The sequence below is a fragment of the Anomaloglossus baeobatrachus genome, chromosome 4 (genome assembly GCF_048569485.1).
Source record: "Anomaloglossus baeobatrachus isolate aAnoBae1 chromosome 4, aAnoBae1.hap1, whole genome shotgun sequence".
Lineage (NCBI taxonomy): Eukaryota > Metazoa > Chordata > Amphibia > Anura > Aromobatidae > Anomaloglossus > Anomaloglossus baeobatrachus.
In genome coordinates, this window is record NC_134356.1 from 11,356,726 (window position 1) to 11,417,673 (window position 60,948).

Below are 60,948 nucleotides of genomic sequence, written 5' to 3' on the forward strand. Positions count from 1 at the left end.
GTCAGGGGAAAGGACCCATGTAGGGATGTTAGGAAGTGCAGGGGTTAGCCTCAGGTGAGTATAGGAGGTGACCCCACTACCCTCACCCAAGCCTTTAGGGCCCGCAATTATATTGCATATTCGGTGCACTGTGTGTGTTACGGCACTCGCCGGGGGTTCCCTTATTCTTGTTGGAACCCTAGTAATTACTGCATGACAATAAGGCCCAGTGACGCCATGCTCCACCCATTGTAACCAGAAATAGTGAAATGAGTGCTTCTGCTGGAGAAGGGGAACGGGGGAGCCAGGTGATGGCCAGCAGTGCTCCACTCTCCTTCCTCAATCTGATGTTGTGCATGTGTTCCTCCCTGGCCGGAGGGTGTGGCACTTACTTGCGTCTTCAGCGGCTAGTCAGCCACCCCGTCACCGGTCATTGTCATAGACATAGTTGGGCAACACATCACAGAAACAATTTCCTTTTAACTCAAACTCCAACTTCTTTATTTAGCAAGTAACTTTCGTGAGAGATTCCTTCATAACAAACTTTCCAGGACAGATATGCCACTTTCCACCTTCGGTACCATTCTGCTGCCGCTGTTCTATGGATTAACCTTCTGTCTAGCCCTCGCTCTGGGTACTAGCCTTCCAGCAGCTGAGTCTGACTTTTATGTTCCCAGTCTCTTGCCTTTGCGGTTTGCCGTGCCCATGGGACACAATGAAGAATACCTCCTAAGGCCTGGGTGGACCCAGAAACAGAGCTTGTTGATCCCAGGAATCCCTCAGCAGAACTGAACCTCACTTTTCCTGGCCTGTCTGCCAAACTCACTCTCTATTCCTCCCTCTGTGCTCTGTCTCCCAGGCTACCAAAGTATCTACCTACCGCTGACATCCTCTCCTGCACACTTGGGCGGGCTTTGCACACTACGACATCGCAGGCCGATGCTGCGATGCCGAGTGCGATAGTGCCCGCCCCCGTCGCAGCAGCGATATGTGGTGATAGCTGGCGTAGCGAAAGTTATCGCTACGCCAGCTTCACACACACACTCACCTGCCGTGCGACGTCCCTGTGGCCGGCGACCCGCCTCCTTGTTAAGGGGGCGGGTCGTGCGGCGTCACTGCGACGTCACACGGCAGGCGGCCAATCGGAGCGGAGGGGCGGAGATGAGCAGGATGTAAACATCCTGCCCACCTCCTTCCTTCCGCATATCCTACGGAAGCCGCAGTGAGGCCGGTAGGAGACGTTCCTCGCTCCTGCGACTTCACACACAGCGATGTGTGCTGCCGCAGGAGCGAGGAACAACATCGGACCATTGCGTCAGCGTAATTATGGATTACGCCGACGCTGTACCGATGATCCGATTACGACGCTTTTGCGCTCGTTAATCGTATCATCCAGCCTTTACACACTGCGATGTCGCATGCGATGCCGGAAGTGCGTCATTTTCAATTTGACCCCACCGACATCGCACCTGCGATGTCGCAGTGTGCAAAGTGCCCCTTGGTCTTTACGTTGCACTAAACCTTAGCCTAAAACATTCTATACTATTGTTCTTATACCTGGTACTTATCTATAGCTTACTCCATATTATCCTACTTAGCATTGTTATACTTTACGTAAGTGACAACACAATCTTTCCCTGAAATGAAAGACCTTACGTAAAACACATTACACAAAATATAATATTGCTCCGTAGCCATGACATACATTACATACTCAGACACAATAGGATTAAATCTAACCAAGACACAATAGGATACATATATAGATGTATACAGTGTATATATATATATATATATATATATATATATATATATATATATATATACATACATACATACAACGCAGTGTAAAGTCAAACAAAGACTGGAGGACAAGGAGTAAAGTGCAAATAGGTTTAATAAATAGCAACTGGCACAAAAGAATCGGCGGCAGAAACAGGACGGCAAATAAAATATGGATGTACTAGATGACAATTACATATAGGGCACAAGTAAAATGAATAAATAACAGACTGGGTCAAAAACATGAACAAGGCATCCTGCACATAAAGAGCATGGTGTAAAATTTTGACAATTGTTACACATAGACAGATGGAAAAAACCAGCTCTGGATAAGCACAATGATAACAGTGTATACTCTGAAATAACAGAGATATATAAAATATATAAAATAGGATCCAAGTCTCACTAATCAACAGTGCTTAATACAGATGCTGGTGAAACAGCAACTTCTGCAGTGACAGAGTCAAATAGTTAGAAGTCAAAAAGCAGATAAACAGGTTTAGCCACCATGAGGTGCTAAATGGATGCCAATGAACAGTCAGATTAAGTACAAAGACATGAATGCATGAATAGAAGCCCAGCCGGTTTAAGTAAACATACCCATAAGTGCACAAAGCAGGCCTGATAAGCAGCAGAGGAGACCCCCCGGAGAGAGCCCCGACATACGTTTCACAATCTCAGCTATAGGATTATTTCATCAGGGGGAGGTAGAACCCTGTGAAGCAGCCATGTGTTTTTATACATGGGGCTCGCACGCTCCAGCTGCTCCACCCCCACTCTGTCAGCGTGGCCGGACCAATCGCGGCTGGTGACCAGCACTGTCAGCAGTCAACGCCCTTTTTTTTTTTTTTTTTTGGTAGCGTGCATGTGCGGAAAGCGGGGACATATCACCCACGAACCGCGCACGTGCGCAGGCGATAATGACGCCGACAGAGCTGGGCCAGCAGGTCACTGATGCAACCATGCCGACGGGGGGAGGAGGGGCGGGAGCGAGCATAAGAAGACAAGGATAAGTAAAAATGCAATGTAACAGTAATAAGAGAACATCAACTGTGACAAAAAGTCTTAAATGTAACTTGAAAGGTCCTAGCCGTGACCCAAGAGGAAGATACATGATAAATATCAAGGATATACATAGGTAATTATGGACAATGTGCCACTGATAAAAAGACATATATTATAACATCAAACCCTCAATCTTAATTCAAGTGTCATAGTCGTGGTACAAAGAGGAAGGTAATCAATGCATAATACATGAGTTCCATATCAAAGTTAAACTAAATAAGTATGAGCAGTATAACACATAAGGAGATCATATACTGTAGCACAGATTGTTCAATATCACAAAAAACATCCCAAGTCGTGGCACAGGAGAGGAATGACCAGTGTATAATATACATAAACTTCATGTCACAAGCTGTTCAATGTAAATTGAGATCTCCTAGTCGTGGCACAAGAGGGAAATAATCATTATACAATAACTCCATGATCATAAAAATATGAATATAAACACAATGACACTGGTGAAAAACATAAGTATAACATAGAGAATACAATATTGCTTCAGATGTCCCAGTCGTGGCACAAGAAGGAAGATAATCAATATATGAAAAAAATCCATGTCGATGTTCAATGTCAGAAGTGTGGTTCCAGAAGAGTGCCAGCAGAAAAAAAAAAAAAAATCAGTGGATCTAAAATGAAAATACAAAAATTGTATAACATTAAAAACAAGGCACAGAAACCAGGAAGGTCAGAGAAGAGAGCAGTCATCGTAAGAAAGGCGCAAAACTCAGATGCTCATTAAGCCCCCTCGGGGACAGTGTACCTAAGGTATAAATCCAGCGTGTTTCACGTTGGGCGAGTATTTTGCGTATATTCCCACCCCTCGCCCCCCCCATGTATAACATCAATACCCCTGACTTTCAGGGATGTTGGATCACAGTCATGAAAAACACGAAAGTGGCGAGGGAGGGTTTTAAGAGTGGAAATGTCAACCACTGTCCGGGCGGCAGCAATGTCCCTCACATGTTCCCTCACCCTCTTGCGCAGCTCCCTACTAGTAAGACCCACATATATCATGTGGCACCCGCACGTGGCATAATATACCACGTTGCTGGTACCACACGATACATAGTGGCGTATATCGAAGCTGCGCAAACCATCAGCAGAGGTGAAGGAAGAAATCCGAAGAACATTGCTGCAGGCCAGACAATGGCCGCAAGGGAAACAGCCCCTGAGGGGGGTACCAAGGTCAAGAAAGGTGGTGGGTCGATTAGGAACGTAGTGACTCCGTACAAGCATGTCACGTAAATTACGTGACCTGCGAGGCGTCATTGAGGGGCTTTTGGGTAAAAGGTCACAGAACAGAATCAGAAAGGAGAACATTCCAGTGCCTGCTCAAAATAGATCGCATATTGGACCACTCGTGATTGTAGGTGGAAATAAAACGGATTTGGCTAGGATTTGAGGAACCGCCGGATTTCGCCCCACTACTATATAAAAGAGTGGATCGAGGGGTATGCTTCGCTCGTAGATAAGCCCGCTTAATACTCCTATTGCTGTAGCCCTGCTCTTGAAACCGAATTTGTAAATCTGCCGCCTGTTCCTCAAACAGAGAGTCAGACGAGCAGATACGTTTCATACGTAAAAATTGACCAGTGGGGATGGCCCGAATAGTGCACTGATCATGGGACGACGAGGCATGAAGGAGGGAGTTAACCGAAGTCGTCTTACGGTAGACATTAGTCTGGATCTTCCTATCTTCACCAATTTGAATATCAATATCAAGGAAATCCAGACACCTACTATCATATTTATGGGTTAGTTTAATCCCAAAAGAATTCATGCCAAGTCGTTCCATGAACTCGTCGAGTTGCTCCGTCTTGCCTGTCCACAAAATAAACAAATCATCAATGTACCGCAGCCAGCACTGCACATGGGCATCGGCCAGCCCGCCCCCGTCGCAAAGCAAACCCCTCTCCCAGAAACCTAGGAAGAGGTTTGCGTACGAAGGCGCGCAGGCCGCGCCCATGGCGGTGCCGCGCTGCTGCAAATAGTGTACATCTTTAAATAAAAAGAAATTATGGGTAAGGACAAAACGGAGCAACTCAAGGATTAGGTCACACAAAGGGCCATCCCGACCGGAAGTTGACAAAAAATATTCAGCAGCCTTCAGGCCATCCTCGTGGCGAATACAGGTGTAGAGGGACTCAACGTCTGCCGTAACAAGTAGAGTGTTATTGTCCACAAAGATGCCATCTATCCTCCTAAGAACGTCCGTCGTGTCACGGACATATGAGGGGAGTGTCTCAACCAAAGGTTTCAAATAATAGTCAATAAATTGACATATAGGTTGACACAGCCCCTCAATGCCGGACACGATGGGACGACCAGGAGGACAAAGGGCATCTTTGTGGATTTTAGGCAGCAAATAAAAAGTAGGTGTTTTAGGAAAACGTACCGTGAGTCCCTCCACTACCTGTTTACTAATGATCCCTTGATCACAAGCCTTGCCGAGGATGACCTGAAGTTGAGCAGAAAAGGTGGAAGTGGGGCTACAGGGGAGCTTAGCATAAGTGGACTTGTCACGTAATTGGCGAAGCGCCTCTTTCTCATACATGACGGCTGGCCAGATCACAATGTTACCCCTTTGTCTGCAGGCTTTATTACGATGTCATCAAGTTTGTCCAGGGACTCGATTGCCAATCTCTCGGCATGAGTTAAATTGTCATACCGACGTCTCCTGGACAGATGTTCAAAATCGGATATCACAAGTTTAGTGAATATCTCAACGGCCGGGCAAACAGACAAAGGGGGAAACCTTGTTGATCTGGGCATAGCACAGGATGGAAACTCACCTAAGGTGCTTGGTGCGGCTTCATCCAGCAGCTCCTCAAGATCCTGTATGGCCTGTTGTTCCCTCAAATCCAATGGTCCAGAAAAATGTTGTGTACGTCTATTATGTAATTTGGTGAGAATGACTTTCCGTGCAAAAATATATAAATCCTTTACCGCTGTAAAACAATGGAAGGCATTAGATGGTGAAAAGGAAAGTCCCCTTGACAGCACATCGATTTGGGAAGTGGAGAGGAGATGTTGAGACAGATTAATTACCTGAGGTGTTCTGCGCTTATTCACATTAGAGGGTTGTTGTCTTGACTTAAATCTCGTGACGATACCACTAGAATGGCCAATCTCTGCATCAGATTCATCAGTTTCACTGGGGCCAGGAAAGGTACGTCCGCTGTCTGCACTCGTTCCCCTCGTCCTGGAGAAAGATCGTGATCTTGACCGGCATCCAAGAGTATTGGAGCGCCATTTATAAACACGATTTAGCTGAAAATCATTTTGATCACGTGAAAATTTTTTTATTTTTACAGTTTTTATTTCTTTTTCCCAGCGTAGCAGATCAGCTTCATTCTGTGCAGTGAATTTAAATAGGGCATCGCTCGACAGATTCTCCTTAATGGTAATAAGTAATTTTTCCATCTCTGTCTCCATTTCCAAAATCGAGGCTGTGTCAAGCTCAATAAGAAGATTTAAAAACCCTCTCGAACAGGCACTGGAAAAATCCTCCCAACGCGTTCTGATGGATAAATTATCAACCTGAAATGAGGGACACACTTGTACCCGTAGGCCCCGTGACATACATTACATACTCAGACACAATAGGATTAAATCTAACCAAGACACAATAGGATACATATATAGATGTATACAGTATATATATATATATATATATATATATATATATATATATATATATATATATATACAACGCAGTGTAAAGTCAGTAGGAGTGGGACATTCTGCCCACCTACTACATGCCTCCCTGATAAATCTGGCCGTCCTCGACCAGAACGTTGCTAGAAAAGAAGCAGGCATATTGCAATACATTTTTCTTTTAAGTCCACTTGGTCATCCGGATATCAGGTCATAAGATCACTAAAGGATCCTACAACAAATTGACCGTCGGCAACAGAGCCTTAAAAAAGTATTCATACCCCATGAATTTTTCCACTTTTTTCATGTTACACGCAGAAACTTTTATTTATGTATTTTTTTATGTATTTTATTGGGATTTCACCTGATATACCAACACAAAGCAGCAAATAATTGTGAAGTGCAGATGAAATAATACAAAGTTTTCTCATTAATTAAGACATATAACACTGAAAATTGTTATGTGCACTGTATGTGGTCTGAAAGGCACTGGTGTAGAACTGATCTTACCATTATATGGTATCTGTATGGTGGTAATATCAGATCACAGAGCAGCTGGAGGAGCAGAGATTGTTATCTGTGCATGGAGAGAGCAGGGAGACTGGAGATAAGGCAGGTGGTTATGGGAAATGTAGTTTATAATGGTCTCCTGGGCAGCACGTAAAGGAGTATTCCCATCTGAAACATTGAAACATTATATCCCAACATGTAGTAGGTGTAATAATAATAATATTAGCAAATACCCCCAATTAGAAACGTAGTTTAGTTCCCCTGATATAGCCATGTCTCTTACCTCATGTGCAAGGCATTGCAGCTTAGGTATCCATGGTTATAACTGCGACGAACTAGCTGTCACTATATGAGTGGATGTAACCATGGATTCCTAAACTGTAATGCCCTGCACATGAGTGAAGAGACATGACTATAACAGGAGAACTATACTACATTTCTAATTGGAGGTATTTGCTAATATTATTATAATAATGCCTACTACATATCGGGATAGAATCTTGGACATGGATATAACCCTTTAAGAACCGCTCACTTCCCGTTGAGGACAGAAACTTAATTAAAAAATGTAAGAAATTAGCCCGAGAATGGATTTGAAGGCCATGTAACTGTAGAGGGGTTATTAGACTACAGTTAGATTGATAAAAAATATTTTGGAAAATCCCTTTAAGAAGAGCGATCACTACACCATTATATAGGAAACACACTAGAATTGTGTAAGGAGGATAATGTTGAAGAGGCCCCTCCCACTGCTGTATCTGATAGGCTGAACAGTCCACCAATCAGATATAATTTCTTACAGATCCTTTAGATATCTTTATAGAACCTCCATCTACACATAACGCAGCATGAAGGGGCTCGGAGAAGGCGGCAGTGAAGGTGTGTAAGTGTCTGATGGGGTCACACAGCTCATAAAAGGACAGCTGCCCGGCCTCATAATCCAGACAGATCCGGACTCCATCACTGGAGATCTGCTGAGGTAACCGGATCACTTTACTGTCATGTATCACTGAATATGGAGAATTACGCACCTGTGCGCCATATAAACACCAGGACTTGATATTATTTCCAACATGTGACTGGCGCCCCTTCCTGCTCATACTGGGGTAACACATCCCCACCCTCCACCATCCTGACCCACTGATCTCCACATCCCAGTAATGTCGTCCTGAGGTAAATCCCCTCCTGCTCATCACCTGATTATACTGGAATCTCTCTGCTGTTTCTGGACGATTCTCTCTTATTCTTGTGCAGGTCACAGTTTTCAGGTCGTCTGATATAAGGAGATTATTATGAGCCGTGTTTACATCCAGTAATATGTCTGCAGGATCCTGTACAGAGAAGATCACATTTATATCTCTTATCATAGCAGATAGGGTGTGTGATATGTGTGAGATCAGCTCCGCACCCCGATCACCTCCATCATGTCTGTAACGGGGTGCCAGGGGTGCCTCCGGCCTTGTAGTCGTGGCCCTCGGTATCAGGCTTACCCCTGGTTCCACCGTCACTATGGGGACAGGAGCTAACTTGGTGGGGCAGAGTGTGGTCGTGGTGCAGATGTTGTCCGGCGCACAAACACTCTTCAGGCAGGGTACAATGCGATGAACAAACATTCTTTTATTCTTCACAGTTAAAAGTCCAGACAAAGCAATCCGGTCAGCAATAAATCTGGCAAATGACAATTCCTGTGGAGCTGGGGACACCCTGACCAAACGTCACCTCGGGTGGGGATATGCCCTCCGTACTCTACTTCCTTCGGGCACCCACTATTCAGCCAAGCATACACCGGACCCACACCGGCAGAATAGGCTCTGAGGTTACGTCCACCTCCTTCTCTCCGGTGTCCCCTGCTGTTCTGCTCACACACTCTGCCCGACGTGCACACACTGCTGCCCCGGATGCTACTTCTCACAAAGTCCCGAACAAAGCCATAAAGGTGCTGAGACGCTTTCTTAGCTGGGGGAAGCCTGTCCTTGCGTCCCCTCCAGTGGTGATGTGCCTGACTACTCCACTTCGCCCGGCTCCCACTGCTGGCTACCCACAGTCCGGACCCACACCGGACTGCTTCACACTATGAGGTTCCGCTCGCTCCTTTTCTCACCGGCTTCCCTGATTTCCAGCTCCCTTCTTTCTTTCTTGCTTTCTGCCCACTCAGCTCCACACTCTGCCCCGGCTCTGCTGCTCCGCTCCTGTCCCCGAGACAACTGCTTGTCTTACACACTTCCTTTTTCCTCCTAAGCTGCCAGCTCCTCCCCCTTCCCTGTCACTGTTACCAGGGGAACCACTCACTACACTGGCACCTAGGGAGTACCCTGACTCAGCATACATGCATACAACATAAAACATTTTTATTAATAACATTTCCGGGTTAACTATGCTCCCTTTTGCAGAGGGGTCTGCTCACCCACTGCATACCTCCCCTCTTAAAACCCGAGCCTCCCGGCACGGCTCTTACTTAAAACACACAGAAGCACGTAAAGTCTGCAATACCGTCCACAATAGGCGCAGCCCCCACACAGAGGGTACCAGTGTGCCCAGTTCTGCCCCTCCGGACGGCCACCAGTGTGCGCAACTCTCCTCCTCTGGACGGCCACTAGTGTGCCCAGCTCTCCTCCTCTGGACGGCCACCAGTGTGCGCAGCTTTCCTCCCCTGGACGGCCACCAGTGTGTGCAGCTTTCCTCCTCTGGACGGCCACCAGTCCCGCGCCCGGCGGTTTCTGCAGCGCTCCCGGTCCTTCTTTCAACTAGCGCCCGGAGGCTCAACAGCGCTCCCGGTCTTAGATGGGCGCCCGGAGGCTTGGCAACAGCGCTCCCGGTCTTAGATGGGGCGACTGCCCGTACAAACACACAGAAGGGAGCTCGTCCCGTGAAACTTTAAAAGAACTTCTGCCGGCTAAACGGCGCCGGACTTAAACAACAGATCAGCAGTGGTGACTTACTCTGGGGCCAGGCCCTCTTTCCCCCTGCAGATCCCATCCCATCATCTTGACTCCTCCGCTGAGGTACTTCTTTTTCTTCTTCCGTGCCCTGGAGCTGGCGCCTCCCCTCTTTGGGCGGAGTACTCCATGCTTTCTCTTCGGCACCGGCCAGCCCCAGGCTCTTCTTTTGGCGCCAATTCTGCGCGCGCCTTCTGTGTCTTCCCAGACAACGGCCATCTTGCCGCCATCTTGTGCCCGGTCCTTCACCTCAGGCACCGTCTCCTCTTCCCACCATGGGACTGCAAATCTTCGCTGAGAGTCCGGATCAGGGGCCCTCGGCACCACTTGGTCTCCATCTTCTTGGAGCGGGTCCCCTGGCATACGATCCGGATCCTGCCGACTACGCCACATGTAACGGGGTGCCAGGGGTGCCTCCGGCCTTGTAGTCGTGGCCCTCGGTATCAGGCTTACCCCTGGTTCCACCGTCACTATGGGGACAGGAGCTAACTTGGTGGGGCAGAGTGTGGTCGTGGTGCAGATGTTGTCCGGCGCACAAACACTCTTCAGGCAGGGTACAATGCGATGAACAAACATTCTTTTATTCTTCACAGTTAAAAGTCCAGACAAAGCAATCCGGTCAGCAATAAATCTGGCAGATGACAATTCCTGTGGAGCTGGGGACACCCTGACCAAACGTCACCTCGGGTGGGGATATGCCCTCCGTACTCTACTTCCTTCGGGCACCCACTATTCAGCCAAGCATACACCGGACCCACACCGGCAGAATAGGCTCTGAGGTTACGTCCACCTCCTTCTCTCCGGTGTCCCCTGCTGTTCTGCTCACACACTCTGCCCGACGTGCACACACTGCTGCCCCGGATGCTACTTCTCACAAAGTCCCGAACAAAGCCATAAAGGTGCTGAGACGCTTTCTTAGCTGGGGGAAGCCTGTCCTTGCGTCCCCTCCAGTGGTGATGTGCCTGACTACTCCACTTCGCCCGGCTCCCACTTCTGGCTACCCACAGTCCGGACCCACACCGGACTGCTTCACACTATGAGGTTCCGCTCGCTCCTTTTCTCACCGGCTTCCCTGATTTCCAGCTCCCTTCTTTCTTTCTTGCTTTCTGCCCACTCAGCTCCACACTCTGCCCCGGCTCTGCTGCTCCGCTCCTGTCCCCGAGACAACTGCTTGTCTTACACACTTCCTTTTTCCTCCTAAGCTGCCAGCTCCTCCCCCTTCCCTGTCACTGTTACCAGGGGAACCACTCACTACACTGGCACCTAGGGAGTACCCTGACTCAGCATACATGCATACAACATAAAACATTTTTATTAATAACATTTCCGGGTTAACTATGCTCCCTTTTGCAGAGGGGTCTGCTCACCCACTGCAATGTCCTCCTGTGTCCTCATCACCTCCATCATGTCCCCGTGTCCTCATCACCTCCATCATGTCCTCCTGTGTTCTCATGACCTCCATCATGTCCCCCTGTGTTCTCATGACCTCCATCATGTTCTCCTGTGTCCTCATCACCTCCATCATGTTCTCCTGTGTCCTCATCACCTCCATCATGTCCTCCTGTGTCCTCATCAACTCCATCATGTTCTCCTGTGTCCTCATCAACTCCATCATGTCCTCCTGTGTCCTCATCACCTCCATCATGTTCTCCTGTGTCCTCATCACCTCCATCATGTCTTCCTATGTCTTCATCACCTCCATCATGTCCTCCTGTGTCCTCATCACCTCCATCAAGTCTTCCTATGTCTTCATCACCTCCATCATGTCCTCCTGTGTCCTCATCACCTCTGTCCTCCTCAGAATCACACAATTCATCGGTGTCTGGATCCTGTAAGACGGTCAGTGGATCAGTCATGTTACACAGCTCCTCAATGTGTCTCATCTTCCGGGACAGTTCATCCTTATTTATTTCCAGCTTCTGGATCACATCAGACAGTGACATCTCTTCTTCCCGCCTGGAAATCTCACTCAGGACCTTCTTCTCCAGGTCGTGCACCCATCTCCTGATGTCTATAAACAGGGCAGTGACTTTCTCGGCTTCTCCAGCTGCTTTTATTTGAGCTTTTCTCCTGCGCTTCTCCAGATTTTGGATTCTTTCCTCAGTTTTCTTTCTCTTTGTGGTCAGTTTCTGGAGAACATTTCTCATTTTCTTCTTCTTCTTCTCAGAGGCCTCATCCATCATCTCCACCTGGTGTCCCCGATGTTCTCCGGCCAAACTGCAGGACACACAGATACAAGCAGCGTCCTCAGTGCAGTAGTATTCCAGGATCTTCTTATGGACAGAACATTTCCGGTTCTCCAGAGAAGTGCTGGGATCAGTTAGGACGTGTTCTGGTCCTTTGCTTTGGACTCTCAGGTGATTATCACACAGAGAAGCCTCACAGTGTAGACAGGATCTAACAGCAGATGCAGGAGTATCCACACAGTAAGTGCAGCGGATCCCGGTGATGTTTTTCAGTTTAGGACGATTAGACAGGAAGTTCTCCACTGCGTTGCTCAGAGCTATGTTTCTCTTCATTGCCGGCCGGTCTTTAAACTTTTCTCTACATTCAGGACAGGAATGAACTCCAGATTTCTCCTGTGTATCCAGCACACGATCAATACAGTCCCGGCAGAAGTTGTGTCCACATCTCAGGGTTACAGGATCTGTATACAGGGTCAGACCGATGGAACAGTCCAGCTCGTCTCTCAGATCAGCAGACGCCATGGCTGACACTACATAGCAGCCAAGAAACCACGTGACCGCAGGGAGTGTCCCAGCATATACATTATTCTAGATTACGCTCTTTAGTTCTCCACTGAGACAATCATTTTCCTCATATCTTCCTGATTTGTTGGCTTTGGAGGGCAAGGTCCTCACTTACTGGTTTTGCTGATTGTTTAATACTCAGTCATTTAATTGAGCTTTATCAGCGGAGAATAATAACATAGGTCTGTAAGGGTAAAAATGTTATAAACGTAAGAAGTGATTCTTATATAGCAAAAAATTGTGAAAAAACAGCTCAAATTATAGTAGACTAGCTGTAGTACCCGGGTGTTGCCCAGGATAGTAACCGTCTCTCTGTGTCTCTCCCAGTCTCTGTCTGTCTGTCTCTGTCTGTCTCTTTCTGTCTGTCTGTGTTCCTGTCTCTGTCTATCTCTGTGTATCTGTCTCTCTGTCTGTCTCTGTGTATCTGTCTCTCTGTCTGTCTCTTTCCGTCTGTGTGTCTGTCTCTATCCATGTGTGTCTCTGTCTCTCTCCATGTCTGTGTCTATCTCTCTGTCTGTGTCTATTTCTCTGTCTGTCTCAGTCTCTCTGTCTCTCTCTATGTCTTTGTCTGTCTGTCTGTCTCTCTCTATCTCTGTGTCTGTCTGTGTCTTTTTCTCTCTATCTCTGTGTCTGTCAGTCTGTTTTCCCATCTGTCTCTTTCCCCGTTTGTCTCTTTCTCCCTCTGTCTCTTTCCCCGTCTGTCTCGTTCCAGGTCTGTCTCTTTCCCCTTCTGTCTCTTTCTCCATCTGTCTCTTTCACCGTCTGTCTCTGTCTCTTTCCCTGTCTCTTTTCTTGTCTCTTTTCTTGTCTGTCTGTCTCTTTCCCTGTTTTGTCTCTTTCCCTGTCTTTTTCCCTGTCTCTGTCTTTTCCCGTCTCTGTTTCTTTCCTTGTCTCTGCCTGTCTCTTTTTCTGTCTGTATCTGTCTGCCTCTGTCTCTTTGACTTTCTGTCTCTTTCCCTGTCTGTCTCTTTCCCTGTCTGTGCCTGCCTGTCTGTGTCTGCCTCTGTCTGTCTCTTTGATTGTCTGTCTCTCTCTCTCTTTCCCTGTCTGTCTCTTTCCCTGTCTGCCTCTTTGATTGTCTGTCTCTCTCTCTCTTTCCCTGTCTGTCTCTGTCTCTCTGTCTCTTTCCCTGTCTGTCTGTGTGTCTGTCTCTTTCCATGTGTGTCTCTGTCTCTCTCCATGTCTGTGTCTGTCTCTCTGCTCTGTCTGTCTGTGTCTATCTCTCTGTCTGTCTCAGTCTCTCTGTCTCTCTCTATGTCTGTGTCTGTCTGACTCTCTCTATCTCTGTGTCTGTCTGTGTCTTTTTCTCTCTATCTTTGTCTTTCAGTCTGTTTCCCCATCTGTCTCTTTCCCCGTTTGTCTCTTTCCCCGTCTGTCCTTTCCCTGTCTGTCTCTTTCCAGGTCTGTTTCTTTCCAGGTCTTTCTCGTTCCAGGTCTGTCTCTTTGCCCGTCTGTTTCTTTCCCCATCTGTCTCTTTCTCCATCTGTCTCTTTCACCGTCTGTCTCTTTCACCGTCTGTCTCTTTCCCTGTCTCTTTTCTTGTCTATCTCTTTCCCTGTTTTTGTCTCTTTCCCTGTCTCTGTCTTTTTCCCCGTCTCTGTTTCTTTCCTTGTCTCTGCCTGTCTCTTTTTTTCTCTGTATCTGTCTGCCTCTGTCTCTTTCCCTGTCTGTCTCTTTCCTTGTCTGTGCCTGTCTGTCTGTGTCTGTCTGCCTCTGTCTGTCTCTTTGATTGTCTGTCTCTCTCTGTCTCTTTCCCTGTCTGTCTCTTTACCTGTCTGTGCCTGTCTGCCTCTTTGATTGTCTGTCTCTCTCTCTCTCGTTCCCTGTCTGTCTCTGTCTCTTTTCCTGTCTGTCTCTTTCTGTCTCTCTCTATCCGTCTCCCCACCGATATCTTATTACCTCACAATAAGCTTCTTATACTATGAATGTCCTTTGTTCCTATAGCAACCAATCACAGCTGCTATTAATAACCTTTAACTCGCAGCAGCTCCATTGACTTTAATGGAGGCAGGTTTTTTGTAGAGTAACTGTAAAGCGTGGGGTTACATTTTACCGTCAAAACATAGTCTATGACGTTCCCTGAGTCACATGGGGTGTCTGTACAAAATTTTGTGATTGTAAATGCGACGTTGCGGATTCCTTTAGCGGACATATACACATACACTCAGCTTTATATATTAGATTCCGCATCAATCTCATGGTGTAATGAGAATTTCCAGCATGAAAAAGAGGGGTGATCCAGCGGTAAATCTTAAAAAAGCTCCTCTATTAAATCACATAAAGCAATCGTGGATGTTTGAAGTCGCAGCTTCATTAGGATAAGCAATCACAGCTCCGTGGCAGATGAGAAGTGTGCACATTCCCGAAGTCTTCATTAAGATAAAAACAAAGGCAAAAAAAATCACAGCTCCGTGGTGGATAAGGAGTGATACGCAAACACGTTCCGGCTGGACGCCTAATTCATTGCATGTTCCGATCCATGTGAACAGGCCTCATTTTATATATAATATTGTGCACATTTTTGGCTACAATTAAGACTTTTCTTTTTTTAAGAATCAGTCACTGGAATTTGAAACAGTTTTCATAAACCCATATTTTGCATACCTGTGTGCTTTGCTGCATTTTACTGTATAATATGTATGTCATCTGTCTAATGTGTTAATCGTGAAATGTTAAGTAGGAATGTCAGTGGATAGATGGAAGAGTAAAGCGGGCTTTACACACTGCGATATCGGTCCCGATATCGCTAGTGTGGGTACTTGCCCCCATCTGTTGCGCGACCCGGGCAAATCGCTGCCCGTGTCGCACAACATCGCCCAGACCCGTCACACATACTTACCTGCCCGGCGACGTCGCTGTGACCGGCGAACCGCCTCTTTTCTAAGGGGGCGGTCCGTGCGGCGTCACAGCGGCGTCACTGAGCAGCCGCCCAATAGCAGCGGAGGGGCGGAGCTGAGCGGGACGTAACATCCCGCCCACCTCCTTCCTTCCGCATAGCGGCCGGGAGGCAGGTAAGGAGAGCCTCCTCATTCCTGCGGCGTCACACGGAGCGATGTGTGCTGCCGCAGGAACGAGGAACAACTTCGTTACTGCTGCAGTAACGATTTTTGAGAATGGACCCCCATGTCACCGATTAGCGATTTTGCACTTTTTTGCAACGATGCAAAATCGCTCATCGGTGTCACACGCAACGGCATCGCTAATGCGGCCGGATGTGCGTCACCAATTCCGTGACCCCAACGAGTTCGCATTAGCGATGTCGTAGCGTGTAAAGCCCCCTTTAAAGTGGGTTTTAGGATGTTAGTGTAGTGGATTGATCCTGGTTGCTGAGGGAAGTAAAGCCAGAATAGGAGGAGTGTGAGAGAGCAGAGGGTTGGTTAGCGAGACAGTTCTGCAGAGTAGTTGCTGAAGCAAGGAGGAGTTCTATACTAGAGTCCATTGCGAAACCAGGAAGTATCCTCCAACGGTCCGGAGCCTATGGCTTACCTCGTGGCGGGCTTAGGAGAGTCCAGGGACCAGTCGGGTAAGTGTACTAGTGATGGGCAGGCCGGCTTTTTTTGGTGATCCGGTTCCCATGGCTCCACTCACCAAAAAGAGCCGACTCATTCGGATCGTTCTTGGCTCCCTATTAAATATGTACAGGTAAAATATACAGTCATATGAAAAAGTTTGGGCACCCCTATTAATGTTAACCTTTTTTCTTTATAACAATTTGGGTTTTCGCTATTTCAGTTTCATATATCTAATAACTGATGCAGGTGTATCCAATCATGAGAAAAGGTATTTAAGGTGGCCACTTGCAAGTTGTTCTCCTATTTGAATCTCCTATGAAGAGTGGCATCATGGGCTCCTCAAAACAACTCTCAAATGATCTGAAAACAAAGATTATTCAGCATAGTTGTTCAGGGGAAGGTACAAAAAGTTGTCTCAGAGATTTAAAGTGTCAGTTTCCACTGTGAGGAACATAGTAAGGAAATGGAAGAACACAGGTACAGTTCTTGTTAAGCCCAGAAGTGGCAGGCCAAGAAAAATATCAGAAAGGCAGAGAAGAAGAATGGTGAGAACAGTCAAGGACAATCCACAGACCACCTCCAAAGACCTGCAGCATCATCTTGCTGCAGATGGTGTCAATGTGCATCGGTCAACAATACAGTGCACGTTGCACAAGGAGAAGCTGTATGGGAGAGTGATGCGAAAGAAGCCGTTTCTGCAAGCACGCCACAAACAGAGTCGCCTGAGGTATGCAAAAGCACATTTGGACAAGCCAGTGACATTTTGGAAGAAGGTCCTGTGGACTGATGAAACAAAGATTGAGTTGTTTGGTCATACAAAAAGGCGTTATGCATGGAGGCAAAAAAACACGGCATTCCAAGAAAAGCACTTGCTACCCACAGTAAAATTTGGTGGAGGTTCCATCATGCTTTGGGGCTGTGTGGCCAATGCCGGCACCGGGAATCTTGTTAAAGGTGAGGGTCGCATGGATTCAACTCAGTATCAGCATATTCTTGACAATAATGTGCAAGAATCAGTGATGAAGTTGAAGTTACGCAGGGGATGGATATTTCAGCAAGACAATGATCCAAAACACCGCTCCAAATCCACTCAGACATTCATGCAGAGGAACAATTACAATGTTCTGGAATGGCCATCCCAGTCCACAGACCTGAATATCATTGAAAATCTGTGGGATGATGTGAAGCGGCTGTCCATGCTCGGCGACCATCAAACTTAACTGAACTGGAATTGTTTTGTAAACAGGAATGGTCAAATCTACCTTCATCCAGGATCCAGTAACTCATTAACAGCTACAGGAAGCCACTAGAGGCTGTGATTTTTGCAAAAGAAGGATCTACAAAATATTAATGTCACTTTTATGTTGAGGTGCCCATACTTTTGCACCTGTCAAATTTTGTTTAAATGCAGATTGCACATTTTCTGATAGTACAATAAACCTCATTTCAATACAGAAATATTACTCAGTCCATCAGTTATTAGATATATGAAACTGAAATAGCAAAAACCCAAATTGTTATAAAGAAAAAAGGTTAACATTAATAGGGGTGCCCAAACTTTTTCATATGACTGTATCTTTACCGTGTTAGCCAGTAGAGATAAAATAATTGTTTAAAAGAACTGAGAGTCCTCAGTGGTTGATACCTTTTAATGGCTAACTGAAAAGATGGTAATAATAGCAAACTTTCAAGACTACATAGGTCTCCTCAGTAGCCTGAAGAAGAGACCTGTCACCTGAGTAGTCTCGGAAGCTTGCTATTATTATCATCTTTTCAGTTAGCCATTAAAAGGTATCAACCACTGAGGACTCTCAGTTCTTTTAAACAATTTTTTTATTAAATATGTATTCACCCTAGGTAAACACATATTTAAGATTATAGTAACGCTGATGAAACCCCACCCACCCACAGCTAACCCCGCCCACTTACAAGGGACCAATTAGATTGTTGATTGGGCGTGGTTTCAGTGGCAAAAAGAGCCATTTAGAGATTTTAGTGGCCCTCACTGGGGATCCGGCTCCTTTCAGTCACAGCAGGGAGCCGGATCTTTATGTCGGATCATTCGTGACCGACACATCACTAAAGTGTACCGACAGCGGGCCCATATACAGATTGAGAGGCTAGAAGCCGTCTGAGGTAGTGGCGCGGACTACGGAAGCCGCGGAAACAAGAAATGGGAGAAAAGCAGAAGTTTAGACCCAAGGTGAGGGCTACACAGAAAAAGTACCATAAAGAAAAGCGGCAGCAGAACCGGAATGTATGGTCATGTCTGTCCAAAAGATTGAAAGACAAATAGAACAGTTGTTGTTGTGTTGCAAAGAATCTCTATGTGTGATGTGTTGCCCTGCTATGTCTATGGCAGTGACCAGCTGAGGGGTGGTGGACACTCCCCTGAAGACCCACGTAAGTGTTACCCTGATTGAGGTGGATCACAAACACATGCTCAGTCTAGTAAAGTAGAGCGGAGCCCTGCTGGCAATCCGTTGGCTCCCCTCTATACAAAGACCAATACCGATTTTACCACCAAGTGACCGTATAGTGGTAGAATATGTAAGAGATCAATTAATTCAAAACTACACTACAATATTACTTAAAAAATTGCATAACATTATAATCTATAAAAAAAAAACCCTTTCCAATGAATTTCTTTTAGTCGTCTTACCTACCTACTAGGAACTCATGGAAGTTTGGTCGTTTTCTTTGGTCCAGTCTTCTTTGAAGGCGGCACACGTCATGATGTCATGTGACCATTGTTTACTCCTCTGATTAGGCCTACAACCAACTGTGATTAGTTTCTGTGGCTACATGAAAGCTGAGCCTTGATTGGATCCTCAGGTAAAAATGAAAGCTGAGCTCTGATAGGATCCTCTTGTAAAATGAAAGCTTTACTCTGATTGGATCCTCAGGTAACATGAAAACTGAGTTCTGATTGGATCAACCGGCAAAATGAAAGCTGAGCTCTGGTTACTATGTGCAACAAGGACAGTTTCATTTTAGGACTGTTCTGGTTTATGGACCCTCTCTGTTTCATAATTTCCCAACTTTAGTGGTCTCTTAGGAAATAAGAACCATGACCAATAGCCCTGGTGCCATCAACTACTGCATGTTGCCACTGTGGCCAGGTACCTCTTTGAGCAGGGGCTCTTTTTATACTTTTTTTTTATGAAGTGTTGACACATTGGATGTATAATTGGACACCCCCTGCATTCATGAATCTCACTGGTTGGGCAGGGATACAGTGTATTGCACTATTTACCTATATAGTGTACTGTCAGGGGTGTTACAAATTCTAGTGCTGTCTCTATGTCCACCTTCTACTCCTGTGCACCTCACCTAAGGCCTTATAGACCAACTCCTTATCTCCACCATCTGAACAGATCTTAGAACCTTTGCGCTTTCCTTTAACCCCTTCACGACCTTGGACGGATCTATCCGTCCAGGATCGTGTCCCGTTAAGCCCCGCCCCCTGCCGCGGGCAGGCGGCGTGGATCGGCACACATATCAGCTGTTTTCAACAGCTGACATGTGTGCCTGCTAGCCGCGGGTGGAATCGCTTCCACCCGCGGCCATTAACCCCTTAAATCTTGCTGCCAAAGTCTGGCAGCAAGATTTAAATGCACGCGGCCATGTTTGTTACTTACCGCCGCCCCCACCGGAAGTCACGTGTGTTATCACGTGACTATCGGTGGTTGCCATCGTAGCACAGGGTCATGTGATGACGCCTGCTGCTATGATCTTTCACTTTCATTTTCCCTCGGCCGAGAGCAGAGGGAAAACCAAAGTGAGTGAATCTGCTGATTACAGCGGTATTGCTGTGATCAGCAGATAGCGATCAGCGATCGGATTGCTGATTGCTATAGCCCCCTAGGGGGACTAGTAAAATAAAAAAAAAAGTAAAAAAAAAAGTTTTAAAAAATAAAAAAAAAACAAAAAACCTAAAAGTTCAAATCACCCCCCTTTCCCCCCATTGAAAATTAAAGGGTTAAAAAATAAATAAATATACACATATTTGGTATCGCCGCGTTCAGAAATGCCCGATCTATCAAAATATAAAATCAATTATTCTGATTGGCAAACGGCGTAGTGGCAAAAAAATTCCAAACGCCAAAATTACGTTTTTTGGTCGCCGCAAGTTTTGCGCAAAATGCAATAACAGGCGATCAAAACGTAGCATCTGCGCAAAAATGGTACCATTATAAACGTCAGCTCGAGACGCAAAAAATAAGCCATCACTGAGCCATAGATCCCAAAAAATAAGAACTCTACGTGTTTCGGAAAATGGCGCAAAACGTGCGCCACTTTTATTGGACAAACTTGTGAATTTTTTTTAACCCCTTAGATACAAGTAAACCTATACATGTTTGGTGTCTACAAACTCGCACCGACCTGAGGCATCACACCCACACATCAGTTTTACCATATAGTGAACACCGTGAATAAAATATCCCAAAAACTATTGTACGATCCCACTTTTTTTGCAATTTTTCCGCACTTGGAATTTTTTTGCCGTTTTCCAGTACATTATATGGTAAAACTTATGATTTCATTTAAAAGTACAACTCGTCCCGCAAAAAACAAGCCCTCATATGGCAAGATTGACGGAATAATAAAAAAGTTACGGCTCTTGGAAGAAAAGGAGCAAAAAACAAAAACGCAAAAACGGAAAGTGCCCGGGGGCTGAAGGGGTTAAGGACAGCTCACTGATTTTACCCATCATGTAATGTTTCTTGTGTGGCACCTTGGTAATGAGACACCTTTTTATTGGTCATCAGTTGAACCAGCTGATGTTATTTTTCACTAAAGGGGGCTTTACACGCTACGATATCGTTAATGTTTGGTCGCCGGGGTCAAGTTGTTAGTGATGCACATCCGGCGTCATTAACGATATCGCAGCGTGTAATACTTACCAGCGACCTTAGGCGACCTCAAAAATGGTGAAAATCGTTCACCATGGAGAGGTCGTCCCAAAGTCAAAAATCGGTAAGGGTTGTTTAGCGTTGTGGTTCATCGCTCATGCGGCAGCACACATCGCTATGTGTGACACCGCATGAGCGAGGAACGTCTCCTTACCTGCCGCCGGCCCCAATGAGGAAGGAAGGAGGTGGGCGGGATGTTACGTCCTGCTCATCTCCGCCCCTCTGCTTTGATTTGCCGGCCGCTTAGTGACGTTGCGGTGACGTCGCTGTGATGCCGAACGTCCCTCCCCCTTGAAGGAGGGATTGTTCGGCAGTCACAGCGACGCCGCAGACCAGGTAAGTATGTGTGACGCTGCGTAGCGATAATGTTCGCTACGGCAGCAATCACAAACAATCGCATGCGCGGCGGGGGCGGGTACTTACACGGTCGCTATCGCTAGAAATTGCTAGCGATATCGCTACCGTGTAAAGCCCCCTTAAGTGTCAGGATTGCTTTCTAATTACTGATAGATTTCAGCGGGTGTCAGGACTTTCCATGACTTTTTGCACCTCTTTCTTCATGTGTTCAATACTTTTCCCTGAGTCATTTCTCATTATTACACATAACTTAATTTATGAACATCTATGGTTTGATTTCTTTTCTTGTGTGGATTGGATGGGTTGTTACCGACATCTGGTGAGAAATATATGTGAATTACACATTTAGAAATATACTTAGTTGGAAAATTGGTGACGTGTTCAATACTTATTTCACTGTATAAATGACAGAGGAGTCATATGAGTACATAAATATTAATGATGTGTGACTGACAGATTTCACATTTTTCAGTTTACTTGAATTTGGTCAGAAAATTAAATTTGCATCTAAATTATTCTATGAAAATCGAAAGTTCCTTATTATCCTCAGGGGGATCTCGGCCCCAGAACGTAATAATCAAAGGGCAAAAAAAATACCTCACTGCTCCCCTATCTGACATATGTCGCTTCTCGGTGCCGAAGGCTGAATTACGGTAGCACAAAGCAAAAAGTTAAAAATTGGATGAAAAGAAAACTTACATTTTTATACAATTCTAGGCAAATTAAATTCCCCTCAAACAGATTCATTCATCTCAATATACTGTATTTTACATTTTATGAGATGCACTGGATTATAAGACGCACCCCAAATTTAGAGGTGAAAAATAGGAAAAAATAATTTTTAATGTTAAAATGAGGGTCCCTCTTATAATCCTAGTGCGTCTTAATCCTATTGTTCACCGGGGGGAGTGGTGGTGTTGGAGCGGCTCAGGAAGGTCACATGAGGTAGTGTCAGCGATGCTGCGGGCTCAGAGGAGGGGTTGCGGCTCAGGAGGGTTGGCGATACTGCGGGCTGGAGGGTGTAGCGGCGGGCGCCATTGAATCCTCTGGATATGGCTTACCGGGGCGACGGTGGTGGAGCAGGGACATGTGTGGCCAGGTCACAGGACGTGCTTGGGGGTGTCGCAGCGGGCGCCATTTATCTGCAGACAGGCTGCGTAGGTGTCACAGGACGGGGTGTCTTGGCAGCAGGTGCATTGAGCTGACTGCCTGCTACCGATATGGACTTCAAGAAAATGGCTGTGGAGGTGGTGTGTGCGCAGATAGGAATCCATGGACATTTTCTTGAAGTTCATAGCGTCAATCTGTGCACGCGCGACCTCCGCTTCCATTTTCTTAAAGTTTATTGCATCAACCGCGAGCGATTCCATGGAGTCGGCAGTCAGCTCAATGCACCCGCTGCCAAGACACCCCTTCCTGTGACACCCTCACAGCTCGCCGATCAATGCCGCCTGCCCGCAGATCAATGTCGCCTACCGTAACACCCCCAAGCGCGTCCTGTGACCCTGTCTCTTATGACCCTGCTCCACCACCGTCGCCACGTTAAGCCATATCCATTTTGTAAGACGTACCCCCATTTTACCACCAGTTTTGGGGAAAAAAAAGTGCGTCTTACAAAGAGAAAAGTACGGTATATGTAATTAACTAATTATACAAAAATCTTGAGGAAAAAATCCGGCAATGAGCAAATAACGCAACGTCACCTTTCAGACTCCTTATATTTATTTGTATATTTTTTCTATAGTTTGTAGTTCTCTTAGGACTTCAGCCTGTGATCATTTGGTTGCTTGTTCTTTATGTTATAATATTACAGTAGATATTAGATAGCAGTTAAGGGGTTTTCAGCGGGTGAGATCGCATCACAGGAGGGCTGATGGGAGCCGATGCATTCACACACCGCAATTAAATGTAACTGTCCGGTTAAACTGCAGCGATCGGAGCTTAAGTCAGTCGCTGCTGATACTGGCAAATTCATCCTCTCGATCTGGTGTAAGCCAAGCACTGATTAAGGACCGTAGAGGTCAGAAACTTGTTGATTTGGATGTCGTTCCCTCTGTGCCTTGTCTGCAAATTCACCTTTTTTTCCACTTGGATTCTACCATGGATCAATAAATTCTATATTTTGTAAGGATAAGAACACTCACTGCCTTCGCTCTTCACAGCTCAGAAGCAGGAAGTCTCCCAAAGCCGTCAATACTGAGATAGCAGAGAGCCGCACTCCACTCTTCGCCAGAACTTTTACCACTAAATTAAGAAAAAAAGTTTCAGCTTCTCCTAAAAGGTTTAGGGTTTTGTGGGTCTGTAAGAAGCTTAGTTTTTGAATCTTTACTGATCCAACATGAAAAACCATGAAAATATGCAGCTTTGTCCTATATCTTAGTAGAGAAATCTGCTTTTTTCTCCTCCTGGACTGATTATTTACTCTCAGTTCTTGGGTGAAATCTATTTTCAGCGAATGTAGATTTTCCCGTTACTGAGAGATGACAGTTGGTGCTTTTAAATTTCTATGGAGAGGGAGGAGCTGGAGAACGACACAGACATTCTGCTGCAAGTGCTCCTAAAACCATAGCAATACTTTGATGGTATTAACCTTTTAACATTATAGTAATCACAACTCAGTGGCTTAAAATCCTGAAATAAATAAGGTTGTCAAAGGCATTCAATTGCCAAAAGTGTCCGCTGCTCCAGATATTGCCCCTTGGGAGCCCCCAGGTCAGAGGCTTTGGCTTGCTGTCCATGGAAGCGTCCTCAGTTCTTTCTTTACAGGTCGCACGCGCTCAGTAGGCACTGGCTCTTCTCCTATAGCGGGGATCCTCCTGTGATGGGGCACATGTGTGACTGCCACCTCCTCACCGCACAGGGTGGACATGGGCACTGTGCGACTGCTGCTGACAATGAAGGAACAGCTGACTGCTCTCTGACTGCACAGCAACAGCCACTAATCCATCAATGGTTTCTCTCATTAAAAGCATGAATATTTCTATCTATATTTATTACAACAGACGTTTCCTGTCTGTCTATTAAGTACAGACACAACCGGGAGGTTAAAGGCCGCTTTACACGCTGCGACATCGCTAGCATTTGCTGGCGATGTCGAGCGCGATAGCACCCGCCCCTGTCGTACGGCCGATATGTGGTGATCGCTGCTGTAGCGAACATTATTGCTAAGGCAGCGTCACACGCACATACCTGCTCTGCGACGTCGCTGTGACCGGCGAACCGCCTCCTTTCTAAGAGGGCGGTTTGTTCAGCGTCACAGCGACGTCACAGCAGCGTCACTGAACCGCCGCGCAATAGAGGTGGAGGGGCGGAGATGAGCGGGACGTAAACATCCCGCCCACCTCCTTCCTTCTGCATTGCCGGTGGAGGCAGGTAAGGAGATGTTCATCGTTCCTGCAGTGTCACACATAGCGATGTGCGCTGCCGCAGGAACGAGGAACAACATCGTACATGCAGCAGCAACGATAATTGGGAAGAGGGGGGATGTCACCGATTAGCGATTTTGAACGTTTTTGCGACGATTCAAAATCGCTCATAGGTGTCACACGCAACGACATCGCTAACGCGGCCGGATGCGCATCACAAATTCCGTGACCCCAACGTGCGTGTAAAGCGGCCTTAACCCTACTGTCTAATAGAGAAACTGTCTCTTCTGTCCAGAACAGCCAATCAGAGCTCAGCTTTGATTTCACCACAGCAACCAATCAGAGCTCAGATTTCATTTTACCAAAGCAAGCAATCCGAGCTCTGCTTTCATTTTACCACAGCAACCAATCAGAGCTCAGCTTTCATTTTACCACAGCAAGGAATCACAGCTCACCTTTATTTCTATTACGACAGCAACCAGACTTCAGCTTTCATTACACCTCAGCAACCAGAGCTCAACTTTCATTTTACCACAGAAAGCAAGCAGAGCTCATTTTTCATTTTACCAAAGCAACCAATCAGAGCTCAGCTTTCTTTTTACCACAGCAACCAGAGCTCAGATTTATTTTTACCAAAGCAAGCAATCAGAGCTAAGTTTTCATTTTACCACAGCAACCAATCAGAGCTACGGTTTCATTTTACCACAGCAACCAATCAGAGCTTAGATTTCATTTTACCAAAGCAAGCAATCAGAGCTAAGTTTTCATTTTACCACAACAACCAATCAGAGCTCAGCTTTCATTTTACCATAGCAACCAATCAGAGCCCAGCTTTCACTTTACCACAGCAAGTAATCAGAGTTCACCTTTATTTCTATTACCACAGCAACCAGAGTTCAGCTTTCATTTCACCTCAGCAACTAGAGCTCAGCTGTCATTTTACCACAGCAACCAGAGTTCAGCTTTCATTTCACCTCAGCAACCAGAGCTCAACTTTCATTTTACCAAAGCAACCAATCAGAACTAAGCTTTCTATTTACCACAGCAACCAATCAGAGATCAGTTTTCATTTTACCACAGCAGCGAATCAGAGCTCAGCTTTCATTTTCAGCTCTGGGAAAATGAAATCTGCGCTGTGATTGGTTACTGTAGGCAATATAGACAGGATTTGCAGCCAGATGAGACCAGATAGGGGAAATATATCTGAAATACAGACAGAACTGGAGGAATAGAAAGTGAAAGAATTAGCTATATGGACAAAATGACATTTATTGAGATGATATTAGATACTTCGCTCAGCTCCGAGTCTCCTCCTGTCCTGGCCCCGGGGGCCATTATCAGATCACAGAGCAGCGAATGTTATCAGTGCATGGAGAGAGCAGGGAGACCGGAGAAGAAGCAGGTGGTTATGGGAAATGTAGTTTATAGAGGTTACGCGAGCAGCACGGAAGTTACACTCACATCAACATTGAGCGGAGGGTCACAATTATTGAGGAGCTGGAGCCAGTAAAAAGGTCTAACTAATTATCCAGAGAAGTTCTCCAGACGGCGACACTATAGAGGGGATATAGACTGCGGGGAATTTCAGTAGGGAGATCGGAGCGATCACTACACCGTGATATAGGAAATCAGTGTACATGTAAGAACGGTGAAGAGGCCCCTCACACTGCTGACTCTAATAGGCCAAATACTCCAGTCAGATATCATTCCCCACAACTGCCCTTTCCTAATATCTTTATAGAACTTTTATATACCCATAAGACAGCATGAAGGGGCTCGGTGAAGGCAGCAGTGAAGGTGTGTAAGTGTCTGATGGGGTCACACAGCTCATAAAAGGACAGCTGCCCGGCCTCATAATCCAGACAGATCCTGACTCCATCACTGGAGATCTGCTGAGGTAACGGGATCACTTTACCGTCATTTATCACTAAATACTGATTCTTACACAATAGTCCTCCATATAAGCTCCAGGACTTACTATTATCTCCAATACGTGACTGAGAACCCCTCCTGACTATACTGGGGTAACACATCCCCACCCTCCAGAGCACCGAGACACTGATCTCCACATCCCAGTAATGTCGTCCTGAGGTAAATCCCCTCACGCTCATCACCTGATTATACTGGAATCTCTCTGCTGTTTCTGGACGATTCTGAGTTATTTTTGTCCAGGTCGCAGTTTTCAGATCTTCTGATATAAGAATCTTATTAGCAGCCGTGTTTACATCCAGTAATATGTCTGCAGGATCCTGTACAGAGAAGGTCACATTTATATCTCTTATCATAGCAGCTAATGTGTGTGATATGTGTGAGATCAGCTCCGCACTCCGATCACCTCCATTGTGTCCTCCTGTATCCTCATCACCTCCCTCTTCCTCAGGATCACACAAGTCACCGGTGTCTGGTTCCCGTAAGACGGTCAGTTGATCAGTCATGTTACACAGCTCCTCAATGTGTTTCATCTTCTTGGACAGATTGTCCTTCTTTATTTCCAGCTTCTGGATCACATCAGACAGTGACAGTGACTCCTGCTCTTCCCCCCTGGAGATCTCACTCAGGACCTTCTTCTCAAGGTCATCCACCCTTCTCCTGATGTCTATAAAGAGGGCAATAGCTCTCTGGGTTTCTCCAGCTGCTTTTTCTTGAGCTTTTCTCCTGAGCTCCACCAGACTCCGAACTCTTTCCTCAGTCTTCTCTTTCTTGGTGATCAGTTTATGGAGAACATTTCTCAGTTGCTTCTTCTTATGCTCAGACGCCTCATCCAGCGTCTCCACTCGGTGTCCTCGGTGCTCTCCGGCCAAACTGCAGGACACACAGATACAAGCAGCGTCCTCAGTGCAGTAATACTTAAGGAGCTCTTTATGGACAGAACATTTTACGTTCTCCAGAGAAGTGCTGGGATCGGTTAGGACATGTTCTGGTCCTTTGCTGTGAACTTTCAGGTGTTTATCACACAGAGAAGCCTCACACATCAGACAGGATCTAACAGCAGGTGCAGGAGAGTCCACACAATAAGTGCAGTAGATCCCGTGAATCTTCTGATGTGGTTGTGTAGACGACAGGAGACGTTCTGATACATTGTGTAGTGCTATGTTCCTCTTCAGTGCCGGCCGCTCCCGAAACTCTTCTCTACATTCAGGACAGGAAAAAACTCCTGATTCGTCCTGTGTATTCAGGAACTGATCAATACAGACCCGGCAGAAGTTGTGTCCACATCTCAGGGTTACGGGATCTGTATACAGGGACAGACAGATGGAACATTCCAGCTCGTCTCTCAGATCAGCAGATGCCATGGCCGACAATACTTAGGAGCAAAGAAACCAAATGTGACTGATGTTCCTGGCAGCAGGGTGTGTTCCAGCATATATACTTTATTATTCAAGACTTTGGTCTTTTGGTCTCCAACGAGATAAACATTTTTATCCTAATCTCCCTGATTTGTAGGCTCAGGAGGTCACGGTGATCACGTATGTTATATTTCTGAATCTACTATCCATATTGTGTAATACACGGCCATATAGACACTTAGACTGCATTAACAAAAGCTGTAAACGAACACTACCAACTATACTGAAGTTGTGATTTAGGATCCAGCAGTGACATGATCAATGATTTTTGTTACCATTTGTGGCTGATGACAAATTACAGAAGTTATACCGGGAAGATTTTACACTTGAATCTTTAGTTCATCAAGATCTGATGTGAGATTTATGTGATGAGTGACCTTCATTCTATTCAGCAGTGTATAAAAATGCTGAGCTGTGTATCTAATCCCATCCTGTGTGATGTCTGATGAATCTAATCCTATCCTGTGTGATACTGTCTGCTGAGCTGTGTATCTAATCCTCTCCTGTGTGATACTGTCTGCTGAGCTGTGTATCTAATCCTTTCCTATGTGATACTGTCTGCTAAGCTGTGTATCTAATCCTCTCCTTTGTGATACTGTCTGCTAAGCTGTGTATCTAATCCTCTCCTGTGTGATACTGTCTGCTGAGCTGTGTATCTAATCCTTTCCTATGTGATACTGTCTGCTAAGCTGTGTATCTAATCCTCTCCTGTGATATTGTCTGCTGATCTGTGTATCTAATCCTATCCTGTGTGATACTGTCTGCAGAGCTGTGTATATACGCCTATCATGTGTGATTCTGTCTTTTGAAATACTGTATCTAATCCTATCCTGCATAATACAGTCTCATCTGTACATATTCTGGATTTGACTATATATGGGTCACTTGCACCGCGGTCCTCGGGGTGGTCAGTCGGCTGTTATAGGGGGCAATACTTCTTGCTCCTCTTTGCAGCTCTCGATATTTCTGCAGGATTTCATGGTAATTGGGGGAGTGATTCTTCAAGGTCAGTTTTTGAGGTTTGTGGGGGAACTGGGGTGCAGGGTGAAGTCTTGTCTCTCCAGGGATGGACACTTTTGATTGATGGGGTGTCGTTACACCCGGTGCCGTGTATCTGTTCAAAAAACAGCACATATGAGAACCATATTAACTCCAGGACTATAACAGATGTAAAAATATAGAAGATATCCTACTTTCTTACTTTTACACCACTGAGCAGCTAAAAGTGGGTGTAGCTACAGTATATTACAGCAAGGAAGAGGTTAATGTCTTCAGACATGCCAAATCTCATAGGGTCTAGTCATTTTCAGAAAACTCACTGAAACAAAGACCTGCTGAGGAATGCTTTTACTTATTATGAAGTTATGTATTCTTGTATTAGCTATCATATGAGAAAACATCAAAATGTATGCTTGCTTCGATTATATTCATGAAGGGTATAAATAAATAGACACTACACATCTACTTTGGAGATTCTTGGAAATTAAATGCCTGTGTATTTCTTGTTTGTCAGCAGAACCAAAGGAATTTCAGAAACAGACTCAAAACTGCATCAACATTTTGGAGGCCCCACTGAGATCGCCAGAAGACCCAACAACTTAAAAAGGGATGTTTTTTGGAAATGAAGACACACAAAATAAAATACGAGTAGTCTGGCCAGTTGTTTAGTGCTAGAATATGAATTATCTGATGGAAAGAAGTGTGTTATTTGAGGAATATGGTGATGCTTCGTGTGAATTGATGGCAAAGGGAAGTTTTGGATTTTTTATGCTTCTGTCGTCTGATATCCATGCTTGTCAAATCGCTATTGTTAAAAAATGTTACTGTTTAATAGGGCATTTTGTAGCTAGAAATGAAATATACTGCTCAAAAAAATAAAAGGGGACACTTTATTGAATTGTTTCTCCAGGAGGCTCCAGAGGGAAAATATGACCCACAGTAGAAATGATGGCTAAAAATATAGTCAGCTGCCCCCCTCTTACCTCAGGTGAGAGATAGTGAGGGGTCTCGGAAGACCCTTTATAACATCTCTTATCAGATATCAGGGTCAGATCTAAAAGAACCACAAGTGTACATAACCTTTTCAGAAGGGGTTTGCCCTCCAAAGAAGTCTCAAATTGCTTGGTTGTATTGCCTTGTAGCCAGAGTACAAGTATCGAACCGTTCAGGAGCTTGGGATAGCTGGGTCTCTATGTGAACTAGTGTGTGACAGCAGGCTTTTTGCTGTCCTCGTAGTGACCACGTAAATTGTGGTATAGATGTGAGGACCGTCTGTGGGATGCGCTTAGCTGATTGTTGAACTGAGTGGGAAACAGAGACCCCCTTTCTAGTCGCATCCAAAGCACGTGTGTCGTGAGTGAGTGGTGTTCGTGACAGGTATAAAGTTTTAAGAGACACTTAATATTTTCTTTGACGAGTCTTGGAAATCATCTCTGCAATCCTTGGCCTCACAAGCACCAAATGAAATTTGGAGTTAGAATCGCTCCGAAAAGTGTGATTGACAGGTTGGCCACGATCCTGTGTTAGGTGACTATGCTGGCACAAACTACATCCCACTGCTCCTATATTCTCCCCTGGTATCTCCTTCCTACTGCTGATTTTGCAGTTTTCCCACCTACAAAAAATGGAGAGGTCTGTAATTTGAATTCTATGTAACCAACCGTGACTGACTGAAATCCCCCCCAAAAAAATCTTTAAAATACCATTGTATGATTTATAAATAATTAATTTGCATTTTTTTGCATGAAATAAGTATTTTATTACCGAGCAACCAGCAAGATTCTGCTCTCACAGACCGGTTATTCTTTCTCTTACTCTGCACTCATTGCATCTGTTTGTCCTCGTTACCTGTATAAAAGACAGCTGACTACATACTCCAACCTTTCCACCATGCCCAAGACTAAAGAGCTGTCTAAGAACACCAGGGACAAAATTGCACACGTAGACAAGGCTGGGATGGGCTACTGAACAATAGGCAAGCAGCTTGGTGAGAAGGCAACAACTGTTAGCATTATTAGAAAAAGGAAGAAACACAAGATGACTGTCAATCTTACTTGGTCTGGCGTTCCATGTAAGATCTCTCCTCATGGGGTAAAAAGGATGATTCTCAGAAAGGTCAGGAATCAGCCCAGAACTATATGGGAGGACCTGGTCAATGGCCTGAATAGAGCTGGGACCTAAGTTTCAAAGATTACCGCTAGTAACCCACTAGACCATCATGGATTAAAATCCTGCATGGCACGCAAGGTCCCCCTGTTCACACCAGCTCATTTCCAGGCCTGTTTCAAGTTTATCAATGACCATCTAGATCAGTGGTTCCCAAACTGCAGTCCTCACGACCCCCAACAGGTCATGTTTTCAGGATTTCCTTAATATAGCACAGGTGATGCCTTGATAATGATTCCATCACCTAATCAATAGTAAGGAAATCCTGAAAACATGACGTGTTTGGGGCCATGAGGACTGGAGTTTGGGAAACACTGATCTAGATGATCCAGAGGAGACATGGGAGAAGGTCAGGTGGTAAATTTTTGGTGTCATTTCCACTCATCATGTTTGGCGGAAGAAGGAGGATGTGTACAACCCCAAAAGCATTATCCCAATTGTGAAGCATGGAGGTGGAAAAATCATACTTTGGGGGTACTTTTCTGCAAAAGGGACAGGACAACTGCACCATATTGAAGGCAGGATGGATGGGGTCATGTATCATGAGACTTTGGCCAACAACCTCCTTCCCTCAGTAAGAGCATTTAAGATGGGTCTTCCAGCATGACTATGACCCGGAAACACACAGTCAGGGCAACTAAGGAGCCGCTCTGTAAGAAACATCTCAAGGTCTGTCAGAGTTCCGGGATTTCCAGTTTTCTTTTGAAGGATCATGCCCTTTGTTAACATGGAGTTTTCTGGTCTGTTGCCCTATTTCCTGTTCATCTGTTTAAAAGCCCGCCCCTAAGCTTAGTCTAGTTGCCTGAGTATACTGCTTCCTGTCTACTCCTGCCCTGCTGCTCTCATCTCCTGATTGCTGTTTGGATCCGGTTGAAATACCTGACACCAGCTCTGGACTTCACCTCTCATCCAACTGTGCTCGGACTCTGTCTGCCGTCTCTGGTCGGCACTTCTGCCCGGTCCCTTCCGTTCATATCCACCCTAGGACTCACATCACGTACGGACATTTTTTGGACTATATCTGTTGCCCTTTTGTGTCCCGGCTGCTGTACATTTGGGCCTTCTGGGGTGATTGCCGGACAGCCCCTGTATAGGGGTTCGCTTCTGGCGGTCTCCCTAGGGGAGTCCAGTGCGCGGCCCCGGGAATTCCCCTTTGCTCTGAACCCGGCAGGTATTTACTGTGTTTATGTTCCACTGTGTAGATTCTGTTCTGTGTACATATTGCGGTTACATATTACTGTGTATATTTTGTTCTGGTTACATATTATTGTGTATATTCTGTTCTGTGCACATATTGCGGTTACATATTACTGTGTATATTCTGTTCTGTGTACATATTGCGGTTACATATTATTGTGTATATTCTGTTCTGTGGACATATTGCGGTTACATATTATAAAACGTCTTTTGCACCAAGAACTCGTCTCTGGTTGTCATTGCCCTAACGCAATCGAAATCCTCAGTACATACAATAGTATTACAAGGTCTTGGAGTGGCCTAGCTAGTCTCCAGACCTGAACCCAATAGAAAATATCAGGAGGAGCTGAAACTCAATGTTGTGCAAGCCCCGAAACCTGAAAGATCTGGGGAAGATCTGTATGGAGGAGTGACCTGAAAGATCTGGAGAAGATCTGCATGGAGGAGTGACCTGAAAGATCTGGAGAAGATCTGCATGGAGGAGTGACTTGAAAGATCTGGAGAAGATCTGCATGGAGGAGTGACCTGAAAGATCTGGAGAAGATCTGTATGGAGGAGCGACCTGAAAGACCTGAAGAAGATCTGTATGGAGGAGTGACCTGAAAGACCTGAAGAAGATCTGTATGGAGGAGGGACCTGAAAGATCTGGGGGAAGATCTGTATGGAGGAGCGACCTGAAAGATCTGGGGGAAGATCTGTATGGAGGAGCGACCTGAAAGATCTGGAGAAGATCTGTATGGAGGAGGGACCTGAAAGATCTGGGGGAAGATCTGTATGGAGGAGGGACCTGAAAGATCTGGGGGAAGATCTGTATGGAGGAGCGACCTGAAAGATCTGGGGGAAGATCTGTATGGAGGAGCGACCTGAAAGATCTGGGGGAAGATCTGTATGGAGGAGCGACCTGAAAGATCTGGGGGAAGATCTGTATGGAGGAGTGACCTGAAAGATCTGGGGGAAGATCTGTATGGAGGAGTGACCTGAAAGATCTGAAGAAGATCTGCATGGAGGAGTGACCTGAAAGATCTGGAGAAGATCTGCATGGAGGAGTGACCTGAAAGATCTGGAGAAGATCTGTATGGAGGAGCGAGCTGAAAGACCTGAAGAAGATCTGTATGGAGGAGTGACCTGAAAGACCTGAAGAAGATCTGTATGGAGGAGCGACCTGAAAGATCTGGAGAAGATCTGTATGGAGGAGGGACCTGAAAGATCTGGGGGAAGATCTGTATGGAGGAGTGACCTGAAAGATCTGGGGGAAGATCTGTATGGAGGAGCGACCTGAAAGATCTGGAGAAGATCTGTATGGAGGAGGGACCTGAAAGATCTGGGGGAAGATCTGTATGGAGGAGTGACCTGAAAGATCTGGGGGAAGATCTGTATGGAGGAGGGACCTGAAAGATCTGGGGGAAGATCTGTATGGAGGAGCGACCTGAAAGATCTGGAGAAGATCTGTATGGAGGAGTGACCTGAAAGATTTTTGGGGAAGATCTGTATGGAGGAGCGACCTGAAAGATCTGGGGGAAGATCTGTATGAAGGAGGGACCTGAAAGATCTGGGGGAAGAGTCCAAATAGAGATAAGACCTAGCATCACCTTAGGCAGGTGCTCTGGAAAAAATAAATATAATGTTCAAAAAGAAGAGAGTTCCGGCACACTGTGCTGTTTCCCAGAATAAGGAAGATACAAAATTCAAGTAGTTTTAATCTGTTTTTTCTTTATTGGAAAAAATGTTGTGCTGTACATGAGTAGAAAATCCGCCAGGACGTTTCGGCCCTAGGCCTTCATCAGGTCGGACAATCTGACTGTCATATTATTATATATGTCAACAAAACAGAAAAACAGTTATCAGCAGGTGTGCATAATATATACAGTAGTGACAATCCAATAACATGGTACATTTTTGAGGAGATATAACAGAGGGCAAAGGTCACAACAAAATATGTCATATAATGTGTCATATTACTGACAATAAATCTAATGTTAAGAAAAAACAGATTAAAACTACTTGAATTTTGTATCTTCCTTATTCTGGGAAACAGCACAGTGTGCCGGAACTCTCTTCTGTATGGAGGAGGGACCTGAAAGATCTGGGGAAGATCTGTATGGAGGAGGGACCTGAAAGATCTGGGGAAGATCTGTATGGAGGAGGGACCTGAAAGATCTGGGGAAGATCTGTATGGAGGAGGGACCTGAAAGATCTGGGGAAGATCTGTATGGAGGAGGGACCTGAAAGATCTGGGGAAGATCTGTATGGAGGAGGGACCTGAAAGATCTGGGGAAGATCTGTATGGAAGAGAGACCTGAAAGATCTGGGGAAGATCTGTATGGAGGAGTGACCTGAAAAATCTGGGGAAGATCTGTATGGAAGAGAGACCTGAAAGATCTGGGGAAGATCTGTATGGAGGAGGGACCTGAAAGATCTGGGGAAGATCTGTATGGAGGAGGGACCTGAAAGATCTGGGGAAGATCTGTATGGAGGAGGGACCTGAAAGATCTGGGGAAGATCTGTATGGAGGAGTGACCTGAAAGATCTGGGGAAGATCTGTATGGAGGAGGGACCTGAAAGATCTGGGGAAGATCTGTATGGAGGAGGGACCTGAAAGATCTGGGGAAGATCTGTATGGAGGAGGGACCTGAAAGATCTGGGGAAGATCTGTATGGAAGAGAGACCTGAAAGATCTGGGGAAGATCTGTATGGAGGAGGGACCTGAAAGATCTGGGGAGGATCTGTATGGAGGAGGGACCTGAAAGATCTGGGGAGGATCTGTATGGAGGAGGGACCTGAAAGATCTGGGGAAGATCTGTATGGAGGAGGGACCTGAAAGATCTGGGGAAGATCTGTATGGAAGAGAGACCTGAAAGATCTGGGGAAGATCTGTATGGAAGAGAGACCTGAAAGATCTGGAGAAGATCTGTTTGGAGGAGGGACCTGAAAGATCTGGGGAAGATCTGTATGGAGGAGGGACCTGAAAGATCTGGGGAAGATCTGTATGGAGGAGGGACCTGAAAGATCTGGAGAAGATCTGTATGGAGGAGTGACCTGAAAGATCTGGAGAAGATCTGTATGGAGGAGGGACCTGAAAGATCTGGAGAAGATCTGTATGGAGGAGGGACCTGAAAGATCTGGAGAAGATCTGTATGGAGGAGGGACCTGAAAGATCTGGAGAAGATCTGTATGGAGGAGGGACCTGAAAGATCTGGAGAAGATCTGTATGGAGGAGGGACCTGAAAGATCTGGAGAAGATCTGTATGGAGGAGGGACCTGAAAGATCTGGAGAAGATCTGTTTGGAGGAGTTGCAGAAATCCCCGATGCAAAGTGTACAAACCTGGTCAAGCACTACAGGAAACCTCCGACCTCTGTAACTGCAAACAAAGGTTTCTACCAAATATTCAGTCCTGTTTTTCTGTTGTATCAAATACTTATTTCATGCCATAAAATGCAAATTAATTCCCTATAAATTATACAATGGGAGTTTCTGGATTTTTTTTTTTTAATTCTGTCACAGATGAAGTTACCTACGATAAAAATTACAGATCTCTCCATTCTGTGTAGGTGGGAAAACTGCAAAATCAGCAGAGGATCAAATACTTATTTTCCCACTTAGGTTTCTCACCTTGTGAAGCCTTCGGGTGGCAGAATGTTCCCACGAGTGTCTGTAGGGGGCGCCCGTCCTTGGCTCCGTATGCGGAGGGCTCTGGATTCCGTCTCACTTCTCCGGATGCCACTGCAGCGAATGAATCTGTCCCATGTGTTGCCCTCCATGCGGGACGGTGGAGGGATGGTCTCCTGGGGTCCAGGCCCGCTCGGGGCTGTGGTGATCCGTCTCCACACCGAGCTGTTATGGGGTCTGTCTTGACGCAGTGAAAGAAGAGGGGGCAGCGCACTGACTTCTAACCAGGTCATGTACCCCAGGGTGTGTGGTGGGGTCTCCTGTGGCAATGGGGGGCTCCGCAGTTTCCCCGTCAGGTCCAGCTTTGCGTCTGTATAAGGTGGGTGCTCCATTATTATCCTGTGGATGTTGCGGGGGGTGAAGCCGGAGGTGGGGACCGGGGGGTCTGACAGTAGAGGAACAGGGTGAGGAGTAAACATGGTGGAGGTATGAGGTCCGGGGGCTGCTGCTACCTGGAAACAAAGTAAAGTTATTCCCAGGGTCGTAACAAGAGGAGACCAAACTGACCACCCCAAATCTGCGAGACCCCACAATTGTAAGCAGTGTTGTCACTGCACCCACATATTATCTACCACTGCCAGAGAAAAAATGGCATTGTGCAGCCGCTCGTCAGGGTGCAGTCAGACTGTCAGCTCCGCGGGGCAGCCGCTCATCCAGGTGCAGCTAGACTGTCAGCTCTGCGGGGTAGCCGCTCATTTGCGCAGAGCTGAATCATCACGTTCCAACATCTCTGCTTGCTGCCAGTGAATAGGAACATTTTTGTGTCCATTTTGTAGCTAAAACCCCTGTCACAGCTGAGGGTTTGTTTCATTAGATCTAGACATTAATACATCACAGCACAATTGTCCAGTGCTCAGGGGTTGTTACAATATATCAGTGCAGTTTAGCGTACAGACGGCTATCTATACGGGGAGGGGGTGTTATATAGACTTTTTATAACTGTTGTCTTATGTAAAGTCTAGTACAAACCAAATAATGCCGGCACCAGGACAAGTAATGCCGGCACCAGGGCAAGTAATGCCGGCACCAGGGCAAATAATGCCGGCACCAGGACAAATAATGCCGGCACCAGGGCAAATAATGCCGGCACCAGGGCAAGTAATGCCGGCACCAGGGCAAGTAATGCCGGCACCAGGACAAGTAATGCCGGCACCAGGGCAAGTAATGCCGGCACCAGGGCAAGTAATGCCGGCACCAGGACAAATAATGCCAGCACCAGGGCAAGTAATGCCAGCACCAGGACAAGTAATGCCGGCACCAGGACAAGTAATGCCGGCACCAGGGCAAGTAATGCCGGCACCAGGGCAAATAATGCCGGCACCAGGGCAAGTAATGCCGGCACCAGGACAAGTAATGCCGGCACCAGGGCAAGTAATGCCGGCACCAGGGCAAATAATGCCGGCACCAGGGCAAGTAATGCCAGCACCAGGGCAAGTAATGCCAGCACCAGGGCATGTAATGCCGGCACCAGGGCAAGTAATGCCGGCACCAGGGCAAGTAATGCCGGCACCAGGGCAAGTAATGCCGGCACCAGGGCATGTAATGCCAGCACCAGGACAAGTAATGCGGGCACCAGGGCAAGTAATGCGGGCACCAGGACAAGTAATGTCAGCACCAGGGCAAGTAATGCCGGCACCAGGACAAGTAATGCAGGCACCAGGACAAGTAATGTCAGCACCAGGGCAAGTAATGCCAGCACCAGGACAAGTAATGCAGGCACCAGGACAAGTAATGCGGGCACCAGGACAAGTAATGCGGGCACCAGGACAAGTAATGCCGGCACCAGGGCAAGTAATGCCAGCACCAGGACAAGTAATGCAGGCACCAGGACAAGTAATGCGGGCACCAGGACAAGTAATGCGGGCACCAGGACAAGTAATGCCGGCACCAGGGCAAGTAATGCCGGCACCAGGGCAAGTAATGCCAGCACCAGGGCAAGTAATGCCAGCACCAGGGCAAGTAATGTCAGCACCAGGGCAAATAATGCCAGCACAAGGGCGCACAAGTCACATCACACTCATTATCACCTTAACAAAACCAAAACCACATGAAAATTTGATGGGAAAGCACAAGAATGTACCGTGATGTAATACCACTGATCACCAGCAGATGGGGCTACATGCTGGAGATATCAGTGGAGGGCTGCAGTGACTGGTGCTACAGAGCCACCTGCTGGACAGCACAGGTACTGCAGGATTCTCATCTTCCCCAGGATCTGTATTACACTATGCAAATTAGGTTTTTAACCCCTTGAGGACTCTGTCCAGGTTTGTAAGTAAGATGATAGGTGCAGGTGAAGCTCCTCGGACCCCCCTGTTATGTATAACGCTGCTGTATTAGGTCGATTGCAGCGGGAACCCCTGTATGTGCAGAGGGGGTAACGTGCCCTCCTGGAGGGTTATTATAGATTCCTACAGTAATAGGATATGCGGGAATTGTTAGTTTGGCAGTTTTCTTATGGTCTCTTTATCTAGGTCGTCTCCATGTGACGCTGATGCGCGTCTCCCGCTCCTCTTATGTTTCCTCCCAGCGGCTGCGTTTCTCATAGTCTACGGCTCCAATTCTTTTCTGATTTTTTTTTTTTGTCTGGTGGGATTCAATAAAGTGTTTTTTAACTGAATTTTTCACTCTGGCGCACAATGTGGATATTTTGCACAAAATGAAATTTTTTTTTATTTTTCTCTAACCTTTTTTGTAACTATTTAGCGCAAAAAGTGTCACGCTCTGATAAAGGACGGACGGAGATCGGGCGAATCATAGACGAGCAAGAATAGTGTGACTGGTTAAAAAAAAAAATTACCAAACTTCATCCGGAAACCGAAAAATATGAGGGGGGGGGGGGGGGTTTGAGGTTTTCAGATTTTTTTTTGTACATGGGAAATCAAGACTAAAAAAAACCCCAAAGAATTAAAAACAAAAAGAAATAAAACAAAGATTAAAAAAAGAAAAAATTTAAAAAAAGAAAAAGAATTATTTTTCTTTTTTTTGAGAAAAATAAATAAAATTAAGAAAAGAAGAATAAAATTTAAAAAAAAACTAAAAATTTGGATTCTAAGCTGGAAACATTGTAACAATTTGCTTTAAAGAGTCCATTTTTTTTAAGCATCAGGTCAAGATTCACTGACAGCAAGCAGAGATCTGCGGGAAATGATCACGGGTCCCCGTTTTCCACCATCACCCCCTCATTCTTGCTCTAAATTGTAATGGGAGGGACTCACCAGATCACCCCGGGACTACAGCTCCCATCATCACCCGAGAAGGCGAATCTCTGCCGCCCGCTCCGTTTGTTTACATCTCCATGGTGACGAGGAAGGAGGAGGGGGGGGGGGGAACTCGCAGGACAGGAATTGGGAAGAGGTGAAGGTTCAGGACTAACTACAATGTAGCAAGAAAGAAACTCCCTCTTAAAGGGGAAGTACACCTGCCTCACCCGACACCGTCCACATTCCCGATTCATCTCCAGGTGCTTTGAATGTGGCGTGCACGCTATATTCTCTGTTATCAGGCGCTCTAGACCTCATTAATGAAGAACGGAGGCGGCGATGATGTTGGGTTGGAAATGTTTAATTGTACATATTGTGATAGAGATAAAAACCATCACCCGGATCACATTAGAGCACATTGATGCCCGCGGCGGGCGGGGCTCTGGGATAGTCTCCGCCCCTTCAGTCCGCGCGCTCGCCTGCTTATCTAGGCTCCCGCCGCAGAAGAGCAGTATTGGTATCAGTGGTAATACGTTTTGCAGCAGACTGTAAAGCGAGCAGCTTCCTGCTGCGTGTCCATCATTATACTGACATCTAGTGGCCAATATGGAAACTGCAACCTAGAATAAATGTGATATCGTCCAGTGTCCCTTAAAACAAAGAATTGAGGGGGTGGGGGGGGGGGTGACGTTTCTCAGGATTAAAAGAATTAAAAGGCAGGTGGGGGCTCAAATGTGTAGAACTACAAGCCCCAGCGTGCCAGAGCCACAGACCAGGATGGGCAACAGCATATTGGATGGTCACGATCTACACCCCCTCACCTGCCGGGGGGGGCGCTGACAATATACACCCCCTCACCTGCCGGGGGGCGCTGACAATATACACCCCCTCACCTGCCGAGGGGCGCTAACAATATAAACCCCCTCACCTGCCGGGGGCGCTGGCGATCTATACCCCCCTCACCTGCCGGGGGGCGCTGGCGATCTATACCCCCCTCACCTGCCGGGGGCGCTGATAATATAAACCCCCTCACCTGCCAGGGGCGCTGATAATATACACCCCCTCACCTGCCGGGGGGTGCTGGCGATCTACACCCCCTCACCTGCCGGGGGGCGTTGATAATATACACCCCCTCACCTGCCGGGGGGCGTTGATAATATACACCCCCTCCCCTGCCGGGGGGCGCTGACCATATACACCACATTTCATACTATAACCTTTCAGGAGTGGAGGATGCTGGGACTTAAAGGGATAGTACCCCTCTTTGTCGTGCAATTAAAACTATTGCTCCCTGTTATCAGCCCTTTTTGGCTGATGTAGTGTCAATCATCCCATTGGAGGATAGGTTTGTCTTGGGCCCCATGATCACCAATATATCAGCCGTCGGCCTTTATAACGCTCCAGCATTATTATAACCTGCAGGTTACTGGCCCTTTAAGAAAACATTAAAAAAAATAAAATAAAGTTTTGTACATTCCTTTGTAAATAAAGTTTCATCTCCAAACTATGAAAAACTTCTGCGATTCATTAATACCCGGCGTTTCCTCCCATTATAAAGCCCTCTGCTTGCCGTCAGTGAATACAAACCTTTATATCCGGGGACTGAAGCTTTTCTGGTGGAATCTGAACGGCCGCCGCCATGTCTGATTCTCATCTGAGAGTTTGTTACAGTGTGTCAGTGCAGGTAAAACGGATGCAAATGTAACAAACCCTCAGCTGTGAGAATTACAACAGGACGGTACCTTTGTCAATAGGCGGGGCCTGGTGGCCGGCAGGAGGCGGGGCCTGGTGGCCGGCAGGAGGCGGGGCCAGGTGGCCGGCAGGAGGCGGGGCCAGGTGGCCGGCAGGAGGCGGGGCCAGGTGGCCGGCAGGAGGCGGGGCCAGGTGGCCGGCAGGAGGCGGGGCCAGGTGGCCGGCAGGAGGCGGGGCCAGGTGGCCGGCAGGAGGCGGGGCCAGGTGGCCGGCAGGAGGCGGGGCCAGGTGGCCGGCAGGAGGCGGGGCCAGGTGGCCGGCAGGAGGCGGGGCCAGGTGGCCGGCAGGAGGCGGGGCCTGGTGGCCGGCAGGAGGCGCCAGGGATGGCGGCGTTGGCAGTTATGGGGGTCTCCGGGTATAAAGCTTCGAATTCACTGACAGCAAGCAGAGATCTAGGAATTGGGACAACGACCATTAAGAAGCTGTGGGATATGACACAAACGCTGGGGGATGCGCCCCTTTAAGGGGGTTGTCTGGCGGAGCGGGAGATGAGCGGCGCCAGTGGCATCACAAGCCGTCCCGGCCGATAGGTGGAGACCCGACGTCGCGGGCGCCGCTGATCGCTGGAGCCGCCGGACGACCCCTTTATTCAGGCGCAGGGTTAATAAAGTGACTCGCAAAATACATAAAGCCACACCTCGTATATAAATAGTGGAGCCGAGCGGCGCCCCAGGACCCCTCGGGAGGGCTGAGAGCATACTTGTCCCCAGGGCGCGGGGGGTCCTATCGGAGCTCGTTGAAGAGCTGCCCCCAGTAGGAGGCGTCGGTGGCGCCGGGGTCCTCCTCCTCCAGCCCGCTGAAGCTGATGTCCAGCAGGATCTTGCTCAGGCTCTCCTCCTTGGTGTCCAGCACCAGCCCCTCCAGCAGCGAGCGGTTAGTGGAGCCCCCCACCTGCAGCTCCTTGGAGCAGCGACTCTGCTTCCGGCCCCCCGTCGGCGTCTCCAACGTTTCCAGCTGAGGAGAGGGCGGCGACAACGCGGCCATGACATCCGGGGGGGAACCGAAATACGGCAGATCTTTAAAAGGGGTCTCCCAAAAACTGAGGGTCCCGAAGCTGTCCTTGAAGGGGGTGAGAGCGGCGCCCCGGGGGATTCGGACCGGGCTGAAATCCAGCAGGGGGTCCGTGGTGGGGAGGGAGGGGGACTCCCACGGCTGGAGGCAGGGAAGTTTGCTCGGCGTGGAAGAAGTGGGGGGCTTCATGAACTTGTCTTTGACGGGGGTCTTGAAGGAGTAGCCCTCGTCGGTGGTGAGCTGGGTGGTCCCTTCCGGGGGTTGCGTGTCCTGCAGAATAGAGAAGTCTACGTCCAGACCTGAATCTGAGGCGCTGCTGTCCGGGAGAAGCAGCTCCGGCTCCTGCGATCGGGGGGTCACCAGCTGCTGCTTCCTCCGGGATCGCTGGCAACGAGGCGGGAGGGTGGGCGGCAGCGTGACGATGGGCGGCAGCGTGACGGGGTCCGGCGCGGCCTGAGGAGGAGCTGCCGGAGCGGCGGGGGAGGCGCAGGCGTCTGCAACAGAATCTGCAAGAGAAACAACTCAGCAAGCCGGACCCCAACAACCTCCTCCCCCCATACCTCTGCATAGGCAGAAACTATTCATAGTACAGACAAAGAATAAAAACATGTCACAGCTGAGGGTTTGTTTCTGTTGTACCCAGTTTAGAGCTAAACACACTGTAACAAACCCTCAGCTGTGAATCAGGTAAATCTCACTAAAGACCACCCACAGGACCCCCCAAATGCACTGACCTTGGGGGCGATCTTCACCCGTTTGCTGCTGCGCGGCCCCTCGGGGACCCCCGGATCTGGTGTAAACGTCTCCAGCGGAGAGAAGATCAGCGGCTGCGAGAGCGGGAACTGCACGGGGATGAGGTAGGAGTCGATCCTCGGCAGCAGCGGCTTCATCCTTCGCTCCGGAGCTGTGGGAGGAGAAGCGGAATCGCGGCTCAGAACCGAGCTATAGTCTGCGCTGAGCGCGAGGAGAAAGACGAGATCTCACCCCTGGTGCCGCCCGCGAGGCTCTGCCCGACACTTGGCTCCGGGGTCACCGGCCGCGGCGGCTGCAAGAAGAGCAAGGACAGGTGAACCCACTACTACCACCCCCAACGTCTGCCCAGGACGGACAACGCCCCGGTATCCTCTGCGGATCAGGTCACCAACATCTCTGCGGCCTGTCAGAGAACGGGAGCGACGATCTGCACAGATCAGAGACGTCTCCGAGGACGGACGCCGAGGAAGAGAGCGTCACAGCCGGAGAAGAGGACCGCTGAGATTGTCCGCTCTGAAGACAACGGTAACAGAACCTCAGCGGTCACCGGTCTCCTCAGGCAGAGGATGTAACAAAAGGGACGCTGCAATTCACTGACAGCAAGCAGAGATCTCACAGAGGGGAAGAATCAGAACAAAAGGCAAAACCGGCCGAAGATTACAAAGAAAGGAAAGAGACTGAAAAACTTACCGGGTCACTGCAAGCGGAGGACGAGGAGCCGGAGGCCTGAGGACGAGAAATAAGAGAGAGCGCAGCTCTGGAGTATAATACAGCATCAGTAATGTAATGTGTGTACACAGTGACTGCACCAGCAGAATAGTGAGTGCAGCTCTGGAGTATAATGCAGGAGGTAACTCAGGATCAGTAATGTAATGTATGTACACAGTGACTGCACCAGCAGAATAGTGAGTGCAGCTCTGGAGTATAATGCAGGAGGTAACTCAGGGTCAGTAATGTAATGTATGTACACAGTGACTGCACCAGCAGAATAGTGAGTGCAGCTCTGGAGTATAATGCAGGAGGTAACTCAGGGATCAGTAATGTAATGTATGTACACAGTGACTGCACCAGCAGAATAGTGAGTGCAGCTCTGGAATATAATACAGGAGGTAACTCAGGATCAGTAATGTATGTACAGTGACTGCACCAGCAGAATAGTGAGCGCAGCTCTCTGGAGTATAATACAGGAGGTAACTCAGGATCAGTAATGTAATGTATGTACACAGTGACTGCACCAGCAGAATAGTGAGTGCAGCTCTGGAGTATAATGCAGGAGGTAACTCAGGATCAGTAATGTAATGTATGTACAATAGTGACTGCACCAGCAGAATAGTGACTGCACCAGCAGAATAGTGAGTGCAGCTCTGGAATATAATACAGGGGGTAACTCAGGATCAGTAATGTATGTACAGTGACTGCACCAGCAGAATAGTGAGCGCAGCCTCTGGAGTATAATACAGGAGGTTAACTCAGGATCAGTAATGTAATGTATATACACAGTGACTCCACAGCAGAATAGTGGAGTGCAGCTCTGGAGTATAATACAGGGGGTAACTCAGGGTCAATAATGTAACGTATGTACAGTGACTGCACCAGCAGAATAGTGAGTGCAGCTCTGGAGTATAATACAGGAGGTAACTCCAGGATCAGTAATGTAATGTATGTACACAGTGACTGCGCCAGCAGAATAGTGAGTGCAAGCTCTGGGAGTATAATACAGGGGGTAACTCCAGGGTCAATAATGTAACGTATGTACAGTGACTGCACCAGCAGAATAGTGAGTGCAGCTCTGGAGTATAATACAGCGGGTAACTCAGGGTCAGTAATGTAACGTATGTACAGTGACTGCACCAGCAGAATAGTGAGCGCAGCTCTGGAGTATAATACAGCGGGTAACTCAGGATCAGTAATGTAATGTATGTACACAGTGACTGCACCAGCAGAATAGTGAGCGCAGCTCTGGAGTATAATACAGCGGGTAACTCAGGATCAGTAATGTAATGTAAGTACACAGTGACTGCACAGCCAGAATAGTGAGGTGCAGCTCTGGAGGATAATGCAGGGGGTAACTAAGGATCAGTAATGTATGTACCAGTGACTGCACCAGCAGAATAGTGAGTGCAGCTCTGGAGTATAATACAGGGGGTAACTCAGGATCAGTAATGTAATGTATGTGCACAGTGACTGCACCAGCAGAATAGTGAGCGCAGCTCTGGAGGATAATGCAGACAGTCATGTACCTTGAACACCTGATCGAGGGTCAGGCAGCGATTTGGCTTGGGGATGAATCGTCCAATAGGAGATCTTGTTGTTGTTGTTCGGACTCTCGCGCACAAACATGTCGTGCAGGGAAGAGGTTGTGCCGGATGGAGTTCTGTGGAGACACCGGAGAGCATCAGTGGACGGCTCTTATTAACCCTTTCCTCCCCTCCCTCAGGTCTTTACCTTCCAGCCGGGTTTGGCCACATGTCTGAAGTACGGGAAGTGGTCCTGGATCCACGTGTAGATGTCCTTCAGCGTCATCCTCTGGTGGCCGTGCTGTTAATGGCAAACTGGATCAGGGCCATGTAGGAGTACGGCGGACGCTCGTAGGCGCTGACCGGCCAGGACGACGAGGCTGCAGGAGCCGGAAGTTCCTCCTCCACCTGAGGGCGCAAGAGAGTCAGCCTCTGGAATGACACGTGAGCGCAGCCCCGCGGGGGGACGGTCACCTTTATGGGGTCCTTCTCTGGGCTGCAGTTCTCCTTCTCGGCGGCGTCCGTCTTGGGGTCTGGCGGTCCCAGCCCGTCGGAGCTCATCTTCCCCCAGCCAGTGTATGTTGGTCAGACTGTCGTCCAGTTCCTGCCCGTCCCCAGGAGCCGCTGATGAGACAAGCAGTAGTCATGAACGTACCTCAGGACGGGGACCATCTCTACAGCTCCCCCAGACCGATACACTGTAAACAAAGCCTCAGGCTGTGCGAGGAGTTACAGAGCTGAGGGTTTGTTACATTGTTACAGGAGGGTCATATTTCAGGTTCTCCGTGCTTCCATCCACTGACAGCAGCAGAGGTCTCCAGAAATGTGCAGCTTTATTTACTTCTCTCCTCCTCCGGGGGGTTGCTGGAGATCAGCGGTGGCAGCGGCGGCCTCCAGCTGTAGGGTCTCGATGTCCTCCGCTTTGCTCTGGAGGTCCGAGCCGCTCCACCTGTGAGTGGAGGGAGCTGCTCCCGGTGATGAGGATGAACTTGTTGGGGCCGCCGCTCTCTCTTCCCCCGCACAGTCCAGGGCCTGGATGATGCTCTCCACATCCGAGTCCGGGGGCATCACCACCAGCTGTGTGTCCGGGATGGTCGGATGACCCATGACCTTCACCCCGGAGAGGCCGGGAGGGACTCGGCCGGAGATCTGGGGGGCAGCGGCTGTGGCGGCTTCTGCCCGGGCAGGGGGCGGCTCCGGAGTCCGCTGGTTTTGGCTCATTGCCCGCACAGTCCGGTTCTGGCTGCCCTTCACGCCACTCACGGGGTCTGCGCCTGTGCAGGGCTTCCTGCGCTTTGGACGCCATCTCCAGTTGGAAGGCTGAGCCTCCGTCTTCTCAGTATCAGTGGCCTCCGGGGGCTGGACCTCATGGTGCCGCTGCAGACGTGGCGGCCATCGGAAGATGGAACCTGGAAGACGACAGGAAAAAAGAAAGGGCAGTTAAACTGGAGGCGGGGAAAGGAGAAGCGCAGACCAACAGGGAAGGAGGTGGTCAAAGCAAGGGAAAGGGGGACGGAGGGGGCACGGGCCGAGGCGGGACAGAGCAGGGGTCGCGGGCCGAGGGGGGGGGCGCGGGCCGAGGTGAACAGAGGGGGGCGCGCCTGGGGGCCGAGGCGGGCCGAGGGGGGGGGGGGGCACGCGCGGGCCGAGGGGGGGGGGGGGGCACGCGCGGGCCGAGGGGGGGGGGGGGCACGCGGCGGGCCGAGGGGGGGGGGGGGGGCACGCGCGGGCCGAGGGGGGGGGGGGCACGCGCGGGCCGAGGGGGGGGGGGGGGCACGCGCGGGCCGAGGGGGGGGGGGGCACGCGCGGGCCGAGGGGGGGGGGGGGGCACGCGCGGGCCGAGGGGGGGGGGGGGCACGCGCGGGCCGAGGGGGGGGGGGGGGCACGCGCGGGCCGAGGGGGGGGGGGGGGCACGCGCGGGCCGAGGGGGGGGGGGGGGCACGCGCGGGCCGAGGGGGGGGGGGGGGCACGCGCGGGCCGGGGGGGGGGGGGGGCACGCGCGGGCCGAGGGGGGGGGGGGGGCACGCGCGGGCCGAGGGGGGGGGGGGGGCACGCGCGGGCCGAGGGGGGGGGGGGGCACGCGCGGGCCGAGGGGGGGGGGGGGGCACGCGCGGGCCGAGGGGGGGGGGGGGCACGCGCGGGCCGAGGGGGGGGGGGGGCACGCGCGGGCCGAGGGGGGGGGGGGGCACGCGCGGGCCGAGGGGGGGGGGGGGCACGCGCGGGGCCGAGGGGGGGGGGGGGGCACGCGCGGGCCGAGGGGGGGGGGGGGGGGCACGCGCGGGCCGAGGGGGGGGGGGGGGCACGCGCGGGCCGAGGGGGGGGGGGGGGGCACGCGCGGGCCGAGGGGGGGGGGGGGGGCACGCGCGGGCCGAGGGGGGGGGGGGGGCACGCGCGGGCCGAGGGGGGGGGGGGGCACGCGCGGGCCGAGGGGGGGGGGGGGGCACGCGCGGGCCGAGGGGGGGGGGGGGGCCACGCGCGGGGCCGAGGGGGGGGGGGGGGCACGCGCGGGCCGAGGGGGGGGGGGGGCACGCGCGGGCCGAGGGGGGGGGGGGGGCACGCGCGGGCCGAGGGGGGGGGGGGGGCACGCGCGGGCCGAGGGGGGGGGGGGGGCACGCGCGGGCCGAGGGGGGGGGGGGGGCACGCGCGGGCCGAGGGGGGGGGGGGGGCACGCGCGGGCCCGAGGGGGGGGGGGGGGGGCCACGCGCGGGCCGAGGGGGGGGGGGGGCACGCGCGGGCCGAGGGGGGGGGGGGGGGCACGCGCGGGGCCGAGGGGGGGGGGGGCACGCGCGGGCCGAGGGGGGGGGGGGGCACGCGCGGGGCCGAGGGGGGGGGGGGGCACGCGCGGGCCGAGGGGGGGGGGGGGCACGCGCGGGCCGAGGGGGGGGGGGGGCACGCGCGGGCCGAGGGGGGGGGGGGGCACGCGCGGGCCGAGGGGGGGGGGGGGGCACGCGCGGGCCGAGGGGGGGGGGGGGGGCACGCGCGGGCCGAGGGGGGGGGGGGGGCACGCGCGGGCCGAGGGGGGGGGGGGGCACGCGCGGGCCGAGGGGGGGGGGGGGCACGCGCGGGCCGAGGGGGGGGGGGGGCACGCGCGGGCCGAGGGGGGGGGGGGCACGCGCGGGCCGAGGGGGGGGGGGGGCACGCGCGGGCCGAGGGGGGGGGGGGGCACGCGCGGGCCCGAGGGGGGGGGGGGGCACGCGCGGGCCGAGGGGGGGGGGGGCACGCGCGGGCCGAGGGGGGGGGGGGCACGCGCGGGCCGAGGGGGGGGGGGGCACGCGCGGGGCCGAGGGGGGGGGGGGCACGCGCGGGCCGAGGGGGGGGGGGGGCACGCGCGGGCCGAGGGGGGGGGGGCACGCGCGGGCCGAGGGGGGGGGGGGCACGCGCGGGCCGAGGGGGGGGGGGGCACGCGCGGGCCGAGGGGGGGGGGGCACGCGCGGGCCGAGGGGGGGGGGGCACGCGCGGGCCGAGGGGGGGGGGGGCACGCGCGGGCCGAGGGGGGGGGGGGCAACGCGCGGGCCGAGGGGGGGGGGGGGCACGCGCGGGCCGAGGGGGGGGGGGCACGCGCGGGCCGAGGGGGGGGGGGGGCACGCGCGGGCCGAGGGGGGGGGGGGCACGCGCGGGCCGAGGGGGGGGGGGGCACGCGCGGGCCGAGGGGGGGGGGGGGCACGCGCGGGCCGAGGGGGGGGGGGCACGCGCGGGCGAGGGGGGGGGGGGCACGCGCGGGCCGAGGGGGGGGGGGGCACGCGCGGGCCGAGGGGGGGGGGGGCAACGCGCGGCCGAGGGGGGGGGGCACGCGCGGGCCGAGGGGGGGGGGGCACGCGCGGGCCGAGGGGGGGGGGGGCACGCGCGGGCCGGAGGGGGGGGGGGCACGCGCGGGCCGAGGGGGGGGGGGCACGCGCGGGCCGAGGGGGGGGGGGGGCACGCGCGGGCCGAGGGGGGGGGGGCACGCGCGGGCCGAGGGGGGGGGGGGCACGCGCGGGCCGAGGGGGGGGGGGGGCACGCGCGGGCCGAGGGGGGGGGGGGCACGCGCGGGCCGAGGGGGGGGGGGGCACGCGCGGGCCGAGGGGGGGGGGGGGCACGCGCGGGCCGAGGGGGGGGGGGCACGCGCGGGCCGAGGGGGGGGGGGGGCACGCGCGGGCCGAGGGGGGGGGGGCACGCGCGGGCCGAGGGGGGGGGGGGCACGCGCGGGCCGAGGGGGGGGGGGCACGCGCGGGCCCGAGGGGGGGGGGGGCACGCGCGGGCCGAGGGGGGGGGGGCACGCGCGGGCCGAGGGGGGGGGGGCACGCGCGGGCCGAGGGGGGGGGGGGCACGCGCGGGCCGAGGGGGGGGGGGCACGCGCGGGCCGAGGGGGGGGGGGCACGCGCGGGGCCGAGGGGGGGGGGGCACGCGCGGGCCGAGGGGGGGGGGGGCACGCGCGGGCCGAGGGGGGGGGGGCACGCGCGGGCCGAGGGGGGGGGGGGCACGCGCGGGCCGAGGGGGGGGGGGCACGCGCGGGCCGAGGGGGGGGGGCACGCGCGGGCCGAGGGGGGGGGGCACGCGCGGGCCGAGGGGGGGGGGGCACGCGCGGGCCGAGGGGGGGGGGGGCACGCGCGGGCCGAGGGGGGGGGGCACGCGCGGGCCGAGGGGGGGGGCACGCGCGGGCCGAGGGGGGGGGCACGCGCGGGCCGAGGGGGGGGGGGCACGCGCGGGCCGAGGGGGGGGGGGCACGCGCGGGCCGAGGGGGGGGGGGCACGCGCGGGCCGAGGGGGGGGGAACGCGCGGCCGAGGGGGGGGGCACGCGCGGGCCGAGGGGGGGGGCACGCGCGGCCGAGGGGGGGGGCACGCGCGGGCCGAGGGGGGGGGCACGCGCGGGCCGAGGGGGGGGGGCACGCGCGGGCCGAGGGGGGGGGGCACGCGCGGGCCGAGGGGGGGGGCACGCGCGGGCCGAGGGGGGGGGGCACGCGCGGGCCGAGGGGGGGGGGCACGCGCGGGCCGAGGGGGGGGGGCACGCGCGGGCCGAGGGGGGGGGCACGCGCGGGCCGAGGGGGGGGGCACGCGCGGGCCGAGGGGGGGGGCACGCGCGGGCCGAGGGGGGGGGCACGCGCGGGCCGAGGGGGGGGGCACGCGCGGGCCGAGGGGGGGGGCACGCGCGGGCCGAGGGGGGGGGGGCACGCGCGGGCCGAGGGGGGGGGGCACGCGCGGGCCGAGGGGGGGGGGGGCACGCGCGGGCCGAGGGGGGGGGCACGCGCGGGCCGAGGGGGGGGGGCACGCGCGGGCCGAGGGGGGGGGCACGCGCGGGCCGAGGGGGGGGGCACGCGCGGGCCCGAGGGGGGGGGGGGCACGCGCGGGCCGAGGGGGGGGCACGCGCGGGCCGAGGGGGGGGGCACGCGCGGGCCGAGGGGGGGGGCACGAGCGGGCCGAGGGGGGGGGCACGCGCGGGCCGAGGGGGGGGGGGCACGCGCGGGCCGAGGGGGGGGGGGCAGCGCGCGGGGCCGAGGGGGGGGGGCACGCGCGGGCCGAGGGGGGGGGCACGCGCGGGCCGAGGGGGGGGCACGCGCGGGCCGAGGGGGGGGGGCACGCGCGGGCCGAGGGGGGGGGGCACGCGCGGGCCGAGGGGGGGGCACGCGCGGGCCGAGGGGGGGGGCACGCGCGGGCCGAGGGGGGGGGCACGCGCGGGCCGAGGGGGGGGGCACGCGCGGGCCGAGGGGGGGGGGCACGCGCGGGCCGAGGGGGGGGGGCACGCGCGGGCCGAGGGGGGGGGCACGCGCGGGCCGAGGGGGGGGGCCACGCGCGGGCCGAGGGGGGGGGCACGCGCGGGCCGAGGGGGGGGGGCACGCGCGGGCCGAGGGGGGGGGGGGGGGGGCGCGCGCGGGCCGAAGGGGGGGGGGGGGGGGGCGCGCGCGGGCCGAGGGGGGGGGGCGCGCGCGGGCCGAGGGGGGGGGGGGCGCGCGGGCCGAGGGGGGGGGGGGCGCGCGGGCCGAGGGGGGGGGGCGCGCGCGGGCCGAGGGGGGGGGGGGGGGCGCGCGCGGGCCGAGGGGGGGGGGGGGGGGGGGCCGCGCGGGGCCGAGGGGGGGGGCGCGCGCGGGCCGAGGGGGGGGGGCGCGCGGGCCGAGGGGGGGGGGGCGCGCGGGCCGAGGGGGGGGGGGGGGCGCGCGGGCCGAGGGGGGAGGGGGGGGGGGGGCGCGCGCGGGCCGAGGGGGGGGCGCGCGCGGGCCGAGGGGGGGGGGGGCGCGCGGGCCGAGGGGGGGGGGGGGGTACGCGCGGCCGAGGGGGGGGGCACGCGCGGGCCGAGGGGGGGGGGGGGGCACGCGCGGGCCGAGGGGGGCACGCGCGGGCCGAGGCGGGACAGAGGGAGGGGGGCGAGGGCCGAGGCGGGACAGAGGGAGGGGGGCGAGGGGCCGAGGCGGGACAGAGGGAGGGGGGCGAGGGCCGAGGCGGGACAGAGGGAGGGGGGCGAGGGCCGAGGCGGGGACAGAGGAGGGGGCGAGGGCCGAGGCGGGACAGAGGGAGGGGGGCGAGGGCCGAGGCGGGACAGAGGGAGGGGGCGAGGGCCGAGGCGGGACAGAGGGAGGGGGGCGAGGGCCGAGGCGGGGACAGAGGGAGGGGGGGCGAGGGCCGAGGCGGGACAGAGGGAGGGGGGCGAGGGCCGAGGCGGGACAGAGGGAGGGGGGCGAGGGCCGAGGCGGGACAGAGGGAGGGGGGGCGAGGGCCGAGGCGGGACAGAGGGAGGGGGGCGAGGGCCGAGGCGGGACAGAGGGAGGGGGGCGAGGGCCGAGGCGGGACAGAGGGAGGGGGGCGAGGGCCGAGGCGGGACAGAGGGAAGGGGGGCGAGGGCCGAGGCGGGACAGAGGGAGGGGGGCGAGGGCCGAGGCGGGGACAGAGGGAGGGGGGCGAGGGCCGAGGCGGGACAGAGGGAGGGGGGCGAGGGCCGAGGCGGGACAGAGGGAGGGGGGCGAGGGCCGAGGCGGGGACAGAGGGAGGGGGGCGAGGGCCGAGGCGGGACAGAGGGAGGGGGGCGAGGGCCGAGGCGGGACAGAGGGAGGGGGGGCGAGGGCCGAGGCGGGACAGAGGGAGGGGGGCGAGGGCCGAGGCGGGACAGAGGGAGGGGGGCGAGGGCCGAGGCGGGACAGAGGGAGGGGGGGCGAGGGCCGAGGCGGGACAGAGGGAGGGGGGCGAGGGCCGAGGCGGGACAGAGGGAGGGGGGCGAGGGCCGAGGCGGGACAGAGGGAGGGGGGCGAGGCCGAGGCGGGACAGAGGGAGGGGGGCGAGGGCCGAGGCGGGACAGAGGGAGGGGGGCGAGGGCCGAGGCGGGACAGAGGGAGGGGGGCGAGGGCCGAGGCGGGACAGAGGGAGGGGGCGAGGGCCGAGGCGGGACAGAGGGAGGGGGGCGAGGGCCGAGGCGGGGACAGAGGGAGGGGGGCGAGGGCCCGAGGCGGGACAGAGGGAGGGGGGCGAGGGCCGAGGCGGGACAGAGGGAGGGGGGCGAGGGCCGAGGCGGGACAGAGGGAGGGGGGCGAGGGCCGAGGCGGGACAGAGGGAGGGGGGCGAGGGCCGAGGCGGGACAGAGGGAGGGGGGCGAGGGCCGAGGCGGGACAGAGGGAGGGGGGCGAGGGCCGAGGCGGGACAGAGGGAGGGGGGGCGAGGGCCGAGGCGGGACAGAGGGAGGGGGGCGAGGGCCGAGGCGGGACAGAGGGAGGGGGCGAGGGCCGAGGCGGGACAGAGGGAGGGGGGCGAGGGCCGAGGCGGGACAGAGGGAGGGGGGCGAGGGCCGAGGCGGGACAGAGGGAGGGGGGCGAGGGCCGAGGCGGGACAGAGGGAGGGGGGCGAGGGCCGAGGCGGGACAGAGGGAGGGGGGCGAGGGCCGAGGCGGGACAGAGGGAGGGGGGCGAGGGCCGAGGCGGGACAGAGGGAGGGGGGCGAGGGCCGAGGCGGGACAGAGGGAGGGGGGCGAGGGCCGAGGCGGGACAGAGGGAGGGGGGCGAGGGCCGAGGCGGGACAGAGGGAGGGGGGCGAGGGCCGAGGCGGGACAGAGGGAGGGGGGCGAGGGCCGAGGCGGGACAGAGGGAGGGGGGCGAGGGCCGAGGCGGGACAGAGGGAGGGGGCGAGGGCCGAGGCGGGACAGAGGGAGGGGGGGCGAGGGCCGAGGCGGGACAGAGGGAGGGGGGGCGAGGGGCCGAGGCGGGACAGAGGGAGGGGGGCGAGGGCCGAGGCGGGACAGAGGGAGGGGGGCGAGGGCCGAGGCGGGACAGAGGGGAGGGGGGCGAGGGCCGAGGCGGGACAGAGGGAGGGGGGCGAGGGCCGAGGCGGGACAGAGGGAGGGGGGGGCGAGGGCCGAGGCGGGACAGAGGGAGGGGGGCGAGGGCCGAGGCGGGACAGAGGGAGGGGGGCGAGGGCCGAGGCGGGACAGAGGGAGGGGGGCGAGGGCCGAGGCGGGACAGAGGGAGGGGGGCGAGGGCCGAGGCGGGACAGAGGGAGGGGGGCGAGGGCCGAGGCGGGACAGAGGGAGGGGGGCGAGGGCCGAGGCGGGACAGAGGGAGGGGGGCGAGGGCCGAGGCGGGACAGAGGGAGGGGGGCGAGGGCCGAGGCGGGACAGAGGGAGGGGGGCGAGGGCCGAGGCGGGACAGAGGGAGGGGGGCGAGGGCCGAGGCGGGACAGAGGGAGGGGGGCGAGGGCCGAGGCGGGACAGAGGGAGGGGGGCGGAAGAGGCCGAGGCGGACAGAGGGAGGGGGGCGAGGGCCGAGGCGGGACAGAGGGAGGGGGGCGAGGGCCGAGGCGGGACAGAGGGAGGGGGGCGAGGGCCGAGGCGGGACAGAGGGAGGGGGGCGAGGGCCGAGGCGGGACAGAGGGAGGGGGGCGAGGGCCGAGGCGGGACAGAGGGAGGGGGGCGAGGGCCGAGGCGGGACAGAGGGAGGGGGGCGAGGGCCGAGGCGGGACAGAGGGAGGGGGGCGAGGGCCGAGGCGGGACAGAGGGAGGGGGGCGAGGGCCGAGGCGGGACAGAGGGAGGGGGCGAGGGCCGAGGCGGGACAGAGGGAGGGGGGCGAGGCCGAGGCGGGACAGAGGGAGGGGGGCGAGGGCCGAGGCGGGACAGAGGGAGGGGGGCGAGGGCCGAGGCGGGACAGAGGAGGGGGGGCGAGGGCCGAGGCGGGACAGAGGGAGGGGGGCGAGGGCCGAGGGCGGGACAGAGGGAGGGGGGCGAGGGCCGAGGCGGGACAGAGGGAGGGGGGCGAGGGCCGAGGCGGGACAGAGGGAGGGGGGCGAGGGCCGAGGCGGGACAGAGGGAGGGGGGCGAGGGCCGAGGCGGGACAGAGGGAGGGGGGCGAGGGCCGAGGCGGGACAGAGGTGAGGGGGGCGAGGGCCGAGGCGGGACAGAGGGAGGGGGGCGAGGGCCGAGGCGGGACAGAGGGAGGGGGGCGAGGGCCGAGGCGGGACAGAGGGAGGGGGGCGAGGGCCGAGGCGGGACAGAGGGAGGGGGGCGAGGGCCGAGGCGGGACAGAGGGAGGGGGGCGAGGGCCGAGGCGGGACAGAGGGAGGGGGGCGAGGGCCGAGGCGGGACAGAGGGAGGGGGGCGAGGGCCGAGGCGGGACAGAGGGAGGGGGGCGAGGGCCGAGGCGGGACAGAGGGAGGGGGGCGAGGGCCGAGGCGGGACAGAGGGAGGGGGGCGAGGGCCGAGGCGGGACAGAGGGAGGGGGGCGAGGGCCGAGGCGGGACAGAGGGAGGGGGGCGAGGGCCGAGGCGGGACAGAGGGAGGGGGGCGAGGGCCGAGGCGGGACAGAGGGAGGGGGGCGAGGGCCGAGGCGGGACAGAGGGAGGGGGGCGAGGGCCGAGGCGGGACAGAGGGAGGGGGGCGAGGGCCGAGGCGGGACAGAGGGAGGGGGGCGAGGGCCGAGGCGGGACAGAGGGAGGGGGGCGAGGGCCGAGGCGGGGACAGAGGGAGGGGGGCGAGGGCCGAGGCGGGACAGAGGGAGGGGGGCGAGGGCCGAGGCGGGACAGAGGGAGGGGGGCGAGGGCCGAGGCGGGACAGAGGGAGGGGGGCGAGGGCCGAGGCGGGACAGAGGGAGGGGGGGCGAGGGCCGAGGCGGGACAGAGGGAGGGGGGCGAGGGCCGAGGCGGGACAGAGGGAGGGGGGCGAGGGCCGAGGCGGGACAGAGGGAGGGGGGCGAGGGCCGAGGCGGGACAGAGGGAGGGGGGCGAGGGCCGAGGCGGGACAGAGGGAGGGGGGCGAGGGCCGAGGCGGGACAGAGGGAGGGGGGCGAGGGCCGAGGCGGGACAGAGGGAGGGGGGCGAGGGCCGAGGCGGGACAGAGGGAGGGGGGCGAGGGCCGAGGCGGGACAGAGGGAGGGGGGCGAGGGGCCGAGGCGGGACAGAGGGAGGGGGGCGAGGGCCGAGGCGGGACAGAGGGAGGGGGGGCGAGGGCCGAGGCGGGACAGAGGGAGGGGGGCGAGGGCCGAGGCGGGGACAGAGGGAGGGGGGCGAGGGCCGAGGCGGGACAGAGGGAGGGGGGCGAGGGCCGAGGCGGACAGAGGGAGGGGGGCGAGGGCCGAGGCGGGACAGAGGGAGGGGGGCGAGGGCCGAGGCGGGACAGAGGGAGGGGGGGCGAGGGCCGAGGCGGGACAGAGGGAGGGGGGCGAGGGCCGAGGCGGGACAGAGGGAGGGGGGGCGAGGGCCCGAGGCGGGACAGAGGGAGGGGGGGCGAGGGGCCGAGGCGGGACAGAGGGAGGGGGGCGAGGGCCGAGGCGGGACAGAGGGAGGGGGCGAGGGCCGAGGCGGGACAGAGGGAGGGGGGCGAGGGCCGAGGCGGGACAGAGGGAGGGGGGCGAGGGCCGAGGCGGGACAGAGGGAGGGGGGCGAGGGCCGAGGCGGGACAGAGGGGAGGGGGGCGAGGGCCGAGGCGGGACAGAGGGAGGGGGGCGAGGGCCGAGGCGGGACAGAGGGAGGGGGGCGAGGGCCGAGGCGGGACAGAGGGAGGGGGGCGAGGGCCGAGGCGGGACAGAGGGAGGGGGGCGAGGGCCGAGGCGGGACAGAGGGAGGGGGGCGAGGGCCGAGGCGGGACAGAGGGAGGGGGGGCGAGGGCCGAGGCGGGACAGAGGGAGGGGGGCGAGGGCCGAGGCGGGACAGAGGGAGGGGGGCGAGGGCCGAGGCGGGGACAGAGGGAGGGGGGCGAGGGCCGAGGCGGGACAGAGGGAGGGGGGCGAGGGCCGAGGCGGGGACAGAGGGAGGGGGGCGAGGGCCGAGGCGGGACAGAGGGAGGGGGGCGAGGGCCGAGGCGGGACAGAGGGAGGGGGGCGAGGGCCGAGGCGGGACAGAGGGAGGGGGGGCGAGGGCCGAGGCGGGACAGAGGGAGGGGGGCGAGGCCGAGGCGGGACAGAGGGAGGGGGGCGAGGGCCGAGGCGGGACAGAGGGAGGGGGGGCGAGGGCCGAGGCGGGACAGAGGGAGGGGGGCGAGGGCCGAGGCGGCGCGGGCTGATCAGCAAGAGACGAAGTGTGAGGCAGAAACGTCATTTCACCAATAGTCCACTAAAGGAGTCATGTGACCTCTGCAGCCAATCACTGATCTCAGTCTTCTGCTGTATGGCTGAGACCAGTGACAGGCAGAGGCGGTCACGGCCGTGATTGGCTGCAGCCGTCACATGGACATGACATCACAGACGCAGCAGATAACATAATAGCCGCCGGGCGGGAGGATCCGCTGGAAATAAGCGGGTGAGTGCGAAATGTGCGGGGACAGCGCAGACCCCTGACATGATGGGAGTTGTAGTGTGAACAGCCCGTGACTCCCCACATCTACAGCACGCGCACCACAAGTCCCAGCATGCCCCGGACAGAGTGCGGACAGCAGGGCATGCTGGGAGATGTTCTGCAGTGCTGCAGCCCGGGATGTCGTGTCAGGCAGCGCAGCTCTCCGCTCACCCCAGCCGGTACCGGTGCGCGGCCTTCACTCTCACACTGACGGCTCCGCTGTCTTCTATCGGCTCCTGCAGCAGTTTGAATTTGCGCGCTTTGCGGCACGTCGCGTCACATGACCGCTGTCACCCAATAGTCTCCCGGAAGCGTCTTACGTCATAGCCTTTCAGCCTTCGGGAAGCCGCCGCTGAACTAGCCAATCAGCGTGCGGCCGTTAGGCCAATCAGCGGCGAGAGTCGCAGTGTGCAGCCAATGAGAGGGGGCGCTGACTGGTGAGAGCGGGGAGGACGCCGGGACGGGAGCCGGTCACCGGGAGTTACAGGTGATGAGACCGGAGCTGAGCTTCTTGGGAGGAGGAGGGGCGTGACCGCAGCCCCGGGGCTGAAACACCCAGAACGGGGCACAAGTCCTTGTTCTATCGCGTTTTCATATATAAATATATATATATTTTTTTTTATTTCATATAATATTTTTTGTTTTTAATTTTGTTTTAATATAGATATTTTTATTTTCACTTTTTTTTTACATATTTATATATATATATATATATATATATATATATATATATATATATATATATATATATATATATATATATATATATACATACATACATACATGGTACCGGAGGTGAGAGTCTGTGATTTTTATTCTGGGAGGGGGGGGGACTTCATTTAGATCTGGGATCTCAGGGTAGCTAGCTGACGACCCCTTTAAGTGTCACTGACTGACAGCAGCGTTTAATTGAGGCTCTGGGGGTCTGACTGATCCGCAGAGGCCGCCATGGATGGAGCAGAGGTGCAGATGCATGGATTCTGCTCCATTTACTATTTAAATGCTGTGTGAACACTGCAGCCAATCACCAGCTAATGATCGGCTGCAGCGCTCATAATGTCAAAGTGGAAAAACAAGAGATTGCACTGTGCATTTTTTTCAGCGTCCCATTATTGGTCTGAACCAAAATAACTTTTGTGTTACATGAAACTTTTGCCAGTAGAATCAGGTACAAAAACCAGACTGAGCTCTGCTCATCCTCCCCAGGTCCGGCCATTATTCTGGGTTCTGTTGCAGCGCTGCAGCTAATCTGGGAGGTCCGCAGCAGGTGCCACACCGATTGGCCGAGTTGCTCGGGGATTGGCTGCGGTGGTGGAGACCTGGGGAGGGCGATTAGAGCTCGGGGGAGGGGGTTCCCGCTCTGCGGAGTTATGACGTCCCGTTATATTTTCCAGACCTCCTCCGTGACTCCGGCCTACCCTCCGCTCCATCATGTGGTTCTCACTCTCGTGGCCTCTCCGCGCCGATGCCGCCCAAGAAACGGACAGCCTGTAACCCACGGAAACCTCGCCTGCTCTTCTTGGAGAGTCCGGAGGACGGACCGGTCCACGAGTACGGGGCTGCCCCGCCCAAAGCCGAGAAGACGAAATGTGTCCCCACCAGACCCCCGGACCACAACTCCTCCACATCCTGGGTAACCGGGGGGGGGTCGTGGTCTTGTATGTTAGTGTCCACCTCACTGGGGCGAGGGTGGGAAGCCGGCATCAGTTACTATAGAAGAGGAGGGAGGGGGTCTCTCATTCAGGACCCTCCTTTGAGAGTGTTTGGAGGACCCAATGTTACCTGAGCAGACAGTTCAATGGTCCTCGTGTAATACCATGTTCCTCCTGTGGGGGCGCTCCAGGGAAATCTAGATGGGAGTGGAGTTACGGGGGGCGTCTGTGCGCGTTATGGGGGGTGGGGTGTCTGAGCGTGTGACGGGGACTGGGATATCTGGGCGCGTTACGGGGGGTGAAGCGTCTGCACGCGTTATGGAGGAGCGTCTGCGCGCGTTATGGAGGGGCGTCTGCGCGCGTTATGGTGGGGCGTCTGCCCGCGTTACTGGGGTGGGGCGTCTGCGCGCGTTACACTGGGGTGGGGCGTCTGCGCGCGTTACTGGGGGGGTGGGGCGTCTGCGCGCGTTACTGGGGTTACCGGCGGGGGGGGGGGCGGCGTCTGCGCGCGTTACACTGGGGTGGGGCGTATGTGCGTGTTACACGGGACGGGGGGCGTCTCACAGAGTCACAGGGCGTCTGCGCACGTTACACTGGGGTGGGGCGTCTGCACGCGTTACACTGGGGTGGGGCGTATGTGCGCGTTACTGGAGTAGGGCGTCTGCGCGCGTTACTGGGGTAGGGCGTCTGCGCGCGTTACACTGGGGTGGGGCGTATGTGCGCGTTACTGGGGTGGGGCGTCTGCGCGCGTTACACTGGGGTGGGGCGTCTGCGCGCGTTACACTGGGGTGGGGCGTCTGCGCGCGTTACACTGGGGTGGGGCGTCTGCGCGCGTTACTGGGGTGGGGCGTCTGCGCGCGTTACACTGGGGTGGGGCGTCTGCGCGCGTTACACTGGGGTGGGGCGTCTGCGCGCGTTACACTGGGGTGGGGCGTCTGCGCGCGTTACTGGGGTGGGGCGTCTGCGCGCGTTACACTGGGGTGGGGCGTCTGCGCGCGTTACACTGGGGTGGGGCGTATGTGCGCGTTACACGGGACGGGGGGCGTCTCACAGAGTCACAGTGCGTCTGACTGTCTTTTCTTCCTCAGGTTTCCCCGCAGTTCGATCAGGCGCCACAGCTGCACTTTCCCCCTCGCCAGCGCCGCCGCCGCGGACCCCACGTCTCTGACAGCAGCGCCGCCCACGTAAACCAGAGTCAGCACCGCGCGCCGGGGAGGAAGCCGAGCGTCTGCAGATTCCCGCCTTTGTCGTTTTCTGCTGCTGAGATTCTAGAGACTCAATCGTTCGGCCCCACGAGGAGGAGGACGGAGCAGAATGTGCCCACAATGGCGCCCACCTCTCCGCCCGTCACAGGCAGCCCCCCGGACATACAGACCCCAGAGACAAGGCCTGAGCAGAACCCGCTGCTGTCACCCTGCGCAGCCTACATGCAGACACCGCTGTCCAGGAGACTGGCGGAAGCCCCTGACACCCCGCCGGCTGCCGGCCCCGGGCAGGTCCTAGCGGAGGACACCCCGGAGCAGGAGTACGGCCTCCGCCTCACCTGGAGGAGGAGGAGGGGACTGATGAAATTCCTGAAATCACGCGGGAGGCTGGAGAGCAGCGAGATCCTGGTGAAGCCCTGAGGTCAGAGGTCGCCGCACAATGTATCACTGAGAATAAAGGAAAAATGAACACAACGTGTCCATCTGGTTCCTGTACGCGGCTGCCGGAGCATGCTGGGAGCTGTAGTGCCTCCGCAGGGGGCTTATGGCGCGCGCTCAGTGGTGACGGCGTCTGTTACCACATAAAGTACCAGGAGGAGGAAAAATCAACTGCAGCGAAAAAGAGGAAAAAACTGCATAAAAAAAAGAAAAACCCATCAGTTTGCTGCAAGGGTTAAATAATTTTCTTCTTAGTTCAAACTGCAACGATAACGCATTTTTGTTAATAACTTTTGCTGCTCTTGCTTGTTCGCTTTCTTTTTCTATTTTTGTTTTCTCCACTTGTTCACCTTCTTCACTTGCTTTTACTTTGTTCTTTACTCTCTTCTTTTTTTTTTCTCTCTCTCAAGTTTGCTTGTTTTATTTCCTTTTTTCCGCTTGTTTTTTTGCTTACTTCTCACTTTGTTTTCTATTTTGCTCACTTTTTTTTTTTTTCTCACCTGCTCGTTTGTTTGTTTTTTGTTTTGTTTTTTAATTTTTTTTCTTGCTTGCATTTTTTCATTTTTTTGAGTACTCTTTCTTGCTCCCAAGTTTGCTTATTTTTTTTCCCCTTTCGATCATTTGCTTCTTCTGCTCACTTGCTTTTATCTCTCATTTGTTTGCTTGCTTTTTTTTTCTTCTTCCTATATCTCTCACTCGTTGACTTGCTTTTTTCCACTGTTGCTTTTTTCCCCTCTTGCTTTTTTTTCCCCTCTTGCTTTTCCCCCCTCTTGCTTAT

General features: G+C 54.4%; 5 protein-coding genes across 6 annotated transcripts; 1 reads left to right on the forward strand and 4 right to left on the reverse strand.

The window, feature by feature from the left end:
• Positions 1-11,330: 11,330 nt before the first annotated feature.
• LOC142302547 (E3 ubiquitin-protein ligase TRIM62-like) lies at positions 11,331-12,655 on the reverse strand. Its single transcript, XM_075343651.1, has one exon. It carries the CDS (start codon positions 12,635-12,637, stop codon positions 11,333-11,335), a length of 1,305 nt encoding a protein of 434 aa, XP_075199766.1. The 5' UTR covers positions 12,638-12,655; the 3' UTR covers positions 11,331-11,332.
• A 13,403-nt stretch (positions 12,656-26,058) lies between these two features.
• On the reverse strand, positions 26,059-28,128 carry LOC142300948 (E3 ubiquitin/ISG15 ligase TRIM25-like). The gene has a single exon (XM_075341966.1). The coding sequence runs from the start codon at positions 28,120-28,122 to the stop codon at positions 26,533-26,535; it is 1,590 nt and encodes a 529-aa protein (XP_075198081.1). The 5' UTR covers positions 28,123-28,128; the 3' UTR covers positions 26,059-26,532.
• A 900-nt stretch (positions 28,129-29,028) lies between these two features.
• Positions 29,029-39,506, reverse strand: TEX52 (testis expressed 52). Its single transcript, XM_075341968.1, has 3 exons — positions 39,425-39,506; positions 36,150-36,658; positions 29,029-29,290 (listed from the first exon to the last, which is right to left on the reverse strand). The coding sequence occupies exons 2-3, from the start codon at positions 36,623-36,625 to the stop codon at positions 29,047-29,049; spliced, it is 720 nt and encodes a 239-aa protein (XP_075198083.1). The 5' UTR covers positions 36,626-36,658; positions 39,425-39,506; the 3' UTR covers positions 29,029-29,046.
• A 1,860-nt stretch (positions 39,507-41,366) lies between these two features.
• FOXM1 (forkhead box M1) lies at positions 41,367-57,123 on the reverse strand. The gene is given in 17 exon segments (XM_075343077.1): positions 41,367-42,666; positions 42,903-43,076; positions 43,157-43,217; positions 43,616-43,651; positions 45,166-45,198; positions 45,200-45,277; positions 45,279-45,299; positions 45,371-45,456; positions 45,459-45,570; positions 45,637-45,729; positions 45,731-45,786; positions 45,860-45,879; positions 46,004-46,095; positions 46,097-46,177; positions 46,180-46,427; positions 46,430-46,571; positions 57,047-57,123. Coding segments are annotated over 16 exon segments (2,076 nt in total). The 5' UTR covers positions 46,533-46,571; positions 57,047-57,123; the 3' UTR covers positions 41,367-41,884.
• Positions 56,773-60,218, forward strand: RHNO1 (RAD9-HUS1-RAD1 interacting nuclear orphan 1). 2 transcript variants are annotated; one of them, XM_075343654.1, is made up of 3 exons: positions 56,773-56,839; positions 58,270-58,508; positions 59,616-60,218. In XM_075343654.1, the coding sequence occupies exons 2-3, from the start codon at positions 58,341-58,343 to the stop codon at positions 60,150-60,152; spliced, it is 705 nt and encodes a 234-aa protein (XP_075199769.1). In that variant the 5' UTR covers positions 56,773-56,839; positions 58,270-58,340; the 3' UTR covers positions 60,153-60,218. The 2 variants fall into 2 exon arrangements, with proteins under 2 accessions (XP_075199769.1, XP_075199767.1); XM_075343652.1 differs by lacking the exon at positions 56,773-56,839 and adding an exon at positions 57,264-57,362.
• The last annotated feature ends 730 nt before the right edge of the window (positions 60,219-60,948 follow it).

Coding starts and splice junctions, on each gene's coding strand:
- LOC142302547 (XM_075343651.1), bottom strand. CDS start 12,637: ATGGCGTCTGCTGATCTGAGAGACGAGCTGGACTGTTCCATCGGTCTG.
- LOC142300948 (XM_075341966.1), bottom strand. CDS start 28,122: ATGGCATCTGCTGATCTGAGAGACGAGCTGGAATGTTCCATCTGTCTG.
- TEX52 (XM_075341968.1), bottom strand. CDS start 36,625: ATGTTTACTCCTCACCCTGTTCCTCTACTGTCAGACCCCCCGGTCCCC. Junction 29,291..36,149: donor CCACCCGAAGGCTTCACAAG/GTGAGAAACCTA, acceptor TTTTTTGAACAG/ATACACGGCACCGGGTGTAA.
- RHNO1 (XM_075343654.1), top strand. CDS start 58,341: ATGCCGCCCAAGAAACGGACAGCCTGTAACCCACGGAAACCTCGCCTG. Junction 58,509..59,615: donor ACAACTCCTCCACATCCTGG/GTAACCGGGGGG, acceptor TTTCTTCCTCAG/GTTTCCCCGCAGTTCGATCA.